Below are 70,284 nucleotides of genomic sequence, written 5' to 3'. Positions count from 1 at the left end.
ACAGGATATTTCCTGCAATAAACAACCAGCCAACCAACCAAACAAGAGCCCTTTAGCCTTAACTACTCTGCCCCAGTCTGTGATGTTCCCATTAGAGCCGGTGCCAGTCAGCTACCCTACCCACATAGCTAGCTACACCCTAGACTGAAAGTGTTTCTCTCAGTCTGTGTGAATTTCACTGAGCAAAGAATCAGCCTGAACTCAAAAGAGAGAAGACAGTGTTCCCTTGAAGGTCGGTGCCACTGTGCATCTCCAGGTGCCCAGACCAGTACTGTCAGAGGATACTCAGGTATCAGGTCATTGGTCACTTGTTTGGGCATGTGGGTGTGGTGGGACCATGTCAGAAAAGAAGGAACCGACGCTGATTTACATATGAGGCCACATTTGCATCTCACACCCAGGCTCAGAACTTATCATTTCTACCCAGCCCAGCTCAGGCAGCCTGCTCTTTCAGAAGGAGAAAAGAGCAGGAGCTTACTGTGGAGCAACCAGGGAAGGTCAGACCATCTGCTAGGAGAAAAGTTACACGTTAACTACCAAAGCTGGGCCCCATCAGACAGCTAGGACCAGAGCCCAACCTCAACCCTGGCTTTGGGAGTCCACAAGGGGTCCTTTCAGAACTCTGCCAGCCTGCCTCGGAAAGTGCAGGTGCTGGAGAGTCAGAAAGAACCCCCTAGTCCTTTGAGGTGCATGCCTGAACCACATGTGGGTCCCTGAGCAAGTGGCAGCTGGGGGAAGATAAGACTAGAAAGACTTTAGAGGGAACATGTCTCCAGAGCTAGGGAACAGGGCATGGGACAGAGGCCTACAATCCAGTGTGGGCTCTGACTTAGGTGGCACCTGAGTTGGTGTCCTCAGAACAGGACTGAACCAGCCACCCTCCCCCAGGCCAGACCTTGGCTCAAAGGAGTCTTGGAGGGAACTTAAAAGCCCTGGCGAGCTGCCCTCTTGGGGCCTCTCTTCAAAAGCTTCCTTTCCAAAGCCCCACGCTGACCTTGCTGGTCTCTGCCGTCACAGCCATCTCACCGGTCTGCCCTCCCTATCCCCACATTTCCACACCCTGTGTCTCCCTTCTCCCAGGACCCTGCCTGAGGCTACCACTTACCCCAGGCCTGGACTGAGGTCTACTTGCTCCCTAGCTAGCTGGCTTTCCAGAAAGGACAGCTTCTTTGGACACAAGTCCAATGTCCTTCCTGGGAAGACTGTGGACTTAACCCTCCACCTGTCCCCCCAAGTTCAGGTAATTCTGGGGGGGGGGGGCTTTTGAGTCTGTCTGTTCAAGAAAGTGTTAGGGTCTGATCTATAAGCTATGGGCAAAAGTGAGACATATGACTTGAACTAACTTCAAACTGCAGAGGAAGCCGGGTGTGGTGGCTCACGTCTTTAATCTCAGTACTCGGGAGACAGAGGCAGGCGATCTCTGAGTTCGAGGCCAGCCTGGACTACAAAGTGAACCCAGGACAGCCAAAACTACACAGAGAAAGCCTGTCTTGAGAGGGGGGGGAAAAACCTGCAGAGGAAACAGAGTCTCAGTCTCAGGCCATGTGTGACACTGACTAATCTTGGTGGGGGTTGTTCCTTTCTTCCTAGCCCTTAGGAGTCAGTAACAAACATTAACCTAGAGCCATGTGTTCTCAGCTACATCAGACCTGTGCAACTAGGTAGGAGGGCAACCACAGCTCTGAATGGCCTGGTATCCTAAGGGGCCTCCAACAACCAAAGTCAGGTACCTACTGATTATCCAATTATGGGTCATAGTTTTGGAGGTGGTTAAGAGCCCTTAAGCTAGGTCTGAACTGGCTGAGGAGGTTAAGCAAGAGCACACTCTGGCTTTATTGCCTTCAACTGGAATCTTAGCCCCTTAAAGGGTCCATCCAGAAAGGCCTGGGGCTGCCCCTTCCTCATTCCAGGACTGAGATGCCCCAGGTAGCTTGGCTGAGACTGAACGCGCACAAGGTATGCTATTGAATACCTAGAATTCCAGCACCCGGGGAGAGCAACAGGAGGATCAGGGGTTCAAGGCCATCCTCCACCATACAACAAGGAAGTGTGGGCTATATAAAGCCTGTCTCAAAAGAGAGAGAGAGAGAGAGAGAGAGAGAGAGAGAGAGAGAGAGAGAGAGAGAGAGAGAGAGAGAGAGAGAGAGAGCGTGCAGATGTAAGGAAAGCGAATCATTGGGTTCAAGGCCAGCTTGGTCTACATAGTGAGTTATGGGCCAGCCAAGGCTATATATATAAATTAACAAGAGCTGGAGAGGTGGCTCAGAAGTTAAGAGCACTCACTGTTCTTGTAGAGGACCTCGGTTCAGTTCCTTGTACTTTTTTTTTTCCAGACAGGGCTTCTTTGTTAGCCATGGCTGTCCTGGTACTCTCTCTGTAGACCAGGCTGTCCTGGAACTCAGAGAGACCCACCTGCCTTTGCCTCTCAAGTGCTGGAATTAAAGGCACGAGCCCCCATCACCACTGCCGCCGCCGCCACCTGGCTGGTTCCCTGTACTTATTTCAGGGAATTCAGAACTATCTGTAACACTAATGCCAGGGTTTCCTATGCCCTCTGACCTTTGTAGGCACCTGCACACACACACACAGGGCACAGAAACACATAAAAAGCCGGGCGTGGTGGTGCATGCCTTTAATTCCAGCACTCAGGAGGCAGAGGCAGGCGGATTGCTGTGAGTTCGAGGCCAGCCTGGTCTACAAAGTGAGTCCAGGACACCCAAGGCTACACAGAGAAACCCTACCTTGAAAAACAACAACAACAATAATAGTAATAATAATAAAAATCTTGGCCAAGCCAGATGGCACATGCCTGTAATCCCAGCACTCAGGGAGGCAAAGGCAGGAGGATCTCTGAGAGTTCAAGGCCAGCCTGGTTTACAAAGTGAGTCTAAAACAGCCAAGGCTACTCAGAGAAACCCTGTCTTGAAGGGGAAAAAAAAAACTTAAAGAAAAACAAATATTAAAATTAAAAGAGACTGGCAGTTGAAGTTGCAGCTGTGCCCTGGCCAGGGCAACCACAACACGCCACTGAGAATGAGGTCTCATGGGGCAGGCTGTGGGGAACACAGCATGCAGGTCCTCACTTCACTTCTGTGTTGCTCAGGACACAGCTGAGAACCTTGCTTGCTTCAGTCTTGGAAGATAAAGCACAGCCTCTTTCTGACAGCTGGTAGGCGATGAAGGGTGATCCAGAACAGTGTCACAGGTAGGCTGCTGGGGAAGCTGGTGGCCACTGGCCCAGACGGCATGGCCACTTATCACTCATTTTCATGAAAGGAATGTGCCATCAGGTTCCGTCCAGGCTTTGTAGAGTCTGTTTCTTCATCCCTCTTCTCTGAGAGTGCTCAGAAACTCCTCCAGTGTAGAAAGCAAACCCTGGGAGCGAAGGAGAGGGCTCAATAGATAAAGGTGCTTGCTGCCCAGCTGAGTTCGATTCTTGGGCCCTCATAGTATGTACAGAGACACACAAACTTTCTTTTTTTTTTGTTTTTTCGAGACAGGGTCTCTCTGTGTTAGCCTTGGCTATCCTGGACTCACTTTTGTAGACCAGGCTGGCCTCGAACTCACAGCGATCCACCTGCCTCTGCCTCCCGAGTGCTGGGATTAAAGGCGTGCGCCACCATGCCCGGCAGAGACACACAAACTTTCATTCTTCTTTAGACAGAAGTCTCCCATGTAGCTCTGCCTAGCCTGGGCATCATGACACATCGGGCTAGTCCAACTCACGGGAGACCCACTTGCCTTTGCCTCCCACTGCTGACTAAAGGGTCATGCCACCTCTGTCATTCTTTTTTATTTTTTGGTTTTTTGAGACAGGGTTTCTCTGTGTAGCCTTGGCTGTCCTGGACTCACTTTGTAAACCAGACTGTAGATCAGGGCTATTACACAGAGAAATCCTGTTTGTGTGTGGGGGAGGAGGCAGAGGCAGCCATATCTCTGTGAGATCAAAGCCATTCTCATCTATACAGTGAGTTCCAGGCCAGCCAGTTAACACAGTGAGACTCTGTCTCAAAAATAAGGAGGAAGCCGGGCGTGGTGGCGCATGCCTTTAATCCCAGCACTCGGGAGGCAGAGGCAGGCGGATCGCTGTGAGTTCGAGGCCAGCCTGGTCTACAAAGTGAGTCCAGGATGGCCAAGGCTACACAGAGAAACCCTGTCTCAAAAAACCAAAAAAAAAAAAAAAAAAAAAAAAAAAAAAAAGGAGGAAAAAGCCAGGCATGGTGGCACACACCTTTACTCCCAGCACTTGGGAGGCAGAGGCAGGCAGATCATTGTGAGTACAAGGCCAGCCTGGTCTACAGAGTGAGTCTGGGAGAGCCAAGAGAGACCCTGTCTCAAAACACCCCCTGCTCCCTCCACCCCCAACCTCGCTCCCCAAAAAGGAGGCAAAATCCTGAAATTATAGTCTGTCCACTGGTATACTGTGTCTGTTGCATTGAGCAAAGTTAGCAGCTACTGACATCTTTTTGTGTGTTTTTTTTTTTTTTAGGTTTTTTGAGACAGGGTTTCTTTGTGTAGCATTGGCTGTCCTGGACTCGCTTTGTAGACCAGGCTGGCCTCGAACTCGCAGTGATCTGCCTCCCTCTGCCTCCCGAGTGCTAGGATTAAAGGCATGCACCACCACGCCCGGCTGACATCTTTTTAATAAAATAATTTTCTTCAATCCCTAAATTCAGTGTGAATGAAAACAAGAAAAAGACGACATGACTGCTCATGTTGAGGTTTTTATTGCAGATATAAGGGAAAGCACAGGCAGGGACATCTGAGAGAGATCAGAGTAAACATGGTGGGCAGATTGAAGCAGGCCCTGTGAGGACATGGGGGGGCGGGGAGAGGCAGAAGCTGAGAGGCCAGGAGAGCTGGAGCCTAGAGCAGTAGCCAAGAGGATAAGAGATAAAAAAGACAGGTAGCAGCCAGGCGTGGTGGTGCTCACCTTTAATCCCAGCACTTGGAAGGCAGAGGCAGGGTGATCACTGAGAGTCGAGGCCAGCCTGGTTTCAAAGCTGAGTCCAAGACAGCCAAGGCTACACAGAGAAACCCTATTGAAAAACAAACAAACAACAACAACAACAACAAAAGAGAGGTAGCCAAAACTGTTGATGTTATAAGAAGGGCAGCCGGGGGAAGGGGCCGAGCCCAGTGTCTGGGCTGAAGAGTTCGGGGTAGGGGTGGGTGATGTATGCCAGCCAGGTACTAAGAGATGCTGGAAGAACCTGGCAGCCGGGAGGTTCACTTTGATTTGTAAAATAGGCTCCTCAGTTTAAGATCTAACACAGTGCCATACAAATTTGGGGACCCTCAAACTGCAGATCTCAGGCAGGAAGTAACTTTTCAGGGTCAAGGTGCAGGAAGTATGTCTAGGTGAAAGTAGAAATAGGAATTCCAAGGGGTGTGGGTGGGGAGGGTCAGCTAGAGCCTGGCTTAGGTACCAGCCTGCTGGGACGGAGGGCAACAGCTTCCTGGACCTGGATCATATGTCTGCTGCAGTTTCAAATGACACTCCCTGAGATCAAGCCGGGCGGAAATGCACATAAAAACATCTTAGCAAGAGGAGGACTGGGTGCCAGGCTGCCTACCATGGGCAAGGCCATGGATTCTGTCACTAAAACAGAGCCCCCTTTTTACCCTGTTTCCTCAGTCCCCCCCCCCCCCAAAAAAAGAAAGAAAACACCAGGCTGGAGATGTAGCTCAGCTGGTAGAGTGCTTGCTTACCTAGTATGCAGGAGTCTTGGGTTTGAAACCCAAAGTCACACTTAAAATTGGTACACACTTGTAACCTCAGCACCTGAGATGTAGCCACAGGAGCATCATAAGTTCAAACTCATCCTCAGCTATATAATGACTATGAGACCAGGCCAGTCTGGGATATATAGGACCACAGTCTCAAAAAAATAAGTAATTTAAAAGTCAGATGTAGTTAGTCCCAGCACTGGGGATGGAGGTGGGGGCAGGTGTAGGTAGATCTTGGATCTTTGTGAATTCAATTCAAGGACAGCCTGGTCTTAATAAGAGTTCCAGACTAGGGGGAAAAAAATAAAAATAAAATCCCTCAGTAAATCGTGAAATTGAACATTCAAGTGTGCTGAGCTACTGTATTGGCCAGTGAGACACTGACCTTGGGCACTGGTAGGGGAGGGCTAAATAAATACCAGGACCTCAGATCAGAGTGACAGGTGGGTACTAGGCTCTGGACTGCTTGGAGGCACAGGGAGCTTTGGTGGGACGGCAGTCCTGCCAGCCTTGGGCCTTGGTGTGAAAAGCAGTTGAGGGCTGGAGCTGCAGCAGACCTGGAACAGAAACAAGCACATTTCTATCCGTGCAGCGCCCCACTCTCACCTCGGGCTGCCTGCTCAAGAGTCATCCTGTAATCCCATGGCCAAGAACAGCTCCCACGGACAGTTCTATTCTGTGTCCAGTGCTAGAGGCCTGAAATGGCGAGGGGGCCTAGCAGCCTGTTCTCCCAGAAAGACCAGTGGTGTCTGGATGACCTACAGCCTCAGAAACACTCCTACCAACACGAGGAGAAGTTGGGGTGAGGGCTTGACCAAGCAGTGACCACTTCCTCCTGGTGCCACCTGTGAAGCCTAACAAACAAAAAAGCAAGGCCAGGCCTTCATCTGCAGACAGGGTGAGGGCCTGCTGGGCAGCTTGGGTGCTTCTGTGGGACAAGGCCACTAAGATCATCCAGGGTATGTGCTATATAGTCCTCAGGCCCCTGGGTGCAGCCCTGGCCCTCCAAGGCACCACAAAAGGAAATGTTTGTGTCCCTGGCTAGCAACCTCCGGGCAGCGGGTTGACCACTCCCTCTCCCTTTCCTTCCCTCCCTCCAGGCTAAGGAGGCTGGACCTAGGAGGAGCCACCCAGAGGCCTGGGGAGGGAGGTCAGCCCAGCCCTAGGAAGGCCAGGAAGCAGACACAGGAGCAGATATGGTGGTCCTCAGAGATCTCCTCCTGTTCACACTCACAGCAAATTCCTTGTTCATAAGCTGCCTGGTGTAAGGGCCAGCCACCCCAGGACAGATCTGAAAGGTGACATGGAAGACTATTCTCTGAGGAAATTCCCCCATCCAGCCACATGCAGCTCCCAGAGGCAGAGCCCAGGGCAATGGTTTACTTTTCAGGGTTGTCACTGAGGCACCCCACTCCCAACTAATGCTTGAGGAAATATTTCATAAGCTGCCTTTTTGTGGGTGAGGCCAGACTCCCTCAGGCTGCCTTCCTTCCGGAGTTTTCCATTAAATTATTTACACACACACACACCCCACTCCAAACAAGGCCCCCCCACACACACACCCCACTCCAAACAAGGACACACACACACACACACACACACACACACACACACACTCCAAACAAGGCCACAAAGCTCTCAGGAACTCTGCAGGCACAAGGCAGCATTCATTTTTCAGCAAACAGTCTCACCACAGGGCCCCTTTCTTTCTTACATGTGGAAGTTACCAGCAGCCATGGTGGCACCTTCTAGGTCTCTGAGGGTTACTTCTAGGGGCCAGAGATAATCCTGGCAGGGATTTCCTGGGTACAGACGCTAGCCTCAGACAGCAGCTCAGCTGGGAGAACTAGAGAGGTCCTAACTGCTGGAAAGAGCCCACAGAGGGTAATATAAGCCAGGCCTTCAAGGAAAGCATGGAAGCTAATTTTGTGGCTTAAGATAGGGAGGAGGATGAGTCAACCTAAACTACTTCCCGTTAGCCTTTTATCTTCTTGTTTGTTTGTTTTTAGAGGTAGGGTTTTTCCTATAGTCCTGGCTGTCCTGGAACTTACTTGAATTCACAGAGATCCACCTGCCTCTGCTTTCCAAAGTCTGGGATTAAAGGTTAAGAGCCACAACAACTGACCTTCCCACTGGGCTTTTAAGTCAGGCTTCCTGGGGCCCCAGCCTTTGCCCCTGTTGGTGCATTAAAATAGTGGCAAAAACCCACTTGATGCCATGCTCTAGTGACATGGGGACCATGGCCTGCTGGCAGGATGCTCAACTCCCAGAAATGCCCAGATGTGCCAAGGCTGACCAGTAGGAGTCCCCCACCCTGATGGGCAGCTGTGCTGACTCCCTTGCAGTCACCTCATGGGGGTTCCTAACTGGTGCCCTGGGAGCATGGTCAATTTCTCTACCACGATATAGGCTGTGGAGCATGCCCAAACCTGGGACAAACGTGAAAAGACCAGGAGGGGTGGCCTGTGTCCCACTGTACCATTCTTTTATGAAGGAAGGTGCCACTCATTCATGCTCCAACCCCTCCATATTTGATTTTCTCAATATATAGCTTTGGCTGAACTGAAACTCACTATGTAGACCAGGCTGGCCTAGACCTCACAGATATTTGCCTGCCTCTGCCTCTGGGGTGCTGGGATTACTTTGTGTCTTTTGGTTTGGTTAAGACAGAGTTTCTCCGTGTAGCCCTGGCTGTTCTGGAACTAGCTGTGTTGACCAAAGATCGGCCTGCCTCTGCCTCCCCAAGTGCAAGGGTTAAAGGAGTACACCCAGCCCACTCCTCCCTGACAATGCTCAGGGTATCAAAGACCAGCAGTGAGACAGGGAACAGCACAGTCACTTAAGTAAGGCTCTGAGGTGGCTGACAACCTGAGCATGTGGGAAACAGTAAAACCTCCCCTCAGAAGGAAACTTTGGCCAGGGTGGCTCAGACAGGTTGGACAGCTTACACCCGTGTGCACTAGGGACGAACAGAGCCTTTATTACTTATGCCCGAGGACCCTGTTCAGATTCCCAGCACCCACACAGTGACCTACAATCATCTGTAACTCCAGTTCCAGGGATGTGACACCTTCATCTGGACTCCACAACAGAATACTGCCCCTGAGACCTACTCACACGGGAGCTCCAGCTTATATTGGAAATAATCTCTCCGCATCATTAGAAGCTGTGCTAAAAGTTTCACTTTATTGACCAGGCTGGCTAGAACCCACGGAGATTGGACTGCCTCAGCACGGATTATAGGTGACACCACACCCAGCCGCCCCCCACCCTCTTCTTCTGGAAGCTATTGTTAGGTATATTCTGGACTGCTTCCTGGGTGTGGTGTAATTGGGCACATGGGAAGAAGCTGCAGGATGATGGGGAAGTTCCTGTCATTCATGGTTAAAGACTAGGGCAGGGCTATGAGTGAGCTGAGTGGGGGGTGGGGGGTGGGGAGAGAGAACACACTTTAGTTGTTATTCCAGCTCCTTTAATGCAGTAAGCGGCTGGAATCCAGAAAAGCCAGGCGCATGTCTCATCTCAGGAGCCCAGAGCCACGGCTCCTCCAATAGGATGCCGTATGGGATGCTGACCCATGCCATAAACAGGTGTTTCTCCACACACTCTCCGCTCCATGGGACTTCCATTAGATTCTTTTAATCTAACTAAATGGTTGGGTGTGCCCAAAAGAGAAGCTTAAATGTAAAGAAAAATGGGAGAGGAAAACCGGGATTAGTGGCACACGCTTTGAATCCCAGCACTTTGGAGACAGTGGCAGGATGTCGCTAGAGTTAGCGGTCAACCAGGGCAATGTGGAAACCCCGTTTCAAAAAATAAAGTTGAATCTCATGGGGGTATGGGAGCCGGGTGCCTGGGTTTTTGCATATAGACGCAAAGAACTCGATTCTATACCTCGAATGGGTTTTTTTTTTTTTTCAGACACAGAATACAGAGGGCTTATACTGGTGAACCTAGTCAGCTCCCAAGCCTCGAAAACAACGGGATGAGCGCAGACCCGCATTCTGGTATCTATAAATAGAAGGTGCAAACACAACTGTAGACATACTTAGGCCAAATACATCCTCCAAACTAATGCACACGATATGTAGAAACCCACCAATTTCTATACCAGAAGAGGGCAAATACGACTCTGTGTGTTCAGGGTAGGAGGGTGCAGGCTCCGAGGTTGGACACTGGAGAAGGCGCCTGCGCTAAGGCTATGCACCCATCAGGCCGGGGACGTACGGGCTGAACCGGAGGCTGCACAGTCACCTACTTTCCCCCGTATTTGGGCGCCATCAGTAGCGGAAAGGCTCGCAACCCTAGCGCTACTGCCTTTGTTGTACCGGCTTCCGGGCGTCCATCACACGGAGGCCGCGAACATCGGCGAAAGAGAGACGCCGGAGCGTGAAATGGCGGGCAGGGGCGGGGCAGGGAGCCGGGCGTCCGTACTCAAGTACGGGCGGGGCGCGCCTGTTTCTGCGCAGGCGTGCGGCCGACCGGCGTCTCCCCTTTGCGCATGCGCCCGGTGGGGGGGCGTGTCTTTTTTTGCGCAGGCGCCCAGCTCGATGCGCGTTCCCGCGTTCCCAGAGGCGCGCTGGGACACAAAGAGCTAAAAGGAAAGCACGGAGCGCGGCCGAGGTCTGTGGAGCGGCTTCAGGTCGTGAGCCACCAGGAGTGGATTCTCGGAGCGGGAGCCGGGCTCGCCGGAACCGCGAGCCGGGTCCCTCCCTACGCTCCCTTCCCTTCCTTTCCTTTCCTCTCCTTTCCCTGCTCTAAGGGCCTCGCGGGACGCGTCGGGTGCGGGGCGCAGGCGCAGAGCACGGTGACGATGAGGATCCTCCATCTTCCCTCTTTTCCCTCTAATGGCGCGCCTGAGGGCGTTTCTCAGCCGGTGGGGACCCGCTAGCCTACATGGCAGCCCGTGACTCTTCCTCCCCCAGTTCTCTACCCTTGAGCATCCTTGAGTTTAATCCTTTGTAAAGTGCCTGCACGGAAATGTGAGAGTTCTCCATGGATAAGCAAAGGCATCGAGGTTACCATACTGACCCAGCCCTTCGCAAGATGCTTTTTCAGATTGGGGGTGCGTTTGAAAAACATACATTTTCTGTTAGATATTTCACTGAAAGCAGTGACATAGTTGTTGTTTTTTTAAATTTATGTGCATTGGTATTTTGCCTGCATGTATGCCTTTGTGAGGGTGTCAGATATTGGAGTTAAAATTGTGAGCTGCCAAGTGGGTGCTGGGAATTGAATCCGGGTCCTATGAGAAAGCAATCAATGCTCCTTTGGGGGTGGGGGTTCTAGACAGGGTCTCTCTGTGTAGAGCCTTGGCTGTCCCAGACTCTGTAAATCAGGCTGCCTCCCAAATACTGGGATTAAAGGTGTGCACCACCAGTTTACACAGTGCTCTTAACCCTTAACCGCTGAGCTCTCTCCAGGCCTGTGACAGACCTTCCGCCCCCTCTAGGCAGTGTCTCTGTGTAGACTTGGCTGTCCTGGACTTGATTTGTAGACCAGGCTGTCCTCGAACTCACAGAGACCTGCCTACCTGAGTGTATGGTCACTTCGAGGAGAGCCTGGTCTATAAAGCATGTTCCACAAAAAAAAAAAAAGAAAGAAAGAAAGAAAAAGAAAAGAAAAGGGAATGACTCAGAACAACATACAAAATGAAGGCACAATGCTTTTCTTCTTTTTATCTTTTTATTTTATTATTTTTTTTTATTTTTTGGTTTTTCGAGACAGGGTTTCTCTGTGTAGCCTTGGCTGTCCTGGACTCACTTGTAGACCAGGCTGGCTTCAAAGATCTACCTGCTTCTGCCTCCCAAGTGCTGGGATTAAAGGCATGTGCCACCACGCCCAGCTCACAATGCTTTTCTTAAAAAAAGATTTCTTTATTATGTTTACAGTGTTCAGTCTGCAGGCCAGAAGGGGCACCAGATCTCATTATAGATGGTTGTGAGTCACCATGTGGTTGCTGGGATTTAACTCAGGACCTCTGGAAGAGCAGCCAGTGCTCTTAACCTCTGAGATATCTCTTTAGCCCCACAATGCTACTTTTAATATATTTTTACATTAATTTTTTAGTAGTACACACTTTTCATATGTCTAAGCACAGCTTTTGGGAATTGGCCACCCTGCGGGTCCTAGTGTTTTCAGGGTTGGGGGCTTGGTGAGAACCATTCTTTACTATCTTTGCCATGTCTGTTTTTGTTTATATTTTGATGGGATCTTACATATTCATGCGGCTTTGTCTCGTGATCCTGTCTCAAAACAAGCATAGGGGCTGGAGAGATGGTGCAGTGGTTAAGAGCACTGGTTGCTTGTTCAGTCACAACCTCAGAGGGATCTGACGCCCTCTTCTGGCCTCTGTGAGCAATTCATTAACACTAACATATATGCAGGCAAAACACTCAAACACATAAAGTCAAAGAAAAGAAACTATAGGCCAGCCACAGTGCATACCACCATGCTACACCTAAATTTGTTTTTTCTTCCCAAATAAAGTAAGACACACATGTGTATGTGACTTTATGTGTGTGTGTGTGTGTGTGTGTGTGTGTGTTGTTTTGTTTTTCGAGACAGGGTTTCTCTGTGTTAGCCTTGGCTGTTCTGGACTCACTTTGTAGACCAGGCTGGCCTCAAACTCACAGCAATCTGCCTGCCTCTGCCTCTGGAGTGCTGGGATTAAAGGCGTGTGCCACCAATGCCCAGCTAAGTCTCTTCTATTTATTCATTGTCACTTTGCTAATATAAAGAAACCCTAATGCTCCTTTAATTTGTTTTTGTTCGTTTTTTGTTTTTTGTTTTTGGAGACAGGGTCTCTCTGTGTATCCTTGACTATCTTGGACTTGCTTTATAGACCAGGATGGTCTTGAACTCACAGTGATCCACCTGTCTCTGCCTCCTGAGTGCTGAGATTAAAGGCCTGTGCCACCACGCCCGGATCAGCGCACCAGCTCTTGTTATAGATGGTTATGAACCACCATGTGATTGCTGGGAATTGAACTCAGAACCTCTGGAACAGCAGACAGTGCTCTTAACTGCTGAGCCATCTCTCCAGCCTGAATCAAGTCTTAATGTACAGAAATACCCTCTTGTTTCTTTATAGAACCTTCTAATAAGCATTTCAAAGTTTTCCTATGGTGGTGGTGGGGGAAGTTCCATGGCTATGAAAAACTTTATCTTACATTTTCTTTATCTTACCTTTCCTTATCTTACATTTTGTAATAGAAAGTACTCAAAACGCTTATTAGCTTGTGACTTGCCAAGTTGCTCACCTGATTCAGTTCACCGAGAAAATAAATGGATGAGTGAATGTCCTGGGCTGGGTTTGGGGCTCAGTGGTGGGACACTTGTCTACATGTGTGAGGTCCTGGGTTCAAGGTCTAGGACTGTAAAAGGAGGAGGAAGGCAAGGAGGCCAACCTCAGCAGCATTTAAGGGGAATGGTTGGAGGTAATATTTTAGAGAGCCTAGCTCATAGTAGGCAATGATGGGGATTGTGCCAGGTTCTTAACTGCAAAAGAAGGAACAGAATCAAGTACCTGGTTCACATTAGGAAAGCCACACATTCTTATCAACCCCTGAAGATCATCACTCTGTGCTCAGTCCACTCAATGCAGCGTGTTTTGTTTTTTCCTGATGCTGCAATGGATTACAGAGCCGGGAGCACATCTTGTCAAAACTTTTTATTCTTTTTCTTTTTTTGAGACAGTGTCATTTTTCTCCTCTTCCTCCTCCTCCTCCTGAGACATACAGGGTCTTTCTGTGTAGCCCTGTCTGTCCTGGAACCCTGGAATTTGTTCTGTAGACCAGGCTACCCTTGAACTCAGAAATCTGCGTGCCTCTGCTTCCAGAGTCCTGGGATAAAAGGTGTGTGTTACCACATCCCCCCATTTATAGCCCACACTGGCCTTGAACTCACTGTGTACTGGAGATTGATTTTAAAATTCTGATTCTCCTGCCTCAGTGCTGGGGTGAGCTGCCTCCACCAGGCTTGGTTTATCTGGTGCTTGGGAATCAAGCCTAGGGACTTTATGTGTGCTAGGCAAGCACGCTACCAAGTGTGCTAAGTCCCCACCCAACCCTGATTTAATCATTAATATTTATCTTTATGCCCTATCTAGTGTTGTTTGTCTTCCTTATCCTAGCATAGGAGAAAGGAGGGCTCCCTTAACAAAGAGAATTTTTTTTTTTTTAAGACAGAGTGTCTAAAGCTCAACTAGATGGGGGAGGCATACCCAATGAATAGAAACTGTATTGCGAGGACCTGGGGAAACTGGTTTTATGGGCAGGTTGGGAAATTCAGGCTTGTTTAGGCAGCTGAGGCACTTCTTTAAAGGGGCAGGGGAGGAGGGCTGGCAGGGCCATTCTACGCCACCAGGACCCCTCTACAGTGCCATGCTTTGATGAAAAGCTCCCTTTGGAGGTGGGGGTGGGGGTGGAGGAGGTTTGCATCAGCAGATAGCCCATCACCAACCCCTGCTCTTTTAGCTGTACTGATGAGGAGTTGAAAGGATTCAGTGGTCCAGTTGTATCTGGCAGGTACAGTGTTTTTCTTTCTTTCTTTCTTTCTTTTTTTTTTTTTTTTTTTTTTTTTGGTTTTTCAAGGCAGGGTTTTGTTTTTTGGTTTTTTGTTGTTGTTGTTGTTTTGTTTGGTTTGGTTTGGTTTGGTTTTTTGAGGCAGGGTTTTCTGTGCAGCCTTGGCTGTCCTGAACTCGCTTTGTAGACCAGGCTGGCCTTGATTCACTGTGATCCTCTTGCCTCTGCCTCCCGAGTGCTGGGATTAAGGGTGTGCGCCACTATGCCCGGCTGGGTAGCCACATTTTGATAGACATTGACAGGCCAATCTGAAGGGACAGATCATAAACTCTTGATGGCATAATCTGCCTAGTAAGGCCCATGAGCCCCACATTTTCCACCAACAGTCAGTTAGAAATGTCGGCGGGGGTAGGGGGCTGAAGAGATGGTTAAGAGCACTGCCTGCTCTTCCAAAGGTCAGGAGTTCAATTCCCAGCAACCACATGGTGGCTCAACTGTATACTCAATAAATACTGTATACTCAATACACTCAATACAGCAAAACACTGTATACTCAATAAATAAATCTTTAAAAAGAAAGAAAGAAAGAGGCCGGGCGTGGTGGCGCATGCCTTTAATCCCAGCACTCGGGAGGCAGAGGCAGGCGGATCGCTGTGAGTTCGAGGCCAGCCTGGTCCACAAAGTGAGTCCAGGATGGCCAAGGGTACACAGAGAAACCCTGTCTCAAAAAACCAAAAAAAAAAGAAAGAAAGAAAGAAAGAAAGAAAGAAAGAAAGAAAGAAATGTCAGGGGCAGGGGAGATGGCTTAGTCAGTACAGATGCCTGTGACTAAGCCTGAATTCAGATCTTTGTAATGTGTAAAAGTTGGGTATGCTTGCTAGGCAGGTCATATCCCAGCACTCTACAGCAAGGTAAAAGGAAGAGACAGGAGAATTCCCAGACGTTCAAGGATCAGCAAGCCTGGAATACACAGAGCAGTGGCAAACAAGAGGCACCCTGCTTTTTAAAATCTTTTTTTTTAAGCCTCATTTATTTTGTATACATTGCTCTGCCTGTATGTTTACACCTGCAGGCCAGAAGAGGGTGTCAGACCACATTATAGATGGTTGTGAGCCACTATGTGGCTGCTGGGATTTGAACTCAGGACCTCTGGAAGAGCAGCTAGTGCTCTTACCCTCTGAGCCATCTCTCCAGCCCCAATGGCACCCTGCTTCTTATTTTTTTAAGCCTCATTTATTTTATATACAGTGCTCTGCCTGTATGTTTATACCTGCAGGCCAGAAGAGGGTGTCAGACCACATTATAGATGGTTGTGAGCCACTATGTGGTTGCTGGGATTTGAACTCAGGACCTCTGGAAGAGCAGCTAGTGCTCTTACCCTCTGAGCCATCTCTCCAGCCCCAGAGGCACCCTTCTTTAAACAAGGTATAAGGTAATACCCAAGATGGTTGTCTTCTTACCTTCTGTATGTGTGGGCGAATACATTCATGCACGTACACACACTCAGGACAAGTTTTTTTATTTTTAAAATTTGTTTATTTATTTTGGTTTTCGAAACAGGGTTTCTCTCTGTAATATCCCTGGCTGTCCTGGAACTCCCTTTGTAAACCAGGCTGGTTTGGAACTCACAGAGATCCTCCTGCCTCTGCCTCCCAAGTGTTGGGATGAAAGGCGTGCGCCACCACTCCTGACGAGGACAGATATTAAAAAAGAAAAAGCAATGTAATCTCCCACCCGTCTGTGATCCATTGAACTACAGTTTGCATTTTACAAAGGCCTTGACATTCTTTACCCAGTTAACATGGAGTGCGGTACCCGGTACCCTGAAAGTGCAGCCTGGGAGAGGGCAGACCAGGCCTGGGTCTCAGCATTCAGCCTGGGACAACCCTACTCCAGCCCTCTGTGCAGGAGGCGGCACCAGAGCAAGCCTGAGGACTGGCCCAGCTGTCTTGGCCACCTTGCCCCGGCTGGAAGGAAGCCTGTCTGCATTATGCACGGATGGGCGCTCTGCTGCTCTTTGCCTCAAAGCATTCAAGAGTGGCAGGCTGGGCTCTCCTTCCAGGTGTCCTTGGTGATTTCGCCATGCTAGGACACTGACCTTGAGCCTCTGCAATTGCAGAAGATCCCAGGGGCCGCTCATCTTTCAGAGAGCTTCACCTGGCCCAGAACACTGAAGTGAGTGTGGCCCTCTTCTAGGAGCCATGACACACCGTGGCCCTCTTCTAGGAGCTGTGACACACCTTAACATAAGGCCCTGCCGCTCGGCTCTGCCTGGACCTATCTCAGAGTAGAGCTCCTACTATGCTTTCTTTCTCAGTATAATTGTTTTGTTTTTCAGTTTGTTACAAAATTATTTATTTATTTATTTTTGGTTTCTCGAGACAGGGTTTCTCTGTGTAGCCTTGGCTGTCCTGGACTTGTTCTATAGACCAGGCTGTCCTCAAACTTATAGCAATCCTCCTGCCTCTGCCTCCCGAGTGCTGGGATTACAGGCATGTGCCACCAGGTCCAGCTAAAAGTTTGATTTTTATATTTTCTTTTTTTGAAAATTTGTTATGCCAGGTGGCGGTGGCAAATGTTTCTAGTCCTAGGACTTGGGAGGCAGAGGCAGATGGATCTCTGTGAACTGGAGGCCAGCCTGGTCTGTAAAGCAAGTTCAGGGCTTGTTACACAGAGAAACCCTGTCTGAAAAAAAAGCAAAAAGAAAGAAAACGTAGTATTATTGCTGGGCGTGGTGATGCACACTTTTAATCCCAGCACTGGGGAGACAGGCAGAGGCAGGTGGTTCTCTGAGTTTGAGGCCAGCCTGGTCTATAGAGCAAGTTCCAGGAAAGCCAGGGCTACACAGAAAAACTGTCTCAAAACCTGCCTCCCTTAAAACAAAAAAACAATCAAAACAAAAAACAAGCCGGGCGTGGTGGCGCATGCCTTTAATCCCAGCATTTGGGAGGCAGAGGCAGGCAGATCGCTGTGAGTTCGAGGCCAGCCTGGTCTACAAAGTGAGTCCAGGACAGCCACAGCTACACAAAGAAACCTGTCTCGAAAAATCAAAAAAAAAAAAAAAAAAAAAAAAAAGAAAGAAAGAAAGAAAGAAAAAACCCACACACACAAAAAATTAAAAAGTAGAAAAATAGTAAAAGGGTTCATTTTCTGCCTCACCTAGATTTTACAACTTTCGACCTTTGGCCACTCTGGGCTCTCTGAACTTTCTTTGCTTCTTTCAAAACTAATCATTAGCTCTTTCCCTCTTTTATCTTCTTCTTTTTTTTTTTTTCTTTTATCTTCTTATTTTCTAGTTGAGCAACTTAATGTAAAAGTTGACCCAAGATTGGGTTTTGCACTTAGCTGCAATAACATGAAGTAAGAATGCTTTTAAGGGCTGGAGAGATGGCTCAGCGGTTAAGAGCACTGACTGCGCTTCCAGAGGTTCTGAGTTCAATTCCCAGCAACCACATGGTGGCTCACAACCATCTGTACTGGGATTTGATGTCCTCTTCTGGCCTGCATGTGTACATACAGGCAGAGCACTGTGTACATAATAATAAATAAATAAAATCGGAAGGAAGGAAGGAAATATTTTGGATGCAGGGTTGGGATATAGCTGGCCAAACTTACTTAGGCCTTAGGTTCAATCATCAGTGAGAGAAAAGGAGTAAGGGGAAATGTAAAGAGGATTTTTAGAAGCTGCCAGGGCCAGGCCTGGAGAAGTGTAGGCCGGGTACAAAGAGGTAGGACCCTAGGAAACCCTGAGGGTAGGAAGCAGTTCTAGAATCTCCCAGAGAGTGGCACCACACCCACGTTTGTTTTCATCTTCTGAGACAATCTCCCCAGGGAGCCTAAGTCTGGCCTGGTCCTTGCCACAACAGTTCTAACTTAGTTTCCCCAGTAGGAGGCCCTGACTACCATCCCATTTTGTTAAGGTGACTGACTCTCCACAAACATCCGAGGGCCAAATACTTTTCGGTCACTGAAGGGAGCAGCGTGTGTACCCTGGGGTGGAGCTTGGAAACCAGTGAAGGTGATGGGTTTTCAGGCTGTGATCTCTTCGCTAGTCCATTCCTTTCTTCTTCCACGGTTTGGCTGCCTGGCGAGGGCTAGTCAGAGACCGGAATAGAAGAGCTAAATTTATCCTGGGAGCCTGGGCGTGGCAGCAGCCTCGGGCTTGGATGGAGGCGGTGCTGGGTGGCCGCCTCCCTAGGAAACATGGTCTCACAGTGGAGGAGCTGCCCGCTGGAATTTCCCCGCAGCACCGCCCTGCGAGGAGGGACCGGGACAGACGCACCCCAGCCCGTGTGCAGCCCTGGGAGACGTCCGAGACCCAGAACCGGCCTCGGTACCAGAAACCCTGTTTTCACATCTGCGTTTAAGATTTTTAAATATATATGCATATATATATATATTACTTAAGGTGGATAGGCGAGTGCCACAGGGCACTTTTCTTTCCCACCATTTCAGTTCCTGGGCCCAAACTCAGGTGGTCGGGCATGATGGCAAGCGCCTTTATCCCTTTACTGCCTAGCCATCTTGCTGAACCCCAGTTTTTTGTTTTGTCGTTGCTGAATATCGAACCTAGGACAAATGTGCCAACACTGAGCTGCAGCCCTAGACCATTGATTTGAGACAGGATCTCATGTAGTCATTCTGGCCCCAAACTGGATGTGTAGCCAAGGCTGACTTAAAATCAAAATGGGGGTCTAGAGAGATGGGTCAGTGGTTAAGAACTCTTGCTATTCTTTCAGGGGAACCCACGTTCGAATCTTAGCACTCACGGGACAGCTCCCTACAAGCCGTAACTCCAGTTCCAGGGTATCCGACGCCCTCTTCTGGACTCCTTGGGTACTGCAGGCAAAGCCTACACATTAAATGCATCTAAACAACAACAAAATTATCATAGAATAAAACTCCGAGAGAACCCAGAAAGTTTTCTGGCGATTTCGGATGGTGCTCTTGTCCAAAGTTTTAAAATTCCTAAAAACAGAACAAAATCCACTAGACATGATGTCGAAGCAAAAGAAAAACCTCCTTTGGGCACAGTCTCAAGCAAATTTAAAAGAAGGGCTGGGTCACTTGTCCAAAGTTTTAAAATTCCTAAAAACAGAACAAAACCCACTAGACATGATGTCGAAGCAAAAGAAAAACCTCCTTTGGGCACAGTCTCAAGCAAATTTAAAAGAAGGGCTGGGTCACACTTCCCCACCCAGGCACTCCTGTGAAGCTAAGTTCTTTTCCCTAAAGTTGGTCGCAGGCACAGGCTGACTAGGGTCCTCCACAGACCCAACTCTCAGGTTCAGGCAGGGCCAAATGGAAACTTCCAGTCCTAGCGACAGCCTCCTGATTTAGCAGTGTAAGAAAACCCAAGCCTTACATACTAAGACCAGGAGACAAGGTCTCATCGCAGGCTCGGGGTGTGGCCCAGTGGGAGTGTTCCTGCCTAACAAGCAAAGGCCTTGGCTTCGAGCCTTAGTACCCGGTAAGAGGAGAACCGGAGGAGTGGATGAGAGAGCGTGCTATCTCGTGAGGACATCGCCTGACAGGGACACTGGCAAAGCAGGCTGTGCAAAGACTACTGAACAGGAGAGAGCGCTAGGGGACACGCCCAGATGCACTGCGTTGCCTGGCAGTGCATTAGGGATGACACATTCTTACTGTTTGGGCACAGGCCGAGTCACGGGAGGCAGCTGCCTCATGCGTCCCTGACTGTGCCACTGGGAAAAGCCTCCCGGTCACAGGTCACAAACTGCTGGGTTACTAAAAATCCCACTTGCCACACCCAAACACAGACACTGTCTACACAAAGCCCCCACCCACCAATGCTGGGTCTCACACACACTTCTGAGTGGTCAGTCTAGACTCCTTGCCTTCTCGTTTCCTTTTGGAAAACCTTCAGCGTTTCCGTTTTAACCAGGCACTGGCACTGACCCAACAGTCTATTTCTGTCACCTCTGAGTATTAACCAAAGATTGTTCTTTGGAAATACCCAGAGTAAGTAACAAATAATGCTTCTGACCTTTGCTTTAAATCCTTACAATGCTAATACCAAACGCATGGTATGAATGCTTAGAGGACAGTTTTGTTTGTTTGTTTTGAGTTAAGGTCTGACTCTAGTCCTGGTTGGTCGGGAAGTCACACTGGCCATCTGCCTCCTCAGTGCCCAAATCATAGGTGTACATCATCTTGTCTGTGACCTCTCTTTTTTTCTCCCCTTCTTTTTGGCTTTTGTGACAGGGTTTCTCTGTGTAGCCTTGGCTGTCCTAGACTCCCTTTGTAGGCCAGGCTGGCCTCAAACTCACAGCTATGCCCCTGCCTCTGCCTCCCGAGTGCTGGGATTAAAGGCCTGCACCACCATGCCCGGCTTTTTTTTTTTTTCTTTCTTTCTTTCTTTTTGGTTTTTCTGAGATAGTGTTACTTTCTGAAGCCCTGGACATCCTGGAACTCAATCTGTAGATCAGGCTGGCCTCAATTTCACAGATATCTGCTTCCCTCTGCCTTCCAAGTGGTGGGGTTGAAGGCTTGCACCACCACCAACGAGCTCGCTTATGTGATATTTGGCACCAAACCTAGGAATCCGAGGCTGCAAAACAAGCACTTATTAAAATTCTCTGGACTAAGCTGGGTGAGGTAGCCTTTAAACCCAGCACTTGGGATTCAGAGGCAGTTGGATCTCTGTGAGTTCAAGGTCAGCCTGCTATACAAAGTGAGTCTAGGACAGCTAGGGCTGTTACATGGAGAAACCCTATATTGAAAAACAAAGAGCCAGGCTGGAGAGATGGCTCAGTGGTTAAGAACACTGACTGCTCTTCCAGAGGTCATGGGTTCAATCCCCAGCAACCCCATGGTGGCTCACAGCCATCTATAATGTGATCTGATGCCCTCTATAGGACTGCAGGTACAGAGTGCTGTATACTTAAAAAAAAAAAGAAAGAAAGAAAAAGAAAAGAAAAACAAAGAGCCAGGCATGGTGGCGCATGCCTTTAATCCCAGCCTGGTCTACAGCGCGAGGTCTAGGACAGCCAAGGCTACACAGAGAAACTCTGTCTCGAAATACAAAAAAACAAAAACAAAACAAAACTCAGAGATCTGCCTGTCTGCTGTGATTAAAGTCACGTGCCACCACTGTCCGCCTCTTAACGTCCACAAGTTTTCTTCTTTAAAAAAAAAAAAAGATTTACTTTTGCCGGGCATGGTGGCGCATGCCTGTAATCCCAGCACTTTGGAGACAGAGGGGGGGAGATCGTAGTGAGTTTTGGGGTTTTGTTTTTGTTTTGAGACGGGGTTTCTCTGTGTAGCCTTGGCTGTCCTAGCCTCGCTTTGTAGACCAGGCTGGCCTCAAACTAACAGCGATCTGCCTGCCTCTGCCTCCCGAGTGCTGGGATTAAAGGCGTGCGCCACCACACCTTGCAAGTTTGAGGTTAGCCTGATCTACAATGTGAGTCTAGATAAACCAAGGCTCCACAGAGAAACCCTATCTTGAAAAACAAACAAACAAACAAACAAAAAGATTTATTTATTTATTATGTATACGATGTTCTGCCTGCATGTGTGCCTGCCCACCAGAAGAGGGCACCAGATCTCATTATAGGTGGTTGTGAGGTACTACGTGGTTGGCTGGGAATTGAACTCAGCAATTTAGGAAGAGCAGCCTTAACCTCTGAGCTATCTGTCCCGCCCCATCCACAAGTTTTCTAAGGTTGCCCAGGCCTGTCCAAATTCTTCTCTGCAACAAGACAACTTTGTACTCAGGCAGCCATGAAAGCATAACTAAACCAGCTGAGCCTGACTGAGGGTTTCCTCTCCTATAACAGCCTTCACTGTAACATCACCTCTGGGGCAGCTCTGGACTAAGGCAGGGGAGTTCTCTTGAAACCCTCAGTGTAGGATTAAAAAGTTCAAGGTCACTTCCGGGTTTTGAAGACCCACCAATCCTGACGCCTGCCCAAACTCAGGACTTGAAATCCTACCAATCTTGGCCCTGGAAAACTCCACCTCTCCCACAAGAAGCCCTATATAAGTCAGCCTCCTGCTCAGTTCTTTACCGCTTCCCTCCTACCCCCCTCTGCCCCCACTCCCCCGCCAAAAGAGGCATCCGCCCTCTGGAGTCTTGTGTGAGGTTTGCCTTGCGGTGTGACTTTGTGGTGTTCCTTGGTGCCTTTCCCTTCAGAGCTGCAACACTCGGAGGGGGGAAACCGTTTCCCTCCGAGCTGCAACACTTACACTCAATGCATTTGTAATTATAGCCCCTAATTGTTCCCTAAAGGATCTCCTCCCCACCCCCACCCCCACCCCCAAAACAATTTTTTTAGGGTTTAAAGAAAAGCTGCAGTGTAGGCTGGGCGGTGGTGGCACACACCTTTAATCCCAGCACTCTGGAGACAGAGGCAGGTGGATCCCTGTGAGTTAGAGGACAGCCTGGTCTACAAAAGTGAGTCCAGGACAGCCAAGGCTACACAGAGAAACCCTGTCTCAAAAACAAACAAACAAACAAACAAAAAACAACAACAAAAAACTGCGATGTAAGCGGTAACACTCAGCTCTGAGTGTTTATAGTCTTGCCTCTTGATTTAGTTGTTTGCTTTTCTTGCTGTAACAAAACACTATGACCAAGGCAACTTTTTTGTTTGTGTTTTTCCGAGGCAGAGTTTCATTATGCAGCCCCTGGCTGTCCTGGACTTGCTTTGTAGACCAGGCTAGCCTCGAACTCACAGAGATCTGCTGCCACCATGCCCAGCTGACCAAGGCAACTCATAAAAAGAAAATGTCTAATTGGAGGGCACAGTTGCAAAGGGATAGAGTCTATGACCGAGGTGGTGAGGAACAAGGCAACAGGTAAGCCCGGTGCTGGGGCAGAAGCTGAGAGCTTCCACCCAATGATCCACAGCAGGAGGCAGAAGTGCTAACTGGAAATGGCATGGGCTTTTGAAACCTCAAAGCCCACCCCTAGTGACTCACGTTTTCCATCAAGGCCACACCTCCAAATCCTTACCAAACAGTTCCACCAACTGGGGACCAACTATTCAAGCATAAGAGCCTGTGGGGGTCATGTTCCTTCAAACCACCACAGCCCGCTGTGTTCTTTTGTGTTCTTGGTTTGCTTTGTTTTGTTTTGTGTGTGTGTGTGTGTGTGTGTGTGTGTGTGTGTGTGTGTGTGTGTGTTTTAAGAAGGGTTTGTCTGTGCAGCCTTGACTGTGCAGTCCTAGACTCACTATGTAGACCAGGTTGGCCCCGAATTCACAGCGATCCACCTGCCACTGCCTCCCAAGTGCTGGGATTAAAGGTGCGCCACCACGACTGGCTTTCAACACCCCATCTTAATATTTATTTGTGTGTGAATGCACATGTATATGCCACAGTATCGGTGTGGAGGTCAGAGGACAACTTGTTAGAGGTAGTTCTTTCTTTCCACTGTGTGGGTCTTGGGAATCCACCTTAAGGCATCTGTCTGGCTTGGTGTTTAGCACCTTTGCCAGCCGTCTATCCAGCCTCAGATAGCATCTTGATATGTAGGCTTGACTGGCCGGGCACTCACTGTGTAGAGCAGGTGGGCCTTAAACTTGAAATGACCTTCCTTCTTCTCCCTCCTAAGTACTGGGATTACAGGAAAGTCCCACAGCACTGGGTCCCTCTTTTTGTTTTTTTAGCCTTGTCTCTTGGGACTAAGAACAGAATCTTACTTCCAAACAATAGTTTGCTATAAGTTTTATTAAAAAATGTAAATGCGCTGGGCGTGGTGGCACATGCCTTTACTCCCAGCCCTTGGGAGGCAGAGGCAGGGGGATTGCTGTGAGTTCGAGGTCAGCCTGGTCTACAAAGCTACTCCAGGACAGCCAAGGCTAATACAGATGCTGTCTCAAACTGCCTCCCCCCCCCCCAAAAAAAAAGAAAGAAAGAAAGAAAAGAAAATGTAAAATGCAGCCTGCTGTGGTGGTGGTACACTCCTTTAATCCCAGCACTCGGGAAGCAAAAGCAGGCAATCTCTGTGAGTTCAAGGCCAGCCTGGCCTACACAGCGAGTCCAGGACAGCCAAGGCTGTTACACACAGAAAGCCTGTCTCAAAAAACCAACTGAAGATGCCCACACTGGGTGAAATTCCACTCCTGCTCTCTCGTCAGTGGCTGCTTCCCCTGCTTTAATCTTGTCCGGGCAATTAATTCAAGCTCAGGTACCCCAAAGATACACTCAGACATGTTGAGAGGCCTTAGATTCCCCTCTGAGTCTGGGGCCCCTCTGACTAAGGGGAACTCTTTGTTTCCTCCTTCTCCCAGCACTGAGACAGGCTTTTTGCAGTGTTCCCAGTTGGCCGGAAGTCTGAAACCCTGAGGAAAAAAACAATTGCCTTGGTCCCTTTCCTGAGTTCCCCTTAATTAAATTCATGTGGCAGGGGGAGGGACTGGAGCCTGTCATACACCATTGTCCTTTCCTTAGGTCCTATCAAGAGCCATGCACAAACCTTTGTTGTTCTGGGGCCCAGAGGGTGGTCCTGATTTGTTGTGTTCTCCAAGCCCACTCGGTCTCCCTAAAAAACATTACTACGAAAACAAACAAACAAACATTACTATGGGCTGGAGAGACTACATACTGTTGTGTAAACTTCCTCCCACAGTAGTTAAGACTCAGGAGAGAACAACTCAGCAGCCCCTGAACTTGACCGGTTGCACAAGGACCCTCCCTCCCCAAGTGTATATAAGTAGTAATGTCCAGCCAAGCAGCTTGGAAGAGAGCGACCAGTTGAGCTGCCTGGAAGAGACCTCTGCCTCCTGCTGCTTGAAAATCCTGCAATAAGCTCTAGAGGTCCAGCTTTCCTGAGCCGTGGTGTCGGGGTATCCACCGGAGAAGACTGCTCTGCTAGGGCATGCGTTTAAGCTGATAGAAAGTGTTTATTAGCCAGCCAGCGACTGTACTGGGTGTTTGGGATCACTGTATAGCATAGAGCCTTTCTCAGGATGAGCTTTTTTGTTTTGTTTTTGTTTTTTGAGACAGGGTTTCTCGGTGTAGCCTTGGCTGTCCTGGACTGGCTTTGTAGACCAGGCTGGCCTTGAACTCACAGAGATTCACCTGCCTCTGCCTCCCGAGTGCTGGGCTTAAAGGCGTGCACCACCACTGTCCAGCCCTCAGGATGAGCTTTTAAGCACAAAAACCATGTTCTGGGTTGACATTCATCAACTGTTAATAAGAACAGTTAGCCGGAAGTAGATCTACAGAAGCCAAAAAGCAAGATTAGCACATATAGAGATTTTTCTTCAGAACCTTTGACTTTGATGGGTTAGTTCTTTGTTTTCATTTTGGCAGGTGGTACCGTCTGTGTGTTGGGTTTTCGGGCTTGGATGACACTTCCATCATGGAGTCAGTTGTGCTAAGGTCTGGGGACCTGCTACAGCCTGCTTCCCTGCTGGGATTTGAACTATGCTGCTGCCTTTGAGTCATCAGTACCTCTCTAAGTAACCCCTGACTCACACTCCTGTAAGTGACCCCGATAAAACCCAAAGGCTCGCCAAGTTGGACTGGGGGTGGTGATCATTTCTGTCGTCTGTCATCTGTCGCCTATCTAAGTGAGCAGTCTGTTCATGTCTCCCCAGGAACAGTGTCACATGAGTACCTGCTGCTAAGGCTGATAACCTGAGTCCCATCTGCAGAACCTGTACAGGGTGGAAGGAAAGAACCGAGTCCCTAGCAGGTTGTCGGCCGAACTCCACACACAGGCTGTGGCACAGACACAGCCAACCATCCCCTTGTACACACCTATAATCCCAGCACTCAGGAGGCAGAGGCAGGTATATCAGTGTGAGTTTGAGGCCAGCCTGGTCTACAGAGTCCAGGACAGCCAAGGCTGTACAGAGAAACCCTGTCTCGGGGTGGGGTGAGGGTGGGGGGGGGGAAGAAAGAAAGAAAAGAAAACTAGCCTGCACACATGTGGTCATAATTGTGTCCATGCATCCACATGTGCACAAACACATGGGTGTGCACACTATGTAAGCATACATTTTTTAAATCAGGCAGTGTTGGTGCATATCCTTAATCCCAGCACTTAGGAGGCAGAGGCAAGTAGATTTCTGAGTCTGAAGCCAGCCTGATCCAGATTGATTTTCTTTTTTTGTTGTTGTTGTTGTTGTTGTTGTTGTTGTTGTTGTTTTGAGACAGAGTCTCTCTGTGTAGCCTTGGCTGTCCTAGACTCACTTTGTAGACGAGGCTGGCCTCGAACTCACAGCGATCCACCTGCCTCTGCCTCCCGAGTGCTGGGATTAACGCCACCACGCCTGGCCCCAGATTGATTTTCAAGACATCCAGCAACTGTTTCTGGAGTCGTGTCTCCTTCTTTTCCTGCGTCTTCCCGGCCCCTCCAAATAGCCTCAGCAAGCATCATATCTGCTCAGTTCTTCAGTCTTCCTACAGGTCTCTGGTTGTGGTCCTGAGCCAGCACCCGCCACCGGGAGTAAGTGGATGCTAATATTCTGCCTCCTAAACTTACTGTTGTTAATATCAGATTGAGCATTCTTTTTTTAAATTATTTTATTTTATGTGCATTGTATGGAGTTACAGACAGTTGTGAGCTGCCATGTGGGTGCTGGGAATTGAACCCGGGTCCTCTGGAAGAACAGTCAATGCTCACAACCGCTGAGCCATCTCTCCAGCCCAGATTGAGCATTCTTTTTGTTTTGTTTTGGTTTTTTTGAGACAGAATTTCTCTGTGTAGCCGTGGCTGTCCTGGACTCGCTTTGTAGACCAGGCTGGCCTCGAACTCACAGCGATCCGCCTGCCTCTGCCTCCCGAGTGCTGGGATTAAAGGCGTGCGCCACCACGCCCGGCCAGATTGAGCATTCTTACGATGACGTGTGCTGGCACACACGTGGCGTTGGTCAGAAGACAATCTGCAGAAGTCAGTTCTTTCCTGACCCCTTATGTGGTTCCCAAGGATCAAACTCATGTTGCAGGCCAGCATGGCTAGTGTCTTTACCTGCTGAGCCGTCTCCACCGCCTTTTAATTTTTTTTCTTCTTTTCGTTTGCTACAGGGTCTCAGGGGCCCCAGGCTGGCTTAGAACTCTGGATGTCTTTGAATTCCTGATTCTCCTGCTTTCACTTGCAAAGTGCTGGCTCCTTTTCTGTTTTTGTTTGTTTGGTAGAATCTCATGTAGCCCAGGCTGACCTAAATTCTCTACTGAGAATATGAGGGATGACACTCATCTCCTGACCCTTCCACCTCCCTCTCCCCAGTGCTAAGATTATAATCATGTTTGGCTTGTCTGTCTGTCGTCTGTCTGAGGCAGAGTCTCACATAGACTGAAGTCTGGTTTGTCACTCAGTAATGTGGTTCAGGCTGGCTTTGAACTTGGTCATTCTCTTGCCTCATCCTGTTGAATGCTGGGATTATAGGTGTGTATCACCAAACCTGGCCGCCATAACAGCCTTTACAAATTAAAGATTAAAGAAAGAGAGCTGGGTGCCCGGTGTGGTGGTGCATACCTGTAATCCTAGCACTTTGGAGGCAGATTGCTGTGAGTTCGAGGCCAGCCTGGTTTACAAAGTGAGTCTAGGACAGCCAGGGATACACAGAGAAACCCTGTCTCGAAAAACAAAAACAAAAACAAAAACAAAAATTTTAAAAGAGAGGTTGAGGCTAGAGACTCAGTGGTTAAGAGTGCCTGCTGCAGCCGGGCATGGTGGCGCGTGCCTTTAATCCCAGCACTTGGGAGGCAGAGGCTGGTGGATCGATGTGAGTTCGAAGCCAGCCTGGTCTACAAAGTGAGTCCAGGGCAGCCAAGGCAACACAGAGAGACCCTGTCTCGAAAAACCAAAGAAAACCAACAACAAAAAACAAACAAACAAACAAAAAAACAAAACAGGAGTGCCTGCTGCTCTTTCAGAGGACCTGAGTTCAGTTCCCAGCTCCCACATCTCCATGTAAAGGATCTCAAACCCTTCTGGCCTTCCACTATACCCACACACATATTGCATATGTATACACATAAGGGAAAAAAATAGAGCTTTGCAGAAGAACTGTGTGCTCTTTCCGGATACTTTTCCTTCTTGGCTTCCTGGGGGTGAGTACTATCCCGAGGTCAGTGTTGCTCATTCTACAGTTTGTTTCTGCTCCTTTCCTGCATATTACAAACATCTGTCTATTGTAAAAATATTTTTTCTTTTTGTTTTGTTTTGTTTTTCGAGACAGGATTTCTCTGTGTAGCCTTGGCTGTCCTAGACTCACTTTGCAGACTAGGCTGGCCTCGAACTCACAGCTATCCACCTGCCTCTACCTCCCAAGTGCTGGGATTAAAGGTGTGCGTCACCACGCCCGGCTGGCAACCAGTGCCCTTAACCTCTGAGCCATCTCTCCAGCCTGACTTTTATTATTTTAAAGAGAGAGAAAAACAGGCATGGTGGTACATGCTTTTAATCCCAGCCCTTGGGAGGAAGAGGCAGGCGGGTCTCTGTGAGTTTTGGACCAGCCTGGTCAACATGGTATGTAGGGGAATGTTAATTCAGACCATGGTTGTCCTGGCAAGAGATCACATCCAAAGATCTTCTTGGTCTGTGTGATCTGGCTGGAATACAAACATGCCTTTAATCCAGGAGACAGAGACAAACAGATCTGAGTTCAAGGCCAGCCTGGTATAAAGCAAGCATCAGGTAAAGAAAAGCTTAGGTCTGTGTGTGGTGGTACATGCCTTTAATCCCAAATGAAGATAAAGTTAGTTTGTAGAAGGAAGTACCCACATTTGAAAGGGATGTCTAATTGAGTGGCAGAAAAAAATTGACAGGATACACCCAACTCTCATAAGAAGAGAGAGGAAAGGAAAGCTACTTAAGAGGCAGTTTTTCTGAGAGAGGAGGCAATTTTACCAGGGCAGTAATAGAGAGATGGGTTGCAGAGACAGAAGCCAATGAAAAGAAGACAGAAGATTAGAGCAGATGGCTGAGTTAGTTTGAGGCCACGCACAGCAATTCAGGGCCAAGAGAGAAGCCAGATTGAATAAGTCAGCTGGGAGAAGAGTCTGAGGCAGAACAGCTGAGTTGAACCAGTCAGCCCAGAGCTCAGAAAGAACAAGTAAGGGTGAGCTTGTTAAGCAGTAAGTCTCAGAGGCTGAAAACATTCTAGGCCTAGGTTAGATTGTAAGCAGGCGAGACGCTTCCAGGACCAGACCTAGGTTAGGAGAAGGAGGCAGTAATCCTTGGAGACAATTGAAGAGGGAGAATAAAAGTTTCACAATAGTAAGTTCAAGGCCAACCAGGGTTAGATGGAGACACTATGTCTCTAAAAGCAGAGAGAGGGGGGGGGGGGGAGAGAGAGAGAGAGAGAGAGAGAGAGAGAGAGAGAGAGAGAGAGAGAGAGAGAGAGAGAATGCACAGGAGTGCAGTGCTCTCAGAATCTGGAAGCTTCCGAGCCCTCTGGAGCTGGACTGAGATTTGGATTAGGGTCCTCTGCAGGAGTACTACGTGTTCCTAAACCCAAACCACCTCTCCACCCCCTAAACTTATGTTTATATGCTTATTGTTTTTGTTTTGAGACTGTACATTAACAGAATCGCGGCATACACCCCCTTTCCAACCGGTTCTTTAACTGGTTCATGTTCATAGCAGAACAGAACAGCCCCAGGAGCGGGGCTCATTTTGTCGTCTGTTTTGCTGAGACAGGCCATTTCCTGACAGCCCTCCCCAGCCCTTTTCCTATAGAAAAAAGAAAAGTGCCCCAGTGCTACCTGGTGCCTGTTCTCGTTTCACAGTCTTGGGAACAGGGCGGAGCAACCCGGTGCAGATGTGCGTCCTTATGAGCTATTGCTAAGTCCTGCCAAGACGCCTCCTCCCAGAAACCACATTTGCGGGGACTCATTTTGCTGGGTGTGGTGGCATAGGCAGGTAGAAACAGGAGGATCAGGAGTTCAAAGCCAGCTTCAGCTATAGCAAATTTGAGGCCAGCCTGGGCTACATGCAACCTTGTCTCAAAGAACAAAAAAAAAGTAAAGAGAAATGAACCCACTTCCCAGTTCTGCAATGTCCTCACAAGCATCTAATATTTTCTGACTTACAACTTTTATTTTTTCTTCTCTTTTCTTTCTTTTTCTTTTCTTTTCTTTCTTTCTTTCTTTTTTTTCTTTTTTGTTTTGTTTTGCTTTTGTTGTTGTTGTGGTTTTTTTTTTTTTAAACAGGGTCTCTCTGTGTAGCTTTGGCTGTCCTGGACTCACTTTGTAGACCAGACTGGCCTCGAACTCACATCGATCCACTAGCCTGTGCTGGGATTAAAGGTGTGCACCACTATGTCCGGCCTTTTTCTTTCTTTTTTATTTTTATTTATTTATTTTTCGTGGTTTTTCCGAAACGGGGTTTCTCTATGTTAGCCTTGGCTTTCCTGGACTTGATTTGTAGACCAGGCTGGCCTCAAAGTCACATCAATCCGCCTGCCTCTGCCTCCAGAATGCTGGGATTACAGGTGTGTGTCACACGCCTGGCCTCCTTTTTACTTTTAAGAGAAGATTTCGCTATTTAGGTCTAGCTGTCCTGGAATTCACTATGTAGACTGGGCTGGCCTCTGCCTTCCAAATGCTGAGACTATGTATATTTGGTTTTCCTTTTTCTTTTTCCTTTTTTTGAGACAGGGGTTCTCCATGTAGCCCTTGCTGTCCTGGAACTTACTATGTATACCAGACTGGCCTCAAACTCACTACAGTTCTAGAGTTCTGGAATCAAAGGCGTGGGCTACCACACTTGGCTTAATTTTAGTTTTTTGACACAGAATTTTGCTATGTAGTCCACAAGAGGCTTGAGCCCTCACAATCTTCCCTCCTCAGCCTCCTGGAGCTGGGGTTACAAAAGTACTACACAAAGTCAGGGTTGCCATTTATTACCTTTTTTTTTTTTTGGTTTTTTGAGACAGGGTTTCTCTGTGTAACTTCGGCTGTCCTGGACTTTATAGACCAGGCTGCCTGCCTCTGCCTCCCGAGTGCTGGGAGTAAAGGTGTGCGCCACCATGCCTGGCTTAGACGCCTGATCTTATGTTTCACTAAAGATGCCATGGGGATTGTTTCTTCATCTTGATGCTAAATGACAAGTCCACCTCATCGTCATGTGCCACAGGTCCCCACGCACACTCATTTCCACTGTCCCCAGTCTCAGATTTGACATTATTGGGACTGACGCCCTCTGCCCTTGCACAGGATGCTGTGGGACTTGTGGGGAGTGTTGAGGTAAGCCTTGTGGAGGCCCATAGATTATGGTGAATGAGTCAGGCTCAGAGGTGCACGCCTGTAATCTCAGCACTAGGGAAGCAGAGACAGGTGGATTGCTGTGAGTTTGAGCCCAGCCTGGTCTACAAAGCGAGTCCAGGACAGCCAAGGCTACACAGAGAGACCCTGTCCCAAATACAAGACAAAGAAAGAGGATGGTGAGGGAGGTGTCAGGAACTCCTACCGCTTCCCCTTGAAGGATCCTGATCCACAGCACACAGGGTTGATCTGCTAGGGACTCCTGACGCACTAGTGGAGTCTCAGAATGGATCTGAGGACAGGACAGTGACTTCTTCCCCCTTCTTTACAGAAGTCTCCTGAGGTGACCTGCCCCCACCACCCTAAATCTCCTCATAGCCACACCAACCTGACTGAATGCCATTGGCACTTGAGGCTGGCATGGGATGGTCTGATTGGCCCTTTGATCTTTTTTTTTTTTTTAAGATGTATTTATTTATGTATATGATAATGCACACCAGAAGAGGGCGCCATACCACATTACAGATGGTTGTGAGCCACCATGTGGTTGCTGGGAATTGAACTCAGGACCTTTGGAAGAGCAGACAGTGTTCTTAACCTCTGAGCCGTCTCTCCAGCCCCTGGCCCTTCGATCTTATAAACCCTTATACACAGCACAATAAAGTCAGATCTGTACCTTGAGTTGGATCCCCCGGATTCTGCGTGGGCTCCTCCTCTCCCCCACCCCGCCTTCCTAACCCCCACAGGAACAGATTATGGTTTTCCCACGGGAGCAGCAACATTTTCTGAGTAACTGCCCTTTAGCCTAAATGTATTCAGCAAGTTTGCCCGGATGGTGTGAGCCCATAGCACAGCTATCCCCAGGAGTCCTGCCCGTGAGTTCAAACTCCCCACAAACAAAAGGACAAGTCCAAAGACAAAGACCGGGCCTCTCTTTCTTCCAAGGACCAGCCTTACTTTATTCCCAGTGTGCCTTCCATACCTGCTCAGGAGTTCTTTTGTTTAGAGACGCGGTCTCAAGTAGCCCAGGCTGGCTTTGAACTCCTGAGCCTCCTGCCTCTGTTTCCAAAATACTGGGATTAGAGAAGTGTGCCACCACATCTGGCTCCAAATAGATTTCTTCCCCCCTCCCCCCGCCTTTTTTTTTTTTTCCGAGACAGGGTTTCTCTGTGTAGCACTGGCTATCTTGGACTCACTCTGTAGACCAGGCTGGCTTTGAACTCACAGAGATCCATCTGCTTCTGCCTCCCAAGTGCTGGGATTAAAGGCATGCACCACCACTGCCCAGCATTTATTATTATTATTTTTTAAATGTGTGTGGATATTTTGTCTTTATGTACATCTGCGCACCATTTGTGTTCTTGGTGCCTGTGTGGCATCTTCCACGGTGAGTTTTGGTACCTACCTTTTATTACACTAGCTGCTTGCCTTGGCCTCTTTTTTTTTTTTTTTTTCTTTTTCTTTTTCTTTTTTGGTTTTTTGAAACAGGGTTTCTTCTCTCTGTGTAGCTTTAGCTGTCCTACACTCACTTTTTAGACCAGGCTGGCCTCAAACTCACAGTGATCTGCCTGCCCCTGTCTCCCTAGTGCTGGGATCACATCCCTGGCCCCTTGACCTCTTTTATGGAGAGGTCTGGGATGCAACATCTGGGCCGCTTTCCTCAACTCCATCCTCATCTAGCTGTGATGGGAGCAGTTATGTTGCTAAAGGGGTAACCCCGGGTCCTTGTTGGGGTTCTTGGTCCCACTAATAAGACTGGACTCAAAATGGAAGTGCAAGGACAATTTTATTAGCACTTAAAAGAAAACTCCCCAGGGCAGGCCAGCCGTGGACCTCAAGCAGCTGACTGGAGAATAGAGGAGAGAAGGGAACGAAATTACAGCATCAGAGCTGGCATGGAGGGCTGACACACAGTGGACAAGCAGCTGCCTGGCAGGGAGGGCGGCTTGAGAGAAAAAGTAAGAAAGCTTAAACTGCTGGGGTGGGGGTAGAGGGCGGGAGGCGGCAAAAGGTTAAAGCATGCTTAAAAAAGAGAGAGAAAGAGGAAAAAGAGAGGCTACACAGGTAGACTCACAACCCTATGTGGGTGTGGCCAGCACCCTTCTGCACAAGGGGTGGGATTCTCAGTATCTCAATAAGGAGCTAACTTTTCCACCTACCTCCTTAGCAGGGCTTGAGGTGAGCCTGCCTCTGAGGGGGTGGTCCCTCGGCCAAGTGATACAACCAGCCCAACTGGAATGTTAGGTCTCCACCCAGGCCAGAGATTCTATTTTTATGACCAGGAACCTTTTCTATCCTAACAATGCCAGGAAAACTGGCAAAACAACACCAAAAATAGTCACCTGTGCTGAGGGGAACTGAGCTGTGAGGGTGTCTTACAGTTTTGTAAGGGTTATCCCGTTAGTTGTTTGAGTTTTAATTTTTCTTTTTCTTTTTTTTTTCATTCGCCCTCCCCTGAGACAGGGTCTCTCTGTGTATTATAAGCCTGGTTGTCCTGGAACTGACAACTGACTCTGTAGACCAGGCTGGCCTCGGTACTCACAGAGATCTACCTGCCTCTGCCTCCTGAGTGCTGAGATTAAAGGTGTGCAGCATCACTGCCTGGCTGTTTTTGTTGTTGTTTTCTGTAGACAGGGTTTCTCAGTGTAGTCCTGTCTGTTCTGGATCTAGCTCTGGAGACCAGGCTTACTTTGTTCAAGGCTTGTGCCACCAGCAACACTTTTAACTTTTTTGTTGTTGTTGTTTTTTTGAGGCAGGGTTTCTCTGTGTAGCCTTGGCTGTCTTGGACTCACTTTGTAGGCCAGGCTGGCCTTGAACTCACAGCGATCCACCAATCTCTGCCTCCGGAGTGCTGGGATTAAAGGTGTGTGCCACTACACCCAGCTTAATAAACCTTAAAAAAATTTTTTGTATAAAATCTTGGGTTCAAACCCAGCATTTAAAAAATAAGTGTTTTTGAGCCAGGCATGGTGGCTCACCTTTAATCCCAGCACTCCGGAAACAGAGGCAGGTATATTGCTGTGAGTTCAAGGCCAGCCTGGTCTACAAAAGCAAGTCCAGGACAGCCAAGGCTACACAGAGAGACCCTGTCTCAAAAAAAAAAAAAAAAAAAAAAAAGCAGCATTTCTGGGCTGGAAAGATGGCTCAGCAGTTAAAAGCACTGCCTGCTCTTCCAGAGGTCCTGAGTTCAATTCCCAGCAACCATATGGTGACTCACAACCATCTGTAATGAGATCTAATGTCCTCTTCTGGCAGGAGGCAGAACACTGCGCACATAATAAATATTTTTTTCAAAAACTGTTTTCTCTTCTTTCTTTACCCCCTCCCTCCTTCTTTCCTTTCTTCCATCCAGACATTCAGCATTGTTAGTGACTCCCCACTTTCTAGAATCTGGGGGCATAGCCTGGAGAGGAGTGATACATTGCCCCACATGCCTTGTCCTATGTTGGAGCTAGGGGGCCCAAGGAAAAGGAGAGTGAAAACTGTAGTTCTTCTAGAATGCCCTGCCAAGTCTTAGAGAGTGAGTAAGGCCCCACCCTTGGCCTAGAGTTCAGGTCAAAGTTGGAGTCACCAGATCTCAAGGATCAAACAGAAAAGTGAGTGTATGGAGGTTTCGCAGAATCTGGGACATTCTAGATTCCAGACTGAGGGAAAAGGCAGGCAGGTCCCCCTACCCGCACCCCTTTGTCCTCCAATTCTAAGATACTTGTCTGCAGCTTAAATGAAAAGGAAACACAGGCTTTACCCAGAAGCCAGGAAGAGCAAACTGGCATGGAGGAGCAGAGACCTTCCCCTACACTAGGGAGCGGGCTCCCACTAGCCCCAAGGGAGAGGCCACAAGCTGAGGTAAACAAGCTCCAGAGAAGAGAGGAAAAAAAAAAAAAAAAAACTCCAGGCAGTGTTCCAGGAACCTTGTCAGATGTGAGAGGTGCCTGGAGGCCTTCTCCGGGCTGCCCAGATGCTGGGTGGGGGCTTTCCAGTGGACTTCAAGTGCCTTGGAAATTCTGTGCAGAGATGCTGGAGGCCCCTGGTGTAAGAATAAGCCTGATCACAAAAACCATCCAAGACGCAGTCAGTGAGGACGCACAGCACAACCCTGGAGAAGTGCCAGACTCTACAGCTGGGGTGCTGGGCAACAGTTGCACCCCTTTCTTGGGAAAGGAGACTGCCCAGAGAGCTGTACACAGGAACCACATATTTGCCTATGATGGCCAGGAGGTGGAGGTGGAGGGTGGAGTGGGCTGTTTCCCACGGCATTAGATGCATACCAGTCCAGGCCCTTGGGCACAGCCGAGCTCCCTGACAACCTGCGCAGAACCCCTTGAGGTCCTGTTGGACCAGACCACCACCACCACCAGTCACTGAAGAAGAGCCTACATAATCAGCCCCAGGTGGTGGTGCACAGCTCCATCCTGGGCAACAAAGCCCAGAGAGGTGTTCTTGGGTCACTTGCTTGTACCTTGGTACCTTGTGGCAAAAGTCCTTTCAAAGTTCAGATAAATTAGGTGCTGAGCTCTGCCGTCTCTGGCACAGGATGTTCTCCTCTCTGCCTCCCTTCAGACACTTGACACCAACCAAACACAAGCTGCTGAAGCCACTGCTTGAGTCCGTTGTTCCTCCCCCAACCCCCCAAAAGCCTCCTGCTCAACACAGGTAAACCAAGTCAGTCAGCTGACATCTGCTTTAGACACGAATGTTGAGTTTCCTGTGGGCATGGCTACATCAGACGCCCAGCAACTTAGTGGCTTTTGCTTATTTTTTATTTTTTTATTTTTTGTAGCGCCGAGGCTATGGCTTAAGCTTGTGTGTTTCCAAACATCTGCCAGGCAGCCAGGAACTCACCTCAAGTGTTCATTTCATAAACACAGACATCTCACAGCTGCTGTGTGTCCTGTTGAAAAATGGGGACAAGGAGACCTGCCCCTGTGTGGAGACGATGGGTCTGTGCCTGAGGTGCCGTCACCAGACTGCTGGCCTCTAAGGAGCACACAGTAGGTGCTCAGTAAGAACGTGGTGGGGAACGCCTAGCCTGATGATAGACATTTGGGACAAGGAGGAAGTGGTTAGTTCTGCTCAGGAAGTCATAGGAACGGAAACAGGCCTCTGGAACGTAGGAATCAACCACCAAGAGGGAGAAGAGCCTGAAGGAAGACATAACTCGCAGGCAGGCAGTGTGAGAAGGCTGGGAAGGAGCGCGCTTGTGTTGTGGTGGTTACAGATCTGTACACTCTCCCTGCAGTTTATAGCTCCTTTGACACTATTCATATGACACATTCTTTGTCTAGGGAGAGCTAGATCCCTCTTCAGAAATGTTAGTTTCCTTTTGTCTGGTAGTTAAACCTCGCTCACCACTAAGGGCTCCATGCTGGGTGTTTGACTTCCTAGGTCCTGATCTTGACTCAGTTGCTGCGTAGCAATATCCTCACAAACACGTCAAGTTAAAAAACAGGCTTAGTAGCTGGGCGTGGTGGCGCACGCCTTTAATCCCAGCACTCGGGAGGCAGAGGCAGGCGGATCGCTGTGAGTTCAAGGCCAGCCTGGTCTGCAAAGTGAGTCCAGGACAGCCAAGGCTACACAGAGAAACCCTGTCTCAAAAATACAAAAACAAAACAAAAACAACAAAACCAAACTAAACAAACAAAAAGTCCTCGACTCAATTCATAGACCAGGCTGGACTTGAACTCACAGAGATCTTCCAGCATCTGCTTCCCACAGTGCTGGGCTTTAGCTGGTGTCCTTGCATCTAGCCAGAGGGGCTTCTACACACTGGAGCAGTTTATTTTTGTATTGCCAGCAGGGATGGAGCCTAGCAAAATGGTCCTCACAGTCTAGCAAGTAAAAGTCACCTTTGCAGCGTGTGTGTGTGTGTGTGTGTGTGTGTGTGTGTGTGTGTGTGTGTTTGTTTGTTTGTTTTTGAGTCAGGGTTTCTCTGTGTAACAGCTCTGGCTGCCTTGGAACTCACTCTAGTTCAGGCTGGCCTCGAACTCACGGAGATCCACCTGCCTCTGTCTCCCAAGTGCTGGGATTAAAGGGGTGTACCACCACCATCCGGCCTGCAGGATTCTTATTAGTAAGTCACAGGTCCTCCCCAGATTCCGGGGAAGGGGAGTACACAAAAGCCATAACCAAAAGGATTTGGGGCATGATTAGAACTGGTGTGCTAAAGGTCCTCACCAGACATTAGATGACAGGGAACTGAGTTACTCCTTCCTGCAACTGAAGGAAATGCCCATTGTACGCTGTCTTGAGTGAGGTGAGGTACAAGTCAATAAATATAAAGAGAAGAAATGGGGCAGGACCCATGCTACTGCTGGAAGGACCTGGAACAGGCTTTCCATCAACAGCTCCACTATTTCAATCCCATAAATTTCTGGGCTGATAGTTGCAATTAAAATAAAAAACCCATAAAACAAATTAGCGGCCGCAAACTGGGAGCTGGGTTGGAGAGCGCCGTTAGGAAGGTGGCTTCTTCTGTAAGGCAGTGGTAGTGCACTTTCCCCTCCCCGCCTTATGCCTGAGCTATGGAGATTAATTCCCCACCGGTTTTTAGATAATCAGAGAGAATGGCTTCTGTAGCCAGGCTGCCTAGGCCACACCAACTTAGCTCCTTTTAAAAAATCAGTTATTTGGGAGCTGGAGAGGTGACTCAGAGGTTAAGAGCACTGTCTGCTCTTCCAGAGGTCCTGAGTTCAATTCCCAGCAACCGCATGGTGGCTCACAGCCATCTATACCCTCCTCTGGCATGCAAGTGTACATGGAGATAGAACCTCATATAAATAAATAAGAATTAAAAAAACAAAACAAAACAGTTATTTGGAACCTGGCGGTGGTGGCACACACCTTTAATCCCAGCATTTGGGAGGCAGAGGCAGGGAGACACTGAGAGTTCTAGGCCAGCCTGGTCTACAAAGTGAATCCACGACAGCCAAGGTTACATAGAGAAACCCTGTCTCAAAAAACCAAAAAATAAAATAATAACAAAAGTTATTCATCTGTTTACTCTATTTAGTGTGTGTGTGCTTTAAAAAAAATTATGAGCTGGGCATGGTGGCACACACCTTTAATCCCAGCACTCACACTAGGGGGGGCAGAGGCGTGTGGATCTCTGTGAATTCTAGGCCAGCCTGGTCTACAAAGCGAGCCAAGGACAGCCAGCGCTACACTGAGAAACCCTGTCTTGCGGGGGGGGGGGGGGGGGGGGGAAGCAGTGGGCAGGGGTGGGAAACAAACCCAGATCTTTGTGAGGTTGAGGTCAGCCTGGTCTACAGAGTAAGTTCCAGGACAGCCAGGGGTACACAGGAAATGCTGTCTTGAAAAAAACCAAAAATAAACAAATAAAATAAAGATAATCTATTACTGTGTGTGCACGTTTTACCTCACGTGGAGGTATTGCTCAGTATTCATTCTCTCTCCTTCCTCCATGTGGAGTCAGGGGTTGGATTCAGGTGGTCAGGCCTGTGCCATCTTGCCTGCCTAAGCTTAGTTTCTTTTTAAATTTAATTTATTTTAATGTGTATGAGTACACTGCGTTCATGCACACCAGAAGAGGGCACCAGATCTCATTACAGATGGTTGTGAGCCACCATGTGGTTGCTGGGAATTGAACTCAGGACCTCTGGAGGAGCAGTCAGCGCTGTTAACCACTGAGCCATCTCTCCACCACCTAAGCTTAGTTTCCTACTGTGGCTCATGACTCAGGTTTCTCATCTCTAGTATAGAGATGAGGACAGCCCTGCTTGGGCCTGGGATTAGCAGGGTTTTAATCTCAGCTACCCTACAGGCTGACGGTAAAATTTTGAAGAATTCGAGACCTGCCTGGGCTATCGAATGAGACCCTGCCACACACCCAGAACCAAACAAATGAAAACAAAATCTTCACCTGAGAAGAACGAGAGGTAAACTGTGCAACAGGACTAAGGGCAAAGGGCATCAGACTGGATGCCAACGGGTACCATGGCTTCATCTCACAGACAAAAACGTTTGAGATGTTTGCCTCCTGTGGGTAGCCTGGGCTACCCTGTTTTCCCACTAAGGCAGCCTCTAGGCAGACCAGGAAGAAACCACCCAAGTGCAGGGTGCCGAAGGAAGTGTAACTAGATGCCACGGTCTAGAGAAAACTGGCTTGAATCTTGCTTGCAGCTTGTCTCACTCAGTATTTACAGGTGTGTGTGAGAAGGCCCTGCTTGTCCAGTGCCTATGCCGCGGTGGCAACGGGTGAGGGCAGCTCATGGCTCAGTTACATTTTCCTCTAGGGCAAGGGCTGGCCCTAGCCAGGGACCGCCCTCAGCTGCAGAAAGGAAAGGATGTGGGAGTTAGCCTGTGGGCCGGAGGCAATCCAGCTGTGTAGGAACAAGGCTTTCCCACACTGGGGTGAGAGATTTTAGCCTCTGGCAGCAAACAGAAGGATCCAGAGGGGAGGGACCCTAGAGATAGATACCCCAAAGATGGGACCTGAAAGAAGTGATCTTCCAGAGTAGCATGATGACTGCTCTGTGTTTTTTGGGATGGGGTCACCTGGTCCACCACTGTTTCCAAAAGAACATAATCCATAGGCTCTCGATGTGGTAGTGGTGCAGAGGCCAGTCAGAACCCACAGGGCTGGCCCCTCCCACTCTGCACAGCAGGACAGTTCTGGATTTCTGTGTATCTGGGTGTTCAGGGCCTCTGGATCAGTGCCTCTGGGCTGCCTCCTGCAAGATGTTTGAAGAAGGCACCCCAGAACTGCCCCTCCTCTCCTCCTGGCAAACAGCCACTTGATCCAGGCAGGGCTCTTTTCTTTGCAAAGACACCTTCCTCAAACTGGGGCCCCAGCTGGTGAACCTCACTAAGAAGCAAGCAGCATTAAAAAACAAAACAAAACAACAACAACAACAGGGGCTGGAGAGATGGCACAGGGGCTAAGAGCAAGGTCTGCTCTTTCAGCGGTCTTGAGTTCAATTTCCGCAACCACATGGTGTCTCACAACCATCTAAAGGGGGGGGGGTCTGATGCCCTCTTCTGGCGTGCAGGTGTACTTGCAGATAGAACATTCATATTCATGAAAAAAAAAATAATTTAAACAACAGCCTGGTATGGTGGCTTTACTCCCAGCACTTGGGAGGCAGAGGTAGGTGGATCGCTGTGAGTTCGAGGCCAGCCTGGTCTATAACATCGAGTCCAGGACAACCAGGACTCTTAGAAAGAGAAACTCTGTCTCGAAAAATCTAAAGAAAAAGAAAAAACAAAAAAACAAAACAAAACAAACAAAAAACAAAACAAGCAGCCGGGCGTGGTGGTGCACACCTGTAATCCCAGCACTTGAGAGGCAGAGGCAGGAGGATCACTGCGAGTTCGAGGCCAGCCTGGTCTACAAAGCAAGTCCAAGACAGCCAGGGCTCTTACACAAAGAAAGGCTGTCTAGAAAAAAAAAAAAAAAAAAACGAAAAAAAAAAAAACAAAACAAAAAAACAAAAAATCCAACAACAACAAAACACCTTTCCCTGCCAATATAGCTAGGGACGGTTAGGTCACAGGGCACACACCCTTAATTCATCTTAGTGTGGGCAGGATCTAGCCTCGGAATCAGTTCCCGCAGAATACAGTAAATACCCAAGGACCTTATGCCTGCCTATGGTGATGCCCCGGCCTCTCTTACTGTCCACTGCCCTCCTCCCCCATCGATCTCTTCTTTCTTCCTGATATCCCGAGGGTCTCAGGGTCACGACATGCTGCGTCCAGCCTGAATGTGCCCATTACGTTTTCCACCCACGTGCTGCGCCCATGCCTTGGACACACCACGGTCTCCCCGCTGAGTACTGTGAGCACGCAGATTTCTCTACCCGTCTCTGGGTAGCCCTTCCCAACCCAGAGACAGGTGCGCCCCGCAACCTGAGTCCCTGCAGACTTGTGGCGCTAAGAGCGCTGTCGTGCAATACCGAGGCAAGCGGGTCAGGGTGACCGCCAATTTTGTGTGCAATCATGGAGTTGAGAACACAATCCTTGGGGACAAGGACAGGAATGGGAGCATAGAGGTATGCTTACTCAAGAGAGCTCGGCTCTCGGAGAGGGGACCTAGGGGCTCTAAGCTGAAGGGCAGAGGCGGCTCCTCCATGCTCCAGTTAAGCCCTGGAAAAACCCTGGCGCGCGGGGCAGGCCAGGGACGGCGGGAACAAAGGAGGCCCCGGCCGGATGCAGTCATGGAAAAACCCATCGGGGCGCCAGTGCGGGGGCGGCGCGCCTGGCAGCCGCTGCATCTAACCGATCGCTCGGGAGGGGCCGCTCCCTGCCAGAGTCACCGGGAGCAGACGTCCCGGGAGCGGGAAAAATGCGGGACCGGTTTCTGGGTGCCGCCACGCACCGCGGGCTCACGATCTTGTACCCGCCTGGGATACGCGGGGCCTTGCGCATGGCCATCTGGTGGACGCAAGGCCACCTGGCCGACGGACGAAACCACAGCAGCGGGTCTCAGCGGCCACGAGCATGGGGGAGCACATGGACCCCTAAGCTGGCGCGACGCTCCCGCACACGCTCCAGTTTGCACTTGATCACTTACACGCACGTGCGCCCAGACACGCGAGCTTGCTTACAACTCCCAGGGCTGAAGGAAGGAAACGGTTGGACAGAAAGGGGAGGAAATGAAATAGAGGTTCGTTAGGGCGGCACGGCTAGACACAGGAACCTCAGAGATGCGGGAGGGGGTGTTGGGGAGCCTTTGAAGAAGCGACTTTTAGGACCGCCCCCCCCCCCCATTTTAGAGATGCTGGCTCCCCGCCCAGTTCCCGCCCGGAGGCGCTAGAGTTTCCCTCTCGTGCCGGCTGCTGCCCAGTCTAGTCTGGTCTTGTAGATTTGGATGCAGATCTGGAGAGGCGGCGCCCCGATTCCTTTCCCCCGCCCCCCCGCCCCGTAGAAAAAGAAAGTGTTGGTGCACGATGGACTCACTGACTCCCAAACCTTTTCCAGTTTGGATTTTTTTTCCTTTCTCGGTTGTGGGAAGTGACACAGACTCGTCTCAGTTCATAAATGCCCCCTGTTTATATGTGCTGCTGCCAGTTAGGGGGTGGAGGCGCTGGGTGTGTGTGAGAGAGGGGAGAAAGGGTCGCAGAACAGCACGTGGCTATGGTGGCCTCGAACATGCTTCTGGGAGCAAAGGAGGTCAGGCTCTGCCTATGTGAAGCTGGTCGTGTGGGGAGGGGTGGCGGAGGGGATGGCTTCTGGGAGGCAGAGGATGAAGAAGCAGGAAAAGCCAGGGCTTCTAAACATTTAATTTAAAAAAAAAACAATCGGGGTCCTTTGCCTCCCGAGTGCTGAGAGACCCTGACACATCAACGATTGGGTCTTCTGGTGTGTCAGTAATAAATCTTACCTATACCTCTCAAAAAACAAAACAAAACAAAACAAAACAAAAAACCAGGGCAGTGGCTTGTTCCGCTGTTAATGGGATGCAGGGAGATCAAGGAATTCAAAGCCACTCTACAAAGCTTGAGCCTAGTTTAAGGCTGCGGAAGACCCCCGTCTTAAAAGCCCAACAAACCCAAACCCTTTAAACTAATAAAATAACATAGAAGAGGCAGTTGTTCTGTGGTCTTGACTCGCAGAGGACGACCTGGGAAGATCGTCGTGGACACGGTTCAATACCACATAAACAGTAGGGTGCACCCGATCCCACCGGATCCATCCGGTTGGTATTTGTGATCTTTGAAACTGACCTTGGAATCACATGACCTAACGTTGTCTCTCTCTCTCAAGCCTCCGATATCATTTAATTTATTTTTATTTTTATTTTTTGCCGATTGTCAATACTCATCGGTAAAATGGGTCCAAAGTTTATGGTGTTGAAAATGGGTGCCAGTCTCCCTTCCGTCCTGCTTTACCGCTCCGTGCGACGAGGACCGATTCTCACTTCCGTAGCTCCACCTCGACCACTTCTCAAAGTCCCAGGGGCCTCCTCCTAAATTCCGGTTTCTTGTGAGCGGAGTGTGTGTTTGGCGTCGGGTTGCGGTTAAGTATGGCCAGTGGAAGGCAAGGCTGGGGAGGTAGCGCCCCCTGCTGGAAAGTTACAGTAGGGTCTAACTCGGTCCCAGAACACAGGCCAAGGCTAACCTCATGAGCTCTGGAAGGGCTTCTGGCACAGCTGCCCGCGTCCCTTGCGTCTTGGTTTCCTCTCGAGCGGACCGAAAGAATTCTGGTTCCCCACTGCAGCGACTCCTCAGCCCTCCATTTCAGCCTGTTCCAACGTCAACAGAAATCAGCGAACTTGCTATTTATAATGGACTTTTTACAGTTTACAAAGGTTGCTGCTTCTGGGCGGGAGGTACTGAAGACAGGGGATCATTTTGTCTTGCTCAGGGTTGGTTTGGATTCTACCGCCTTCATCCAGCTGTGTAACCACGGCAACGTTCAAAACATTGACTAACCAGTAGGACGGGCATCCGCCAATCAGACCGGAGTTTGCTGTAATGGACAGGGACGCCCAAATCTCTGTGTACCTGCTCAAAGGTCTGGGCTAGCGTCAGCCTTATTTATTTTGGCTTCTCTCTCTACTGTATGGGGATTTAGACGGTAACAATATCACCTTCTAGGGCTTTCGAGGCCTAAATTAGTTAAGGCATGCAATGGCTTGCCAAAGTGTGGGGCACACCTAAAGCACCCGGTGGGGTTTAGCCTAACTGATTCTGCCTAACTCCTTTCGGTGAGTGGTGAGTCACTTCGGAGTCAGGCTCTGGGTGATTACCACTCTCAGGGGAGAGCTGCCAGCTGATTCCACTGTGTGTGCTCATGGCCCCCTCGGTGCTTCCCCCGCCCTTGCTTCATGCTGAGCACCAAACATCAGTGCCCCCAAACACCTCTGTGCTCAGGTTCTGCTCCTGACCCCCTCCTGTTTGGCTGTCCGTGCACCCCCTCAACGCCTAGCCACTTCCCATAGCCTGTCTCCCCCAGATCCATCCCCCAAGCCTAGAAGGCCCAGAAGAGCTATCCGGATTCTTGTATCTCTTGGTTCCAAAAACAGCTGCCCTCCCCCCTGCTTGCCTCGATACAATAATAGTTTTCCTATCTGCCTCTGGCTTCTGACCGGTCTGCCCATTCGAAGCACTTCTGCCCTGTTCCTCCCCACAACACAGCCTGCAGGGCTCTCTACCTTAGAGGGAGCCCTTCCGCGCCTCTAACTGGTCATCACAGTTAACATTTCCTACTTGCCTCTCACGATGACTCTGTAATAGCCCTCCACTAACTGAGAGATACCTCACGGATTCACCCCAAGATCCTTTCGGGTGCCTCTGTCATGATGCCCACTCTGTAGCGGACTGACACACGGGGAAGCTTCAAGGGCGAAGTAACTGGATCAGAGTCCCTCAGCTAGTGGGAGGCAAAGTCAAAACTCCAGACTCACGTGTCCTAGTTCAGCTGTGGGGGGACAGTCCCGGGTAGAGCCTTCTCTGCGTTTCTGGGCGTCTCTACCTCCTATTTCCACTGAATCCTTTTGGTCTTTCACACTCATTATCTGCTGCCGCCGCCTCCTCCTCCGTAGTCCTGTCTTAGCTTGGAATGTTTCTTGTACTCCAATCAAAATCTTCCTCCACCCTAGCTCAAGGGCTACCTGCCTTTTGCGCCTGTTCCCGCTGCCTGGTGGGGGTTTTCTCTGAAGCCTGTAAGCAATGTCCCCTCTAATAATACCTACTGCTGCTGCTGCTGCTGCCACTGCCGCTGCTGTTTCAAGACAGGGTCTTACTATGTACTCTTTTTTGTTTTTCCAAAACAGGGTTTCTTTTGTAGCCCTGGCTGTCCTGGACTTGCTTTGTAGACCAGGCTGGCCTCGAACTCATAGTGATCAGCTTGCCTCTGCCTCCCGAGTGCTGGGATTAAAAGCTTGCGCCACCACAACTGGCTTCACTATATACTCTTGACTGGGCTGGAACTCGCCATGTTGAACAAACTGGCCTTGAACTCCCAGAAATCTTGTGTGCCTCTGTCTCCTGAGTGCTGGGATTTGGGACCTGTGTTTCCACCTTGCTTTTTAGCCACTGCCTCTCTTGTTCCTGGCCCTGCACTTTGGATTTGAGCACTGGTATGGGATACTGTACCACGCCCCCATCTCTCAGTAGGAGTGCTGGAATTACAGATCTAAGCCCCCTTATCCAGCTTTTCCCACAGGTTCTGGAGATCACACTTAGGTTGCCAAATAATCTTAGCAAGTGGAGCCATCTCCCTGGCCCCTCCCTTTTTATGTGGACAGGTGTTTTGACTGTACCACATGGGCCCCTGATGCCCACAGAGGCCAGAAGGGGGCATCAGATCCTATGAAACAAATGGAGTAATAGACAATTGAGAACTGTCATGTAGGTGCTACAAATTGAACCAGGGCCATGTGAAAAAGCAGCCAGTGCTCTTAACTGCCAAACCATCTCTCCAGCTCTCTTTTTAAATTAAATTTAATTTTTTGAGAGAGGGTCTCAAGCTGGGCATAGTGGCATATACCTTTAATTCCAGCACTCAGGAGACAGAGGCAGGCAGATCGCTGTGAGTTTAAGGGCAGCCTGGTCTACAAGTAAGTCTAGGACAGCCAAGGCTACACAAAGAAACTCTGTCTCAAGAAAATAACAACAACAACAACAACAAAAAAAAAAAAAAGGGAGAGAGAGAGAGAGCATCTCTTACTCCTACGTAGACCAGGTTGGCCTGAAACTCACAGAGATCCACCTGCCTCTGTCCCTCTGTCTCCGGAGTGCTGAGATTAAAGTAGTGCACCACCATGCCCGTCACCCTTGATGATGATGATGATGATGATGATGATGATGATGATGATTATTATTTTTCCCTTCTCTTTCTGGTGCAGATCAGATCCATTCTAGAGCCGCAGGCGTGCCAGGCAGGCGTTCTACCACAGAGCTGTATCTTCATTTCTGCAAGTGCTTCCTAAGCCTTATCATGATTGGGGAATTCTTGGGGATCTTGCTAAGTGGTAGGATTCTGATCCGGGGGTCTGGATGGAGTTCTCTTCACTCTCCTAGGAAGTGGTGATGGCTGGTGTGGAGACCAGGCTTTCAGAAACAAGGCTCTGGGCTTGCAGAAGCCCAAATGTCAGCTAATGCATCCAAAAAAAGTCCGTTGAACGCCGACTCAGCACTAAAGTCTGCAGCGATTAAACAAATCCAAGAACAGGACTCTAGAGACTCCGTCTCTAAGCAGCAGAGAGTCACACAGGTTCAAACCAATGACCAGGCCACCCAGCGCTTCTAGAAATGCGTTTGGATGTGCTCCTGCCACACACAGTATGGGTAATGTGTGACCGATCCAGGCTCTCCGCCTCAGCCAGTGCTGCTTTAAATATAATCCTCTCTCAGGGGCCTGGCATGTGGCTCAGTTGTAGAGTGTTTGCCTAGCATGCAGTAAGCCCTAGATTTAATTCCAAGCATAGCATAAACTAGGTCTCAACTTGTGATCCCAGCACTCAGGAGGTGGAGGCAGGAGGATTGAGGAGTTGAAGGTCAGCCTTGGCTCCATAGGGATTTTGAGGTTAGCTTGAGCTATGAAAAAAACCCTGTCAGCTGGGCGTGGTGGCGCATGCCTTTAATCCCAGCACTCGGGAGGCAGAGGCAGGTGGATCACTGTGAGTTCGAGGCCAGCCTGGTCTACAAAGCGAGCCCAGGACAGCCAAGGCTACACAGAGAAACTCTGTCTCAAAAACAAAACAAAACAAAACAAAACAAAAACAAAAACAAAAACAAAGAAAAAAAGAAAAAAAGAAAAAACCCTGTCTAACCCCCACCCCCACCCCCACCCCCGCGCTGTGTCTCATGTTTGCTTTGTGGAACTCTCACCTCGTTCTCCAACTCCCTCAGAATCTGTCCATTTTCAAGTGGTCCAGTGCCTACCCCCTTTAGGAGCAGACTTCTGCAGAGATGCCTTTTTTGATGTAAATGAAGCTTGGCCAGGAAGAGTAGTCTCTGTTTTTATCAGTTTGATCTCTCTCTCTCTCTCTCTCTCTCTCTCTGTGTGTGTGTGTGTGTGTGTGTGTGTGTGTGAGAGAGAGAGAGACAGAGAGAGAGAGAGACAGAGAGACAGAGAGAGAGAGGGAGTTTCTTTGTGTCTCTGTGTAACCTTGACTGTCCTGTACTCAGTCTGTACACCAGGCTGGCCTTGAACTCACAGAGATGCCCCCATTCTTCCTCCCTGAGGGCTGGGATCACAGGCATGTGCCACCGCTCCCGGCTTGTTTTTCTTTTTGTTTTTTTGTTTTGTTTTTCAAGACAGGGTTTCTCTGTGTAGCCTTGGTTGTCCTGGACTCCCTCTGTAGACAAGGCTGGCCTCAAACTCACAGTGAGTGCACCATCACGCCCAGCCCCTATTTTTTTGTTTGTTTGTTTGCTTGTTTTTGTTTTTCTTTTTAGTAGCATTCCCAGGTTCCCTGTTACCTCCTCATATGTTGGATTGCCTTTTTCCTGCCCCTCTGCTGGGATGAGCTCCTTGAGGCCAGATGTTTTTTCGTGTCCCACCATGCTCTCCCATTCCCACCTAGAGCAGTCAGTGGTCAGCACATAGTAGGCCTGTTGAATAAATGATTTGCAGGATAGGGGTCTGAAAAGGCAAGAGGCACCCAGAAGTGTGTAGGTGGGTGTCAGGTTTCAAGGAAGTCATCTCTAAGAAGGGGCAGAGCAACTTGCCGGCAGCAGTTTCATTAGGGAGTGCCTCTGCCGTTGGTCTTCCTGGGAGCAGGTGGTGGTGGCAGCAGCCAGCTGAGAAGGAAGTAGGAGACTGTGGTACAGTGTCTGGGAAGCCGCGGCTGATGCCATGATGCACTTCAGAGCAAGGGCGGTCCTTTCCAACAGTCCTGAACTGAGACTGGACGTTTCTCCATCCATGAACAGCAGTCCTTGGATACACTCATGAAGAGAGGTGTGTCCCTAGGCAAGGCATTTTCCATAATTACAGCTCTCTCCAGAGGGAGCTGACAGCTGAGGCCATCTGTCTGTGGCCAGCAGCACTGGGGAGGAGTAAGTCCTTTAGTCTTGCAGAGGACCCAGATAGCATCTGACAGTGACTGTCATGTGAGACCCACCCAGTCCTCGGTAGGGAGTATGCTTGAACAAAAGGGACTGAAGTCCCCACCCCCGTCCCACGGGCACAGTGAGGTAACTCATAAACATGACGGTGGCCTTAGGAAGCTACAACCAAACGAACATGTAGCCAAGGATGACCTTGAATTTCTGGTCTTCCTGCTTCCATCTCCCAAGGGATTGAAATATTAGCATGTGTCGCCACCTCGTCTGGTTTTATACAGTGCTGTTGACTGAACCCAGAGCTCCATGTATTCTCGATTGGCTAGCACTATGTCAACTGAGCTAAAGCCCCAGCTCCTTTTATTTTTTGCAGTCTCTCTCTGTTTACTGGACTGGGTTCAAATGATTCTCACCTTGGCCTCTTGAGACTACAGATGTGCACTATTGCACCTTGCCTAAATTTCTTTTTTTCCCCAGACAGAGTTTCTCTATATAGCCCTAGCTGTCCTGGAACTCACTCTGTAGGCCAGAGGTCTGGCTGCCTCTGTCTCCTCCTCTTCCTCCTCCTCCTCCTCTTCTTCACAGGGTTTCTCTGTGTAGCTTTGGCTGTCCTGGACTCACTCTGTAGACCAGACTGGCCCCTGCCTCCCAAGCGCTGGGATTAAAGGCATGCTTCTGTCTTCTGAGTGCTGGGCTTGCCTAAAATTCGTAATCTTTTGAACAAGGGACCTTGACTTTTCCTTTTGCACAATTTACATAGCTGGTCCTGTTCTCCAGCTCTGAGCCAAGGCTGATTTCTGAGAGATTGTTAGGGAGACATGGGATAGGGCATGGGCTCAGGTAGGCCTCAAATTGTGTAACACAGGGGTAACAATGTCCTTGTTTGTGTATGAAGCAAGAGTCATGGCGCTGGCTCCACCTAGAGGGGAGGAAAGAACCCAAGTCTGACTGTCCCAACTGCCATATCAGACTGCGGAGTCAGTGCCCTGGAAGGGCAACCCAGAGGCCCCTCCGTGAAGGAAGACAGCCACCTCCTGCTTTCAGAACCCTCTTGGGTCCCTGTCATATGGCAGCTGCTGGATATTGACAAGAAACCAAGATGCCCGGACTTTACAGAGACCAGTAGGATGCCTCCTGGACCAGGCAGAGGTGCCTGGAGCAGACAACTAGTCTGGAAGTCAGGGCTAGGCTTATGAGGCTGGGGGGTGTGGAGGTAGGGGTGTGGGGGGGTGGGGTCTTTTGCTCCCAGAAGACAGATGGTGAGGGATCAGGATCAAAAGGCTGCCCTGGTAGGGAGGAGCCTTGGAGCATGAGGAGAGAAGGAACCCGGGAGTGGGGGAAGTAGTATCCCAGAGAGAGAGAGAGAGAGAGAGAAAGAGAGAAAGAAGAAGGAGGAGGAGGAGGAGGAGGAGGAAGAGGAAGGGAGGGAGAGGGAAAGGTGGTAAGAGAGGAAGGGGCGAGGTGGATCTGTCCTTTTATATACTGGGCAAGGCCTCGGCCTGTGGCAGGTAGGCAGTGACATCACAGGTAGGCAGACGGAAGCAGAATCCAGAGGAGCCTTGGATTGCTCTTTAACCTAAACCAGAGACTGGGTCACAGCACCCTGAATCTAGAGCCCCTGGCACCCGCATGCCTCGTCTGGCTTTAAGGCCAAATCTGGGTCATTGCTTTATTTTTGCATACCAGTTTTTCTGCTTCTGTCATGTCATACTCTTCCTCTCTAGGCTGGAACCCTATCCTTTCTCCTCTGACTGATGCTATCTGCCTCAGTTTACCACGCACGTGGTGTCATACTTGTTCACTTCCAGTGGCCAGAACTGGGTTTATTTCGTACACCGTGAATATTTTCTGTACAAGGGGCTCATCGGTTTATTTCTGCACGGAGGTTCCAAAGCTCCAGCCCATCTGTTCACCAGGACACCCCAGGCAGTGTCCAGTCGCTTAATACCAGAAACTGGCAAGGGTTTCTGATTCAGGCTGCTGAGGATGGGAGGATGAGGGGGAGGGGGAAGGGTAGAAACCGCCCTCTGGGAACGTCAAGGCTGGGCACCTACTGTGTACCACAGATAACTGGGTACTGGCCAAGGTGGACTTGTGGACTGGGCTGTCACAAACAGAAGCCTCTTTCTTCCCGGGTTTGCGCAGGAGAGCGTTTATAAACAGGACAAAGCCAGGCAGTTCAGGGGCCTCCCGGGCAGCGGGAGAAAAGCAGGGTGCAGGGAGCCAAGGCGGGGCGCTCCACGGGGGCGCAGATCCAGCCCCGCCCAAGCCTACAGCCTGAAAGGGCCTCTGTGTCGCGGCCGCCGCCCGCCCGCAGCCCAGAGAGCATTTCCTCAGCTGCGCCAGACCCCGGAGGCTCCGCCGCCCCTCTGGGGACAGACACAAATAGTTCCCGGCGCAGCTGTCCGGCCAGTTGCCGGGGGAACTAAACTCAATGGACTGACGTCACCTGGCCGTCGCGTAGCAACTGGCAAGGACTCTCCTTCCCCGCCCGGACGGTGAGGTCACGGTCGTCAAGGAGACGGAGGGGCGGGGCCGCTGGGTCTCTAGTGGCCTGGATCCAACCTGGGAGCCTCGGAACCTTGCTGTGTTGGGGGCGGGGGGGGGGGGGGGGATGGTGCCTCGTGGCCTGCAGCAATCTAGACACCTGCCTTGCCCTCGGCTGGCCAGGCCTGAGAAAGGCCTGCCCCAAAGACAGAGCCTTTGTTGTCCTCACCCCATCTCCCTGCCCAGTTTTCTGTTCCAGCCTTGTTTCCTCGCCTGGCCTGGACTTAGACCGGGTTCTACTAACTGGGAGGCAGCACTGGCTGTTTTTCCTCTCCCTCCTCCCTGGTCACCCAGGAAGTGTAGGCGCTTGGCCACCAGCCTTGGGGGAAGACACACAGGACCCAGCATTCTGACCAAGTCTTGTTTCCTCCTCCACTCCTCAGCTTGTGCATGTGACCTTCTCCGCTGCTACTACAGCCAGACCAGGTGCCCCGGGGTTAAAAGAATGGTGGAAACTTTACCTCTATTGTGTCCCTGATAGTCTGTTCCATATCATGGCAGAGTACAAAGCCTTGAAACCGGAAGTCCAGGTGTCAGACAAGACCCAGAACCTCATGCCACCCTCCCTCCCCCTTTTTTTGAGACATGCACACAGAATAAATTAAATGATTTTATTTTTTTTAAAGATTTATTTATTATGTATACAGTGTTTTGCCTGCATGTTCACCTGCAGGCCAGGAGAGGGTACCAGATCTCATTATTGATGGTTGTGAGCCACCATGTGGTTGCTGGGAATTGAACTCAGGACCTCCGGAAAGAAGAGCAGCCTCTTAACCTCTGAGCCATCTCTCCAGCCCCTTTATTTTGGTTTTTCGAGACAGGATTTTTCTGTGTAGCCCTGGCTGTCCTGGACTCACTCCGTAGACCAGGCTGGCTAGGAACTCACAAGAGATCTTACCTGCTTCTGCCTCCCGAGTACTGGGATTAAAGGCATGTGCCATCATGCCCGGCTCCCCACAGTCAGTTTTATCTTAGCTCTTCCCTAACACAACTCATGAATACTGTTTGTGCCCAAAGTCGTGTCCAATGAACAGACTCCTGACAATACACAACTCTGGAGACCCCAAGGAGGAAGACAGTTTACTTTGTGGATTTGTTGTTGGAGTCCAGGTTGGTCTGAAGTTTGCTATGTAGACCAGGCTAGTTTGAAACTCTAGGGTCTCCTGCCTCAGGTGCCCAAGTCCCAGAATTCACCACTGTTAAATACTGTTTCAGCCTGTTGTCTGTTCTTCCACCGGAGACTGGGAAATCTGTTGCGTATCTGTTTAGCTCACAATTCTAGAGACTGGGTAGTCCATGAACACTGGGACCAGTATCTGACAGGACCTGCTTGCTTCCCCACGATGTGAAAGGCAGCACTTGATTTGAGAGCAGGCATACTAGTTCGAGTTCCTCCTTTCTCTTCTTACAAAGCCAAACCCGTAAACACAAGGCTGAAAGTGGTGGCGCACACCTTTGATTCCAACACATAGGGGGCACAGGCAGGCAGATCTATGCAAGTTGGAAGCCAGCCTAGTCTACATAGCAAATTCTAGGTTATTCAGGGATTCACAGTGAGACCTTACTTATACATAAATTAATGATAAGATTATCATTACCTGTTGAATCTCAGTTATTTCCCCCAAAGTCCCACCTCTAAATACCCTTAACCTTTAAGTTTTGAGATTTTTCTAGCAAAGTCTTACTGTAGTGTGCTGGTGTTTTGGTGTTTTGGTTTTGGCTTTGTGCATGTCTATGTTTTTAAAATTAAAAATATGAGGCTGAAGAGATGGCTCAGGGATTAAGAGCACTGACTGCTCCTCCGGAGGTCCTGAGTTTAAGTCCCAGCAACCACAAATGGTGCCTCACAACCATCAGTGATCTGATGCCCTCTTCTGGCTTGCAGGTATAGTGCAGGCAGAGCACTGTATACATAATAAATAAATCTTTAAAAAAATTAAATTAAATTAAATTAAATTAAAAACATAAAATTAAAATTTTAGCGACTGGAAAGATGACTCAGAGGTTAAGACTTGTTTTAATCACAGGTCGTGATTTCAATTCCCAACAACTACATGGTGGCTCACAACCATCTGTAATGAGATCTGGTGCCCTCTTCTGGCATACAGGCACATATGCAGGCAGAGTACTGTATAAATAATAAATCTTTAGGGCATGGCATGGTGGCACACGCCTTTAATCCCAGCACTTGGGAGGCCGAGACAGGCAGATTGCTGTGAGTTCGAGGCCAGCCTGGTCTACAAAAGCAAGTCCAGGATAGCCAGGACTGTTACACAGTGAAACCCTGTCTTGAAAAACAAACAAATAAATAAAATAATAAATCTTTAAAAAAATAATTTACTGCTGCGTGTGGTGGTTCACACTTTTAATCCAGCACTTGGGAGGCAGGCAGGTGGGTCTCTGTGAGTTCCAGGCCAGCCTGGTTTACAAAGTGAGTCCAGGACAGCCAGGGCTACACAGAGAAACCCTGTCTCAAAAAACAAACAAACAAACAAACAAAAACCCAAAATAATTTTTAAAAAAAGAAAAAAGAAAACAATAATAATAACAACAATAATAAATATTATTAAATTTCTGTGTGCATGTGTGCTCGCACACATGCCTAATATAGCACATGTGTGAAAGTCAGAAGACAATGTATAAAACTTGGGTCTCTCCTTCCACTTTTTGGGTCCTGGGAATTGAACTCAGATCTTCAGGTTTGGCAGCAAGTGCCTTTAGCCAATGAACCATCTCATCTGACTTTGTTTTTGAGGCAGAGTCTCATGTGGCTGGCATTCAACTCTTGATCTTCTTGCTTCTATATCCTGAGTATAAGAATGCATATGGGGTTGGGCATGGTGGCGCACGCCTCTAATCACAGCACTTGGGAAGCAGAGGCAGGCAGATCTCTGTGAGTTCGAGGCCAGCCTGGTCTACAAAGCACGTCCAGGACAGCCAAAGCTATACAGAGAAACCCTGTCTTGAAAAAACAAAAAACAGCTCAGCATGGTAGTACAGCCTTTAATCCCTATATCGGGAGGCAGAGGCAGGTGGATTTCTATGAGTTCGAGGCTAGCCTGGTTTACAAAGCCAGGACAGCCAAGGCTACATAGAGAAACCCTGTCTTGAAAAACTAAACAAGAAAAAGAAAAGGGTTTATTTGGCCTACATTTCCACATTGAAGTCAGAGCAGGATTCAAGTGGGGCAGGAACTTGGAGGCAGGAGCTAATACAGAGGCTAGTGTGCTGCTTACTGGTCTGTTCATGTGCCTTGCATAGTCTGCCTTTTTATAGAACCCAGGATCACCAGCCCAGCAATGGCCCTACCCACAATGGGCTGCGACCTCCCCCACCGAATGCTAATTAAGAAAATGCCCTACAGGCCTGCCTACAGCTGATCTTACGGAGACGTTTTTTCTCAGTTGAGTCTCCTCTCTCTCAGATGACTCTATACTGTGTCATTGACATAAAACTAGCCAGGACAAGATCCATCTTACATTTGAAAAAAATTAAATCAGGAGACATGAAAACCCTGCCCTGGGAGCAGGACTGTTCACCAAAGCAGGTCTCTGCTTGCTTTTAGGCCTTGGGTTCAAAGGATGCTGCCCGTCCTGGCTCTTCTTCCCAAGCCCCACACATTGGCCTGACTGGCTTCTGCCTGATAGTCGGCCTGGTGTGGTCTGTGTTTCTGAGCACTGAGAACTTAGCTGTTAAGCTGTCACGAGAGTCTATGACTCTCTGTCTCTTAAAAAATTATGTATGTGTATTTTGTGTGCATGTTTGTATGTATGTTTTGTGTGCATGTATGTATGTGTACTGGCCTTGCACTCACAGTGATTCTCCTGTCTCTGCCTTCCGAGTGCTGGGATTACAGTCATGCGTCACCACGCCCGGCCTCCCTGTGCCTCCTCCTCCTCCTCCTCCTCCTCCTCCTCCTCCTCCTCCTCCTCCTCCTCCGACAGGGTTTCTTTGTGTAGCCTTAGCTGTCCTAGACTAGCTTTGTAGACGAGGCTGGCCTCGAACTCACAGCGATCCGCCTGCGTCTGCCTCCCGAGTGCAGGGATTAGAGGTGTGCGCCACCACGCTCAGATCCCTGTGTCTTTTTGTGTCTAGGTGCTACCTAGAGATAATTTCCAGCCTGTATCTGTTAACTGGGCTATCTTAGACTGTACTCAACCCCTGCTTCTAAGTGCCAAGGATTCGGTCTGGCTGGACTCTGCCGATGTGGAGCAGTGCTGTCCTCTCACCAGCAGAGGGCGCATTCTGCATTCTTCAGCGCTCTGGAAGCTCAAGTGTAGCAAGCCTGAGAAACAGGGCTACCCCCTTACCCAGAAGAGATGCAGTCTGTCAATTCAAAAATTAAAGGTGTATTTTAAAAACAAAGTTCAGATTTATTTCTGTGTCTATGTGTGTGTTCAGGCTTGCGTGCTATATTCCTAGCCTAAATTCCCAGTCTTGTTTTTTGAGACAGGTTTCTTTGTTTTGGAACTTGCTCTGTAGACCAGGCTGGCCTCAGACTCAGAGATCCACCTGCCGCCGCCCCCCCCCCCGACCCGCCCCCGCCCCTTCCTTCCCTCTTTGTGTGTGCAGGTGCATATGGAGGAGGCCAGAGATGAATCTCATGTGTCATTCTTCAGGACTTACCTGCCTTTTTAAAGTATATGATTTCAATTTTGTGTTCATTGATGGTTTGCTGGTTGTAACTCAGTGTGAGGGTATCATAAACTCTGGAACCGAAGCCACAGATGGGTGTGAGCTGCTGTGTGGGTGCTGGGAGCCGTGGTGCTTTTCTGAGCCATCTCTCCAGCCCCTACTTACTATTATTTACTTTTAATTTAATTTTATTTTTTTATTTTGACAAGGACTCACTATGTAGCTCTGGCTGGGAATTCACTGTGTAGACCAGGCTGGCCTCAAACTCACAGGGAGATGCCTGTCTTTGCCTCCCAAGGGCTGGGATTAAAGACATGTGTGACCACACTCTGCTCATCTTGGTTTTAAGACAAGGTCTTCCATTGGCCTGGGGCTTATATATCATATCCATACATGCATTTATTTTATTTTATTTTATTTTTTGATTTTTCAAGACAGAGTTTCTCTATGTAGTTTTGGGTGTCCTGAACTCCCTTTGTAGACCAGGCTGGCCTCGAACTCACAAAGATCCACCTGCCTCTGCCTCCCAAGTGCTGAGATTAAGGGCATGTGCCACTACACCCAGCACGGGATTACATTTTACACATAAATTTTCCCCACCTCTCCCCTTTTTTAAAAAAGATTTATTTAGTTATTACATATACATGTATGCCTGCACACCAGAAGAAGGCCCCAGACCTCATTATAGATGGTGAGCCGCCGTGTGGTTGCTGGGAATTGAACTCAGGACCTCTGGAAGAACAGACAGTGCCCTTAACCTCTGAGCCATCTCTCCAGCCCTTACATATAAATTTTTATTATTTTTTTTAATTTTATTTACTTATTATTATGTACACAGTGCTCTGCTTGCATATACTCCTGCAAGCCAGAAGGGGGCGCCCTATCACATTACAGATGGTTATGAGCCACCATGTGGTTGCTGGGAATTGAACTCAGGACCTTTGGAAGAGCAGGCGGCGCTCTTAACCACTGAGCCATCTCTCCAGCCCACATATAAATTTTTAAATATTTTTTTCCCTGTTTGCTTTGAGATTGGGGACATGCTCTCAGTGTGCAGCCCATGCAGGCCTACAACTTACACTTTTCCTGTTTTGCTCATTAATGCCTAGCCTAAGTTTTCCCTATCATTTGAATTCATAAAATACACACACCTATCTGTTATGGAGACAACAGCGACCGTCATACAGTGTGGGCTCCCTGGAGTGTGTGGGCTCAAAGCCATGATGTGGTAAATGCTATGTCACTGGCCATCACACCCTCCTGTGAGGATGAGGATGAAGCCCAAGATGGCAGAGGGAGAAGAAGCCAAAGCTGCAGTGCTGGTCCCCAGCTAACCTCACAAGACAACCTGACCTTGGGTGTGGCACCTGCCTGCAGGATCTGCTGCATGCACGTGTGCCCACCTATGGGGCGGCTGGGGGGGGATGAGTCCTTCATTGATACATATGGCAGACACTAGACCTGTCCTGCTAACTCTTGGCCTGGCTGAAATGACATTTTGTTTTGCACTCTTGCTCTCTCTCTCCCTCTCTCTCCTTCCCTCCCTCCCGCCACTCTCTACACCCCCCCCCCCCCCCCGTCCCCTTACATCAGGTTTTTGGCAAGGATCCATTTGTGATTTTCTCCCACCTCAAGTCTTAACACCCAAGAGTACCCTGCAAACAGCCACCCTACTATCCTCTCTTCCTTTATTCATATAAATTCTCTTTCAAGGTGGTGTGGGTCGGGTGCCTTCAAATCCATGTGCCCACGGTGGGCAAGGTCACTTGCCTTGCTGCCATGTGTCCTGTGAGCTGCTCCCACACCTCCCCTTGCAGTAGGTGGACGGGTGGTGGTTTCTTTTAGGCCTTCCACCTTTTTGCTTCTTGCTCCACTTGGCCGTATCATCCTGGCTTGGGGTGCATGCATTTCTATGTTGGATGTCCATCCCCATGCCCAAGGGTGTGGTCCCAGTTTTCTCCCCAGGTGTGCCAGCATCTAGATGCTTGGAATTCAATTCTAGGGGAGCTGCTAGGTGGAGAGGAGAGAGAGCAGGCTAGAGTTCTGCGCCTGACAGATCGGCTCGTCTGTAGGGCCTCGCAGACTGAGCCAGTCAGTAGCAGGATGCAAGGGGAAGGCTGAGACCCCCAAACCAATGGGCTGTGACTGTCACAGCCTCTGAGGAACTAGGGACTTGGCCTTGCAGAATCCATTGCAAAGCAGGACAGTGGGTTGCAGTCTTGTCCCTGTTCAGAGCACGAGCTAAGTGCTTGCTGAGTATCTGTGACTTCCTAGTGTCCCTTTTAGATACTTTGATGGTGAAACCGCAATCTAGCGGTTTCTGGTGCTACTTCTGGTGTCAAGGACCTACAGGGGAGCCACAGGACCCAGATGTAAGTCCACTTCAGTGCTGCTGGGGGGTAGACAAGTCATGGGGACCCTTCCCGCCTCTATTAACCCTTTGGGTTCCACTGCCTGACAGTGATGCCAGACATCTGTTTGGCTCAAGCTAGCAGGACCTGAACTGATGTTTTTTTTCTTTCTTTCTTTCTTTTTCTCAATCCATTTGGTCTGTGATGTTCCTTTCTCCTTTCGCTTTGTCTCTTCTTGTGGCTGGCCCTGAGTTTCCTGAGTCTGGACCATCTCTCTGTGGAGACGACCCACAGCTGCCTCTCTTGCAAGCTGCTGTCACCACATGTTTGATACTGGCCCTTTGCTATTCTAAGAGTGAAGGCTCAATTTCAATGAGTGCTAGTCCATAGGTGTCTTCTTCCTACTCCTGACCAAGCAGTATGCATCCTGTTTTTGTTTTTGTTTGGTTTGGTTTGGTTTTCTGAGACAGGGTTTCTCTGTGTAGTCTTTTGTAGACCAGGCTGGCCTCATAGATATGTCTGCCTCTGCTTCTCAGAGTGCTGGGATTACAGACCTGCACCATCTTGCCTGGCCCAATGTATATTCTTGGTATCCGACTCCCCAGGATCAGCTTTGTCATGTGTCACCATGGTGCCTATTATATAGACTCAACTTTGTGCCCTGGGCAATTATATTGCAACCCGGTGTAGTAGGGATTTCCTTTACAGGAGAGGAGGCATAGGAAACTGCTGGAAAACTCAGCTGGTCCGCAGTAGAGCCAGCATCCAAGGTAGCCTGGAGCCAAAGGCCAAGCCCTTCATTTATTCTGCTGATTGTGGGTCCTGCTGTGCTGTGGAAGGTCACTGATTCTGGGCCACCTGAGGCCCAGTCCAGAGGGCAGGTATTTTAATCTTGTGGCTACCAAGCCAACATCAGTGTCCTCTGCAGGGACTGGCCACATTCCCTCTTATCTTCTTGCCTAGAGTGAGTAAAGACCCCTGGAAAGTAGAAGGAACCCACCAGCTGGAAAACATAGCATAGCCACGCCCACACCTGGCAAAGGTGCCTATTGCTGGGTCCTGCATCGTACTGGCTTCAGTTTGGGTTGTGGTCCCTTTCAGTCGAGGTCACCTATGCTGTATAATCATCCGCTGTCAACTTGGTGCTAGCTAAGGCCATCTGGGAAGAGGGAACTTCAACTGAGACCATTCTGCCATCAGATTGACTTGTAAGCAAGGCTGTGGGAGGATTTTTCTTAATTAACAGTTGAGGTTGCATGGCTGGGGCCTAAGGGGCAGCTTTATCACCCCCTGCTGTGTCTTCCAGGTACCTGACCCTTTCCCCCGCCCTCCTCCACCTCAACCACCTGTCTCACTTCCCTCAGCCTCTGTGTGGGGGACACCATGTCTCACTCTTGTTCTTCTGGGAGGCCCCCTTTCTGGGGTCTGAGTGATCAGTCTCCATGGTGTGACACAGGGGCAGTTCTCCTGGAGCAGGTGGAGCTTCCCAATGGAAAGGGCACGACACAGGTGGGTCTGTGCTTCCTCTTGGGGTTTGGAGTCCTACTTCCTTTCAAGAGTCATCTCTAAGGCAGATGACTGACAAAGGCCAGGTAAGCTGTCATGGGCAGCGGGCAGACTAACTGCTTCGACCCTGAAATAACCGAGGATCTTAGTTTGGGGGTTTATTTATTTATTTATTGGTTTTCTTTTCAGAGAAGCAAAAATCTTGGCTTTTAATGTAAACACTAACTTTAAAAATGTGAGCAATTAACCAGGTGTGGTGGCGCCGCCTGTAATCCCAGCACTTGCGAGGCAGAGGCAGGTGAAGTTTGAGGCCAATCTGGTCTACAAAGCAAGTCCAGGACAGGACAGCCAAGGCTACACAGGAAAAACCTCTCTTGGGGGGGGAAAAAAAAAAGTGAAGCCGAGGGAGGTGGCACACCCCTTTAATCCCAGTACTCAGGAGGCAGAGGCAGGTGGACCTCTGTGAGGTCAGCCTGGTCTACAAAGTAACTCCAGGACAGCCAAGGCTGCACAGAGAGACCTTGTCTCAAAAAAAAAAAAAAAAAAAAAAAAAAAAAAAGAACCAGAAAACGGTAAAAGCATGAGTTCGAGGCCAGCCTGGTCTACAAAGAGAGTCAAGGACAGCCAAAGCTAACACAGAGAAACCCTGTCTCAAAAAACAAAAACAATAAAACAAAAAAGATTGCAGGGGGTGGGGGTACTGGAGAGATAGCTCAGAGGTTAAGAGCACAAACAAAAAACAAACTAACTACAAAACAAAACAAAACAAGAACAGAGCACTCAACTACATAAAATAAATAAATACATCTTTAAAAAAAAAAGATTGCACGGGACCCAGGTGTGTATGCCCCTCCTATGAGGCCTCATATAGTACTCTGTCCTCCATTACCCTCTCCCGCCTCCCAGAACCTCAACATGTAGCCTGGGCACAGGGCTGAGGGACAAGCACGTACAAGTCCTCAGGTTACCTGGAGACACAGCGGGGTTCTGCGGAACCGAGGCTCCCCTCCCCTCTTCTCTTCCCCAGTCCTGTCAGAGCCCTGCTCTTCTCTCTCTGCAGTTTGAACCCAGACCAGAATGGAACAACCTAAGAAAATTCTATTTCTAGAACATTCTGGGCCCCTTCTGTCCTTTCACCCTGTTGTTCCCCACTGCATGGATAAGGGCGGAGCTTAGAAAATAAACGCTTGCGGTTATTTACTGACGGGCATGGGGGCATTATCTAGTGCAGAGGTGGGGAGGGAGCAGGGGCGCTGTGGCTAGTCTAGTTGCCATTGGAGCCAGGGCGGGCCCAGTGTGGGGTGAAGCGATTGGCCAGGTAGCGTAAAGCTGACCGGATGCCTTCCACAGTTCGTCTCTCCACGGACTCTAGCAGGTGCGTGACCGAGCGCAGGGCCGAGCCGGTTCTAACCACCAGCCCGGAATGGAAAGCTGACCTGGCATTGTTCAACAGGCTGGAGACGGTGCGAAGACGGGGACCCTCCTCTTGTAGCCTGTCCGCTGGAGAGCTGCGGCCAGAGGCCAGAATGCCCATAGCCAAACCCATGCTTGTGGCTGTGTCTGACCACACCAGAATGTCCGCAAGGGAGCTGATGGAGCCCTCGCCGCCGCCCAGCAGGCTGGTCATGGAGCGCATGTAGTCATTATCCACGATAGGCCTATACAGACTGGGATCCAAAACGTTCCTGTTCCTGCCCAGGTCCACCTGGCAGGGATCCGGAGAGGGAGGTGGACTGCCTGCTGGGGAGCTTGGGGAAGGTGGGGTCTGTGGAATCCTTGAGTCAGCAGCTAAATCCTCACCAGTCAGCCATGGGGGGTTAGCTTTGCTCTCAGGGTTCAAGGCCTTGAAACCTTCAGCTTCCTGCTCAGCAGCCTTGGTGGTACCCGTGGGCTCTAGGCCAGGACTACTGGTATCCAAAGTGGATGGGCCAGTAGCTCCCATAGAAGGCTGGACATTTTCAGGCAGGACAGATGGGACATCAGCATTTGGAGCTATCTCTGGCTTTCCTGGTGTCTTTTCCTGGTTCTGGGAGTTACTTGGGGAAACCGTACGGCTCCGACTTGTACGGTTATTTTCAGCCAGCCTGTCCCACACCGGGTTCTGGAAGCCCACAAACACTTGCAGAGTACCCGAGGCTTGGGGCAGCAGAGATGTGACTTCTTCAAGGTTCTCCTGGTGCTGGCTTGGAGCATCTGGGATCTCATCTTTGTCCCCAGAAACAGCCATGGAGACGGATGGCTCTATATCTTGCCTTATGGAGGTGGCCATGGGCACAGAGGCCTGATCCCCGTCCTGTTCCCTGAAGGTGGTCATCTGCGCGGGGCCCGGGTCTTCATCCTGATCTGTGAAGGACTGAAAGGGTTCCTGATCTTCATCTTCCTCTGCAATGATGGTCAATCCCACAGAGGGCTGGTCTATATCCTCCTGTTCAGTGAGTGCTGTAGCGCTGTCTACTGGTTGGACGTCATCAGGCAGGAAGTCTAGACTCTGGGACTTTCCAGGTATGTCTGCAGAGTTTTCATCAGCTTCATTGCCCAAGGCAGCCTTGGGAAGATTATACACAGGCCTGCTGTTGGCTTCAGTCTCTTCCAAGGGCCCCGTGGTCATCTATGCCCCCTGCTACTTGTGGTGGTTGGGAGGGGCTTGACTCTGCTTGGCTCACTTGTCCAGGTGGTGAGGTCACAGGAGGTTGTGGGCAGCTGGTGATGTAACAGGTACTTGTAGAGCAAGGCTCCTGGATGCGCTGAGCCTGCCGAGTAGATATCCCGGAGAGCTGAATCTAGGTGGTGATTCGTAGCCAGAGTTGCAGGTACCTAGGGAATGAGGGATGACTATCTTGGTTTAAAATAGAGATAGGTAGGGCTGGAGAGGTGGCTCAGTGGTTAAGAGCACTAGCTGCTCTTTCAGAGGTCCTGAGTTCAATTCCCAGCAACCACATGGTGGCTCGTAACCATCTATAATAGGACCCAGTGCCCTCCTCTGATGTGCAGGTGTACATGCAGGCAGAATACTGTATATGAAATAAAAATAATAAATAAATACGGGGCTGGAGAGATGGCTCAGAGGCTAAGAGCACCGACTGTTCTACCAGAGGTCCTGAGTTCAGTACCCAGCAACCACATGGTGGCTCGTAACCATCTATAATGTGACCTGATGCCCTCACCGTACAGGCAGAGTGCACTGCATACATAATAAATTAAATCTTTAAAAAATTAAATCTCAGGCTGGAGAAATGGCTCAGAAGTTAAGAGCACTGTCTGCTCTTCCAAAGGTCCTGAGTTCAATTCCCAGCAACCACATCATGGCTCACAACCATCTATAATGAGATCTGTTGTCCTCTTCTGGCCTGTAGGCACACATGGGGACAGAGTACTGTATAAATAATAACTAAATGAAATCTTTTAAAAAATAAATACAAATAAATAAAAAAATTAAATCTTTGCCTGGCCTGGTGGCACATGCCTTTAATCCCAGCACTTGGCTGAGGCAGAGGCAGGTAGATCATTGTGAGTTCCAGGACAGCCTGGTCTAGAAGTGAATCCAGGACAGCCAAGGCTACACAGACAAACCCTGTCTCGAAAAACAAAAACAAAAACAAACAAACAAACAAAAATGAAGATGGGTATGTAGGTGCAGATGCAGCCACGGGACTGTGAGAAGGTGGGGGAACAATAAGGGAAGGTGAGACTAAGTTAGAATCAATGGGTTTGTTTATTTATTTGGGGAATCATCGTCTGTTCTTCCTATGTAGTTCAGACTGGCCTTTTACTCGGATCCCCCTGCCTTATGCTCTCAAGAGCTAGGATTACAGACACATACAGCACCACGTTTGAATCAAGGTTTACGTTAGCACTCCCACCACCTCGCTTCTCTCATGGGACGCTGATTTAGCCTTTCTTTCTTTGCAGTGGGCAGGAATAATGGACGCCAGGGCCTGAGCAGCATCTAGGCTGGCTGTCCTTGCTGCTAGAGTTACCTTTTCACTTTCTGTTAAGAGCTCTACCTGCATGTACACCTTCAGGCCAGAAGAGGGCATCAGATCCCAGTGTAAATGGTTGTGCCGTCTCTCCAGCCCCTTAGAGTTAACCTTTTTGACACAGAACAATCTGCCTGCTCAACTGGGCTGGGAGGACAGGACGCCGGAAAAGGGCGCAGACTCCAGGGTAGTCCCAAGAAGAGCTTGGGCCCGTGGTGAACCCACTATGCTAAGAAGGAGGTAGCTGGCTGCTGGGTGTGGCTGTGGTAGAGCATTTGCCTAACAGACATCTGGTTTTATTCCCAATGTCGGGGTTGGAGTAGACAGTTCCACTTGTATGTTTGTGACAACCCTAGTTGTCAGACCTTGCATAGCTCCTGCTCTGCAGGGGTAAGAGGAGCAGCAAGCATCTGATCCCACCAGGGACCCCGGACTCCCTAGGGAGGCCTGGGCCTGCTTTTACATCTTCTCTCCTGGGAGGGGATCAGCGACTTCTGTAATATCACAGGAGCAATCACAGACTCTGGGATTTGCATCCCACCTGTCCTTAATCCTCAAGCTCTTCAGTGCTTGTTCCAAGTGGGGTTAATTTAAAGTTGAGGCCAGTGAGACAGCTCAGTGCAAGAATGCTTGCATCCAAGCTGGTGATCTGAGTCTGAGCCCCGGGACCCATGTGGTAGAAGAAAACTGACTGCTGCACCTTGTCCTCTGACCTCCACACATGTGCCAAGGCAACACACACACACACACACACACACAGAGAGAGAGAGAGAGAGAGAGAGAGAGAGAGAGAGAGAGAGAGAGAGGGCGAGCGCAGAGGGGGAAGGGAGACAGAGACAGAGAAGAAATGTAATAATAAAGCCAGGTGTGGTGGTGCATGCCTGTAATCCCAGCACTCAGGGAGGCATAGGCAGGTAGGTCTCTGGGAGTTTGAAGCCAGCCTGGTCTATAAAGTAAGTCCAGGACAGCCGAGGCTACACAGAGAAACCCTGTCTTGAAAGCCCAAAATGATAAAAATAAATTGAAAACAAGAGGAAATATAATAATATTGGGCCAAGTGTGGTGTTGCAAGCCTTTAATCCCAGGACTCCTAAAACAAAGGAAGTGGCTCTCTGTGAGTTCAAGGCCAGCCTGGTCTACATAATAAGTTACAAGACAGCCAATGCTACATAGTGAGACCTTTGCTTTAAAAAACAAGACAACACAAAATAATTGATGGTCAGTAGGACAGGGGCTGAGCCTGGTTACTGGCTTTCCCATAGCTACAGGTGCCACCTAGTGGCAGCTCTGGGTCATACCATACACAGGCCCATCACAGTACATAAACTCTCTCCATCTTTCCCCTGCTGTCTCCCAGCTACTTCTCCCATGCCAGGCTCCTTCTCTTAGGGTTTAGATCTGGAATGTCCTCCACAGGTTTATGTTTTGAACACTCAGTCCCAGCTTGTGGGATGGTTTTGAAGTCTATGGGCCCTGGAGGAAGAGGGGACTGGCTAGTGGAAATAGGTCTCTGGCACGGGGCCTTTGTATGTCAATGCTCACCCTGGGTTCCTGTCCTCTGTTTCCTGTCTACTGTGAGCGAACAACAAATGTCACCATGCCATGACAATCATGTCACCATGGCTAGGATGTACTGATGTGTCTCTGAAACCCAATCAGAATTAGCTTTTCCTCAGAGTTGTTTCTGTCGAGTGTCCCCTCCCGTTCTCCAAGGGTGCCTCTCATCACCTTCCTTGTACTTTTGACTCCCTGTACCCCTCAGCCACCCTCCACCTCACCCTCTGAGGGAGGCTTCATTTATAGGACTTGGGTGAAACTTTATAAAGAACTCCTTAAAGAGGGGTGTGTGTGTGTGTGTGTGTGTGTGTGTGTGTGTGTGTGTGTGTTTGTTGATGTGTGGTGTGTTATAGATGAGGGTGTGCAGGCCTCCTGGACACACAGAAGCCATAAGAGGACGTCAGTTGTCCTTCTCTGTCACATCACTTTATCCCTTTGAGACAGGGTCTCTCACTGAACTTAGAGCTTTAGCCACAAGCTCCAGACCCTCTTGCCTCTTCCCCATCGTGCCAGGGCTACAGGTGTGCGCATGCAGCCATGTCCTGCCTTTTACTTGGATGCAGGGGACTCAAACTGACATCCTGATGCTGTGCAGCAAGCACTGTTACCCACTCCTCAGCCGCATGCCTTTCCTGGCCCCCCCCCCCAAGACAGGTGTAGCTCTGGTTGTCCTGGAACTTGCTCTGTAGAGTAGGCTGGCCTCAAAGTCACAGAGATCCACCTGCCTCTGCCTCCTGAATGCTAGAATTAAAGGCGTGCGCCACCACTCCCCCAAACATGCATAGTTTTATGTGGTGCATTTTATGAAAGTCAGACCTTGGGCTACTAGCAACTAAACTGCATCCTCAGACTCATTAAATTTCAAATGCCAGACGTGGTGGCGTATGCCTTTAATCCCAGCACTTGGGAGGTAGAAGCAGGCAGATCTTCATGAGTTCAAGGCCAGCCTGGTCTACAAAGTGAGTCCAAGCAGCAGGGGCTATTATACAGAGAAACCTTGTCTCAAAAAATAAAAAAAAAAGGGGGGCTGGAGAAATGGCTCAGTGGTTAAGAGCACTGACTGCTCTTCCAGAGGTCATGAGTTCAATTCCCAGCATCCACATGGTAACTCACAACCATCCACAATGAGATCTGGTGCCCTCTTCTGGCATGCAGTGCGTGCAGGCAGAATACTGTATACATATTAAATAAATAGATATTTTTTAAAAATCAAGAAGAAAAAAATTTTGTGAAAGGTCTGGGGAGGGGAATATAAGTATTTGAAAGAAAGAAGGAAGAAAGGAAGGAAGGAAGAATCGGATGGAAGGAGAAAGGGGTGGATGGATGGCTCTTGCTGTTCTTCCAGGGCACAAGAGTTTGGCTCCCAGCACCCACTTGGAGAGATCAGAACTACCACCTCCTTCTGCCTCCAAGAACACCTGCACACCCACAGCACACACCTTTAATCCCAGCACTCGGGAGGCATAGGCAGGTGGATCTTTGTGAGTTCAAGGCCAGCCTGGTCAACAAAGTGAGTCCAGGACAGTCAGGACTGTTACACAGAGAAACCCTGTCTCAAAAAACCAAATTAAAAAAAACAAAAAAACGTTAAAAACATCTGCATGCGGCTAGGCATTGTAACACACACGTGTAACCCCACTGTGTGGGGGTGAAGGCGGCTAGGCATGGTAACACACACGTGTAACCCCACTGTGTGGGGGTGAAGGCGGCTAGGCATGGTAACACACACGTGTAACCCCACTGTGTGGGGGTGAAGGCGGCTAGGCATGGTAACACACACGTGTAACCCCACTGTGTGGGGGTGAAGGCGGCTAGGCATGGTAACACACATGTGTAACCCCACTGTGTGGGGGTGAAGGCGGGAGGACCAGGAGTCGCAGGTCATTCTTCACTGCATGAAGCTGGAGAAAACCCCGCGCCACCTGGGACCCCGCTTAATCTCAGCAAACCCAGAAGCCGCCTCAGGAAGATTTCAGCAAATTGGATGCTAACCCAGGCTATACAGTTTGCTTGTCTCAACGAGCAAACAAATGAAAAGAGTGGAAAACAGCTGGGCGTGGTGGCACACGCGCCTTTAATCCCAGCACTCGGGAGGCAGAGGCAGGCAGATTGCTGTGAGTTCGAGGCCAGCCTGGTCGACCAAGCGAGTCCAGGACGGCCAAGACTACACAGAGAGACCCTGTCTCAACAAAACAAAACAAACAAACAAACAAACAAACAAACCCCCAAAAAACCAAAACAGAGAACAAGATAAAATAGGAGAACAGACTTCGAGCGCCTAAACCTTAACTCCTGCAGGATCCATCTTATCGCAGACGCACAGCTATGTTGGGGCAGGCCTGTGCTTCTGCCTGCCTGTGTGAGCATGGTTAGGGCACACCTACACCTGCATCACCCTGTGATGCTCTGCCACCCTTTACACCCCTCGCCTGGCTGCTGTGTCCTGATGTGGCCTAGGAGGCTGGCCCCTTCCGGCTTCTACACCTTCACTCCTGGGTGTGTCGATCTGGAACTTTCCCAGGCACTGCAGTCCCTGCCAGCATGTTCCCCGTGGCCTCATCTAGCTGGGGAGCACAAAGCCCTACCTGGCTACTGCTGAGACCCACCTTGGGGATACCTGATAAAATCCCTAGAAGCCATGCTGGGCCAGCTGTCTCCGCGGGGCAACCTCTCTGAATACTGGTGTTGTGAGGAGCAAACACTTGGCTCTAAGTCTTCCCTGAAGACCTCTTTCTTGAATGTTCGAGAAACGAAGGCAGTGGAGGAAACAGAGCCGCAAGAGCAGATGGTGTGGGAATTCCACTTAGAAGACACACTGATTTTTGTTTGGGAGAAACAGTTTAATGAGCCCCGTGGGTGGGGGGCTGAGACCCCAAAGGCATTCTTGAGTTACTAAGCCTACCTTCCAAGAAGGCTTGGCTGAGCGAGGAGGGCAGGGCTCCCTCAGAGCTGAGGCTGAGAGAATTCTCTTATTGTGTAGCTCCCAGTTCCCAGGAAATAAAGAAGGCCCACGCTGCTGCCCATAGACAAGCAGCTAGAAAATGCCAGGCTCTGGGAGTGTAGCCTTCTGGGCTTGGGGAAAACCAGAATCCTTCTTAGGGAGGTTCAAGTTGTTTGTGGCTACGTCTCCAAGGTAAAGCCCTAGTGGGCATGGCAGCCCGTGCCAGGCTTGCCAAGGCCTTTGTGTGAATGCTGGGTGAGCACTGGTTTCCTGGAGAGAGCAGAGTTTGTCTTTGGGGCCACTGAGATGGAGACAGTGAGGGTGGTACATAGCAGCGCTGGGTGACTGTTTAGTGTGGGGCAAACACTGGCTTAGCCTTGTGCTTTCTCTTCTAGGTTCTTAAGAGGGAAATACAAAGAGAGACCAAGTCTATGCATAAGTTTATAGGAAACCGTCTTGGGGAAGAACAATAGTTTCCAGTGTTTAAAGTTGGCAAAGAAACTCCAAACGAAGCAGACATAAGTAAAAAAGGCTCTAAGCCGGGTGGTGGTGGTGCATGCCTTTAATCCCAGCATTCGGGAGGCAGAGGCAGGTGGATCTCTGTGAGTTCGAGGCCAGTCTGGTCTACAAAGACAGTCCAGGATAGCCAAGACAATCCAGAGAAACTCTGTCTCAAAAAACCAAAATAATGCTCTAACCAAGAGATCCCCACAACATAAGGAAAATTACTATTATTTTTGTTGTTGTTTTTAAAGACAAGGTTTTTCTGTTACACAGAGCCTTGGCTGTCCTGGACTCTCTTTGTAGGCCAGGCTGGCCTTGAACTCACAGAGATCTGCCTGCCTCTGCCTCCCAGTGCTGGGATTAAAGGCGCACGCCACCATGCCCAGCTGAGGAAAATTACTTTTGTTGCTACTTTATAATTGTAATTTTGCTACTGCTATGATTCATAATATAAATACCAGATATGCAAGATACTTGACATGTGACCCCTGTGAAAGGGTCATTTGATTGCCCCTCCCCAAGTGGATTGTGATGCACAGGTTGAGGACTACTACAATCTAAACGTTTTAAGACAAATCACAAACTCTGAAAAATAATATTTGATATTTCTTCCATAAGGGACTCATAGCTAAACTATATAAATTTCTACTCATAGCCAGATGTAGTGGCCCTGGCCTGTAATTCTAGCAGTCAGTAAGGTGAGTGAGGCAGGAAGATCAGGCATTTAATATAATTAACCCATACACTACATGCAACAAGTTCACGTACAACCTGGGCTACCTAGTGAGAAGCCCTGTCTTATACAAAGTTCTTCCCCGAGTGCTGGGATTACAACTAACCCCACCGAAGAGCTAGGGAGCAGCCAGTGTTTGAGGATTAGTTTGTAATAGTGCAGGATCTGCCTTTGGAGCTTTGGTTTGAAAACTTCCATAACTCACTTGCCCTTTCAATAAGGAGTAAATATTATTTAAATTACTAGGACACATTTGCAAGTCAAAATAAATTCCTTAAATATCCCAGAAACTCAGGTCCTCGATGCAAATAAAGTTCCAGGCACTGCCCAAATGCCCACAGAGGGAGACAGAACTGAGAAAGGACACCTCCCACCCAGTCTCTGTAACAAAGGGGTGTTTCAGAGTGCCTATTCCCACCCCATCACCCACTCTGAGGTCAATTTTGTTGGTCCTCATCACCAGTGCCATAGATAGGCCACTCCCCACGGTGGTGGCCGGACACTAGCTGTGAGTTACCACATGAAGTTATCTGAGGGGCCAGGGAGGTGAGTGGTTCTGGTGGCCAGAACATGTCCAGATGGCCAGGTCACCTGCTGGTGTAAGGCGCCCAGGTACAGACCAGTACTGAGAAGCTATCCTGGAAGTTGTAATGAATCTACAGTGTCCCTCCTGCCATCTTCTCTGTCCATCCTAGAGGTCAAGTACTAGCCAGTGCTACTGGATAGAATCCCAAAGATGAGGCTCGGCAGATAAAGGCACTTGCTGCCAAGCCTGGTGACGCGAGTTCAAGCCCGGAATCCCCAAGATCCACAAGGTGGAGGAGGGAACTGACTCCCAACAGTTGCCCTCTGGCCTACAGATGCATGTCCTTGCCACACAAAATAAACTGATACACGCAATTCTCTTTAAAAGGGGAGGTAGCTGATGACTCAGTCCGCATGGGCACTTGTTACTTTGTGTGGAGGACCTGGATTTGGTCCCCAGCACTTGTGTGGGCCTTATGAGCATCCATAACTCTAGTTCTGGGTATCTGAGGCTTGCTTCTCAATTTGTAAGCACAAGACATGTTCAAGGTGCACATACGTGCATCAAGTCAAGACCCTCATGCACGTAAAAC

At 49.4% G+C, this 70,284-nt stretch overlaps 1 protein-coding gene and 2 long non-coding RNA genes across 6 annotated transcripts; 1 reads left to right on the top strand and 2 right to left on the bottom strand.

Moving 5' to 3' along the window:
• The first annotated feature begins 17,508 nt into the window (after positions 1-17,508).
• On the top strand, positions 17,509-25,663 carry LOC311595694. The gene is made up of 3 exons (XR_014778547.1): positions 17,509-18,175; positions 22,890-23,078; positions 25,539-25,663. It is a non-coding gene; the product is annotated as an uncharacterized lncRNA (long non-coding RNA).
• A 17,510-nt stretch (positions 25,664-43,173) lies between these two features.
• LOC311596007 lies at positions 43,174-46,174 on the bottom strand. Its single transcript, XR_014778657.1, has 2 exons — positions 44,809-46,174; positions 43,174-43,644 (listed from the first exon to the last, which is right to left on the bottom strand). It is a non-coding gene; the product is annotated as an uncharacterized lncRNA (long non-coding RNA).
• An 11,098-nt stretch (positions 46,175-57,272) lies between these two features.
• On the bottom strand, positions 57,273-62,117 carry TEX44 (testis expressed 44). 4 transcript variants are annotated; one of them, XM_084779194.1, is made up of 2 exons: positions 60,891-62,117; positions 57,273-57,604 (listed from the first exon to the last, which is right to left on the bottom strand). In XM_084779194.1, exons 1-2 carry the CDS (start codon positions 62,060-62,062, stop codon positions 57,508-57,510), a joined length of 1,269 nt encoding a protein of 422 aa, XP_084635320.1. In that variant the 5' UTR covers positions 62,063-62,117; the 3' UTR covers positions 57,273-57,507. The 4 variants fall into 4 exon arrangements, with proteins under 4 accessions (XP_084635320.1, XP_084635321.1, XP_084635322.1 ...); XM_084779195.1 differs by lacking the exon at positions 57,273-57,604 and adding an exon at positions 57,865-57,943 and having other exon boundaries at positions 60,891-62,116; XM_084779196.1 differs by lacking the exon at positions 57,273-57,604 and adding an exon at positions 57,986-59,166 and having other exon boundaries at positions 60,891-62,116.
• Between the last annotated feature and the right edge of the window lie 8,167 nt (positions 62,118-70,284).

This window comes from Acomys minous (genome assembly GCF_964271855.1).
Source record: "Acomys minous genome assembly, chromosome: 4".
Taxonomy (NCBI): domain Eukaryota; kingdom Metazoa; phylum Chordata; class Mammalia; order Rodentia; family Muridae; genus Acomys; species Acomys minous.
Note: the sequence above shows the minus strand (reverse complement) of the source record. Positions and strands in the feature narration are given on the sequence as shown.

Excerpts from the sequence above, each read along its gene's own strand:
- TEX44 (XM_084779193.1), bottom strand. The coding sequence starts at position 62,062 with ATGACCACGGGGCCCTTGGAAGAGACTGAAGCCAACAGCAGGCCTGTG.